The 72,089-nt window shown below is 36.0% G+C and overlaps 3 protein-coding genes and 1 long non-coding RNA gene across 4 annotated transcripts; all 4 read left to right on the top strand.

Annotated features, from left to right (window-relative positions):
* The first annotated feature begins 38,022 nt into the window (after window positions 1-38,022).
* Window positions 38,023-38,828, top strand: LOC145806561 (uncharacterized). The gene is made up of 2 exons (XR_014349885.1): window positions 38,023-38,221; window positions 38,602-38,828. It is a non-coding gene; the product is annotated as an uncharacterized LOC145806561 (long non-coding RNA).
* Window positions 38,829-38,983: 155 nt separating this feature from the next.
* Window positions 38,984-42,047, top strand: LOC114263049 (uncharacterized). Its single transcript, XM_082903876.1, has 4 exons — window positions 38,984-40,433; window positions 40,533-40,810; window positions 40,922-41,326; window positions 41,418-42,047. The coding sequence occupies exons 1-4, from the start codon at window positions 39,286-39,288 to the stop codon at window positions 41,663-41,665; spliced, it is 2,079 nt and encodes a 692-aa protein (XP_082760002.1). The 5' UTR covers window positions 38,984-39,285; the 3' UTR covers window positions 41,666-42,047.
* An 18,544-nt stretch (window positions 42,048-60,591) lies between these two features.
* On the top strand, window positions 60,592-62,972 carry LOC114263020 (alcohol acyltransferase 16). Its single transcript, XM_028203514.2, has 2 exons — window positions 60,592-61,118; window positions 61,801-62,972. Exons 1-2 carry the CDS (start codon window positions 60,672-60,674, stop codon window positions 62,776-62,778), a joined length of 1,425 nt encoding a protein of 474 aa, XP_028059315.2. The 5' UTR covers window positions 60,592-60,671; the 3' UTR covers window positions 62,779-62,972.
* A 4,941-nt stretch (window positions 62,973-67,913) lies between these two features.
* On the top strand, window positions 67,914-68,276 carry LOC145805262 (uncharacterized). Its single transcript, XM_082900370.1, has one exon. It carries the CDS (start codon window positions 67,914-67,916, stop codon window positions 68,274-68,276), a length of 363 nt encoding a protein of 120 aa, XP_082756496.1.
* Window positions 68,277-72,089: the final 3,813 nt, after the last annotated feature.

Genomic DNA, 72,089 nt, shown 5'->3' with positions numbered 1-72,089 from the left:
AAAGCCTACAACTGGGCGGCCCAATGGAGGCAAATTGGGGCTGGTGGGGGTAATTTGATATCTTTAAAAATGACAATACAAGTAAAAATGCAAGATAATATGATGTATTACTAATAATATTTTGTAAATGATGAGAGTTAAGAAAAATAAGAGGTCAAATAATAAGTAAAAATTAATATTAAGGGAAATATTTTCATCTTTTAATGTTTTTATCTTTAAAATAATAAATTCTATATAATGGAAATAAGATAAACAACAAAACAAAGAGCTAAGTAAGAATTGACTCCCTAATCTCTTAAATAAAATTGTACAAGGGTGCCCAAGTTAGCCCAATTAATTCAAGGAAGCGCTTAGGGCATTCGTCATTTAAGTTGAAGCACATAGCACTAATTACTTATTTATTAGTAATAATATTCACACTTCACTTCAGTTAAAAAAGATAGTTATACCTTCTTTTTTTATTTAAAAATTAAAGAGCGTGCTACAGTTTTTTTTTTTTATCTATTTCAATATATTTTTCATTAAATTTGTGACCTTTTAGCTTTTTTATTTATGTTCAAAATAATCTTCATATTAATTTTAATATTAAATAGTATCTTATGAGTAATTTTAGTGTTTGCCTTGGTATAATTATTTGGAACAATTACACTAAGTGGTGGTGTCAGTAGAAATTAATTATTTATTAATAGAAATATTTTTAATTTTAATTATTAATATTTTTCATATTTTTTAATTAATTTTCTTGACATCCGTTGTTAAGTAACTTCCTCTAAATATTTTCTTTTCTTTGGCACGATCTGTATATTATCTTTTTAACAAAAATGGCATACAAATGGAGAGAGCCCACCTCAAACTCAGTGCTGTACAGATTTCAAAAAACAAACTCCCTTATTGGAAACGGTTCCAATTTGGAGCGCTAAATCAGTAGCTCTAAAAACACTACTAATGAGTTGACAAGTGTAAGAATAAATAAATAAATAAATAAATGTCAAACTATCACATCAATAGTGGGATTCACATGATGCCATGTTAGTAGTGGTGTATTAGTGGTATTGAATTAGTGGTATAAAACATTTTTCTATTGGAAATGGGTAAGAAAGAAGCATGGCCACACGAAGAGGTTGTTTCCTGTTACTTTCTTTCTATTCCTTTCTCTCCTCCTCCATACAAATTGAGATAGAGATAGAAAATAAAAAGTAGAGTAGTACGTACTTCTTGTGTATTCTGAAAAGCCCATGCAGTGATAAGAAAATGGGGACAAAACGTAGTGGGGACTTTCACGTGAATATGCCCCTCTTTTTAAGCATCTCTCGGTGGCTTTGTTTTGAAGAGTTGGGGTCAGTGTTGTGTATTGTGCATATCAGTGATGATTGTGTGGTTTATGAGACTCACTTTATTTTTTATGATATTTTTTACAAGGGATTAGTTTTTCTCTAGTGTAAATATGGATTATAAAGGATTATTCGGATTCTTGGGATCCATTATGAGTTTTATTTTAATGATTCAAATCGTTTATTTTATTAAGTCTTGTATATATCACTTATAAAAAAATAATCAAGTTGATCCAATATTCCTAACCCCTTTATTTTATAGAATTTGTCTCTAGAAGAGCATCCATTTTTTGGGTGCAAAAGTGATAGAATGGAGACGTTAGGAATATCGGATCAACTTGATTATTTTTTTTTTATAAATAATATATACAAGACTCGATAAAATGAACGGTTCAAATTATCGAAATAAGACCTGTGTGATGATCCCGCAGGCCCAAACAATTTCTCAATTCCTAAAAATTGTGATTTGGTGAATGAATTATTAATATATGCACTCTCTAACTTAAATGGTGTGTGAATTGTGGAATCCGTGCACACATTCAAGATTTGTTTCTTGTCCTATTCTGGTTTAACTGGCATTAAGTAATTGATTCTAAAATACAGATTTTGCGTGTTTACTCGTTAATCAAAAAATATCTGATTAATTTAATTTTTTTTATAAATATATTTTATTAAATATTTTTAAAATTTTAAACAATTTAACTAATAAAAATAAAACTCGAAATAAGTTTCAGACCGTAAGCACACTAATGACCCAAGTCGTTTTGTTTTGTTGTGTCTCGAATGTGATGAGAACTTGGAGCGGCCTAAGTGCGGCCGAGACAAAATTAAAACGGACACACCTCATTTATAAAAGAATAATATTAGAGATTTTAAAAAATTTATTAAAATTTTTATTAAATGTGTGAAACTCGCATCATATAAATTTCATATAAATCTCATATTCATGTGAGATATTTAATAAAAAATTATTAAAATTTTTAAAATTTCTAATATTTTTCTTACAAAATCAAGTAATGGCAACAATGATGGAGGCATTCCATTGGGGGCGCCCCAGTCGCGGACGCTCAGACCAACTCCCTCCCTACCGGCGCCTATCATGGCCCCCCTAAATTATGGATCAAGGCTGCTGCTGCCCCTCGAGCCAAGGTTCTCTCCTTGCAGTCTCGTACTTGCGTCCGTTCTTGCAGGCCTTCGGGTCTACTTTTAGGCCCAATTTTGATAATCCGAACCGTTCATATTTTATAATTTATTCAGTACATCATACCTGTAAAAAATCAAGTTGATCGGATATCAGAAAGCATGTGTTCGAAAAATTGAACTAAAAACTATTTTTTAAAGAATTTAATAAACAGTTTTCCGAACACATGTTTTCTGATATCCGATCAACTTGAATTTTTACAGGTATGATATACTGAATTAATCATAAAATATGAACGGTTCGGATTATCAAAATTGGGCATAAAACTAGACCCGAAAACCTGCAAAGACGGGCGCAAGGATGGGAGCTGCAAGGAGAGGATCCTCATTCGCTGCCCCTCTCCCTCAATTGATCACAATTTGAAAAAGTAAAATAAAATAATCTCGTACTTTTTTTTTTTTGGTAACTTTTTTAAACAAAACTTGTAGACATGGCTTGTTTTGTTTTGTGCAAAGTTTTGTGGCCCATGCACTAACCAATCAAATTGAATTAATATTTTTCTTATTATTTATGGTTCATGTATTTTGCTTCATGTGATAATTTGTTTTATCTAATTTTAATTGCAAGAATTTTAAATTTTTTACACTGTATTTTTTGTAATAGATAATTTAAATTGAACGAGTGAATAGAGCCCCCCCCCTCCCCTCTTAATTTCAATTCAATTTTTAAAGAAGCATTATTAAGTGAATTTCAATTAACATAATTTTACAAATTAAAATATAAAATTGATTTCATTAGAACTATAAAAAATTAAATTGACGGAATGGACTATGGGCATAACTTATTTATTTTTTATTCTCTTCATAAACTCAAAATTCAAACACTATATTAATGATACGATAATTAAAGCGACTCTTTTCTTAATAAAGAGTAGATTCACTCTAATTTATTAGAGGTTTTTTTTTAGTGAGTTGAATTCAATTTTTGTGAGAGTATGTCGCACTAAAGTTTTGGAAGCCACAATCATTGTCACAAAAAATAAGTTAGTGTGTGTTTTCTTCAAAAAAAAAATAAATAAATAAATAAATAAATGGTTTTAGTGGTTTTCTTTTTTTTTTTTGTTTTTTTTTGTTTTTTTTGAACTTTTTAGATCATTCTTGATAAAGAAGAATTTAAAAAGTATTTTTTTTAAATTCAATTTTTTTAAAAAAAAAAATCCTAAAGATAAAAATTTCAGAAAAAAGTAAGTTTAACAATGTTTTGAAAACTTATTTTTTATAATTATTGGCTAAAAAAATCATAAACAAGGTGTACGAGGAAGAAATAATTTTCCTCGTATAATCTTGTTGACTAAGTCTGTGCTTCTCCGTACGACGTCGCTTTGTCACCTGAAAACACAAACGTGAGCTAGCCGGCGGGTGTGCCGGAAACCCCTCCGATGCCTAAGTCAGCAAACTTGACAAATAGACAAAGCTCTGTATATTCAGAAAGCAGAGTTGTGTGTTGTGTTATGTTACCTCCTCCAAGGTGATGCTTGTGAGCTTTTATAGGTTTCGAGTGGCACAATCCTAGTAGGACTTTTATTCCTCCATGCAGAGTCCTACTAGGATTCATACTCCTAAAGGATAATGCTTATCCTTTTACACCCCCAACTGCTTAAACCAAGTGGGATGGTTTTTACCACGGCCGAACTACTATTTGACCGAAGTTCCTACGGCTATGCACGGCTGCAGAATAAGCCGAACTATCATTGGTTCGGTTCCGTCTCTTGTTACGCCTCATCTCGGTTCTCCCTTGTATGAATCATGGCGTGCTGGGACCGAGCTACCGAGTACCAAGGTCCTGACCGATCTATCCAGTATACGTCATGACCGGACTAACTCGGAGACCGGACTCACTCCGAGTTGTCCAGACCGAAGTAGCTTTACAGTTCCTGAGCCGAAGTAACTTCATCCCTTTTTGGCCGGAGTAACTTTATCTCTCTTGGGCCGGAGTAACTTCTCGGCCCTTTTTACCCAGTCCTTCGTACTTTGGGCCATAAAGTCCATCTCATAGCTCGGCCTAATTTTCACCAAAAATTACCCTCTCAATTGCCCCTTAATTCCATCTGCACAGTATGATTGGGATTATCTGGTGGCCAGCCGAGCTAACTTTTTTAAGCCTTTCCAGCCGAGCTTACTTTACTCCGGGTTCCGCTTCTCCGGACGAAACGTCTCTTCAATCACTTGTGACTGTAACGCTTTACTTTCCAATGACACGTGGCAGGCTCTGATAGGCTGTGGGCAGCTGTCACGCCGCCCTCGTACAGCGAAAAATTTGAACAGTTCCCACTTTTTTGCATTTCGTCTTTTTCACAAAACACCCCTTTCACTTTTGAGTCATTCACCGTCTCTATTCATCTTCTTCGCTCTTCGTGCCTCTGTTTCCCCAGCCTCTGAGTTCCCTGAGCTCGTGTTCTTTTGTTGGTGCTGTTGCTCCCCTCTTCAGCTTCATCTTCTTCTGGTAAGCCTCAAAAAACCTGTTTTTATTTTTCTTCTTTATGTTTTCTATGTTGTCGTAAAACATGCTTGTTTATTCTCGTTTGTGCTTCTGTACTTTCATGAAAAAAATCAGTAGAACTCATGCGTGTATGAACTATTCTGTAAAAAACTAGTCTTAGATTCAAAATCATGTTGCAACCGAACTAGGATACTGTTTATCTTATATAGGTAGATCTCTTTAGATAATAACCGAACTAGAACTCCTAGAAATCAGTAGTTTCAGTAGGTTATCAACTCCTGAATACCTCTGGCTGAGATAAGCCCACCGAACGAAGTTTGATTTTATTAACTAAGGAACCTCGGTTTTCAACCGAGCTAAGCCTTTGGGGCTAAGCCAGCTTTCCTAGTTTCTAAACCAAACTCAGAAAGCTGCCCCTAGAGGCTCAACCGAAGTAACAAAACTCATAGTTCAACCGATTTAGGCCTTTGGGGCTGATCCAGCTTTCTTAGTTCTTTAGACCGAACTCAGAAAGCTGCCCCTAGACGATGGGGAAGTATAGATACCTAGTAAAGACTCCAGGCGGCCTAGCCGAATTCAGGAAAGACTACCAAATACCTGATGACGTCCATCTAGTCTTGGCCGAAAAAGAGGTCATTCCCTGGGACAATGAAGGCTTCGTCCCCTTCACCATTTTATCCATTATAGAAACCGGACTACGGTTTCCAGTCCAGCCATTGATTTGCGAGTTCCTTAGGCAAACCAGACTATGCCCAACCCAACTATCTACTAACTCCTACCGCATCATTATGGGAATAGCCGAACTAAACCGTCAAGCCGGACTAAATCTTGGCCTAGCCGAAATCTTCCATCAATATTCCATTGGCTCAAAAGAGGATGGATGGGTTTATTATCTTAGGATACGCCGCCGCCGAGAGAAGATAATTAAATATACACCGGACAAAGACTTAAACGACGATGATTTTTTCTGGGTCTCTGGGAACTTTGAGGACTTTCAAGCCCAAATTCCTGGCCGACCTATAAATTGGAAAAAAGGAGAGCCCGGTAATTTAACTTCGGTCTTCTTCCTTGCATTTTTTTTATTTCGGTTTGTTAGTCTATCAACCGAGCTAACAGTTCTTCTTTTGCAGATTCTGCCCACCTTCATTCCTTATACAGTTATCCAAACCTTGCAACTTTGCGAGCCGCACTACGATATCCTGAACGTAGTTGGGCCAAATTGTTGAAATTCGAGCTGACCTACTGATACAGTGGTCGCCGGAAAGCCAGAGTAACTGACTTTCTTCTTGAAGAGGCCCCAGAACCGGACCCATTCTTGCCCGAGATTAGACTGATCCCACTGACAGCTGAAGAAGAGATGGCAAAAAAGAACAGAGTCAGGGCGCTTTTAACCGAGACAACCAGGCCCGAAGTAACGCCACCCAGCCAATCGCAGCCTGCTGTTGTGGCCCTCCATTCTCAACAGCCGTCTTCTTCCCGCCGAACCAAGCGCGCCCGGACTGCCGAAACCGAACAAATTTTGGTTGATGAAGAAGAACCTGCTCTTCCACTGAGCTTACCACCGAGCCCCCAACCGGAGCCTTCTGACCGAACGACCGGTTGCTGGGCACCGAAACTTACTTTCAACAACCGAGACATCCAAGCCTCAGACTCGATTGTTGCTGAAAAAGACCATCAGTTGGCCTTAAACTTGGCCAAGAGTGTGTGCCTCCCCAAAGACATGGAGCACCACTAAAAACAACTGAACACCGAACTGAAGGCCATCCGGTCTTCGACAAAATCCATGATTCTGGTAAGTGACTTCGGTCGTCTCTCTGTCTACTTTCTTTTTTCAACTTTTACTTCGGCTAAAGGGAAATCTTTGCTTTGTCAGGCCATTCAGAAAAACCAAATCACTCATAGGAAAGTGCTGGAGCTTAGGAAAATAACAAGGCAAGCCGCGACAGAGGCTGAAGCAAAAGCGACCGAGCTAGAGGAGGCCAGAAAGCAAATGGCCGAGCTACAAGGTGAGATCGGCAGACTGACCGGACTGGTTAGTTCGGCCGAAGCCGAAAAGCAGAAGGCTGCCATTACTCTGAAGGACAAGTACCTGCGCGAGCCGGTTAAGCTTGAAAAGAAGAAAGACACCGAGATAAACCAGCTGAAAGAGAGCGCCAAAGGAGCCGAAAAGAAAGGCTTTCGAATGCAGAGGGTATATATGTCAAACAGTGTGAGGCCGCCAAGGAACTGTTCTTTAAGTGCGGCTGGAGGGGAGCCGTTGAGAAGCTCGGTCATGATCCACAGACCGAGGTTTTCAACCCTCTAGCCTACTTTATACCGAACTCCCTTGTGGAGTATGCAAATGCCATGCAACAGCAGTTTCTTGAAGGCTCAGATTCTGAAGAAGATTCTGCCTTTGAGGATACTCCGGTTGTCAATGTAGCTCAGGCAGTTCGGTCGGAGCCCATAGTGGAAGATCTAGCTATCGAACAACCAGGTGAAACCGTGGTTCCGACCGAAACCACTCCTGCGATTGAAAGCGAGCTCCCGCCTGATGCCGGTCTTCAAGTTGATGCTGATGCAGCTTTTGATGCCGAAATTGAAGAACTTTTCTCTTGATTTTGTGCTTTTTCTCTTTTTTGTTACCTTTAATCTTTGTAACCGGGCTATGCCCCTCTGTAATTGCTTTTCAATGAATGAAAATTTTGCTTGAACTTTTATTCCGGTTTTGATGTGTATGCTTGCACTTGTAATGTCTCCTGTTATTCCAACTGCTATTGCAGTTCTGATTGTTAAACTAACTATGCTTACCAGCCAACCACTCCTTAGCCGAAATAATTACTTCGACTGAGGAGTACTCAGAGTTGGTTTTATCCAGCCAACCACTCTTCAGCCATACCCATACTTCGGCTGAAGAGTACTCAGAGTTGGTTTAATCCAGCCAACCACTCTTTAGCCATACCCATACTTCGGCTGAAGAGTACTCAGAGTTGGTTTAATCCAGCCAACCACTCTTCAGCCATACCCATACTTCGGCTGAAGAGTACAAAGAGTTGGTTTAATCCAGCCAACCACTCTTTAGTCATACCCATACTTCGGCTGAAGAGTACTCAGAGTTGGTTTAATCCAGCCAACAACTCTTCAGCCATACCCATACTTCGGCTGAAGAGTACTAAGAGTTGGTTTAATCCAGCCAACCACTCTTCAGCCATACCCATACTTCTGCTAAAGAGTACAAAGAGTTGGTTTAATCCAGCCAACCACTCGTCAGTCATGCCCATACTTCGGCTAAAGAGTACTATGAGTTGGTTTAATCCAACCAACCACTCTTCAGCTATACCCATACTTCGGCTGAAGAGTTCAAAGTAACCTCTAAGTTAGTTTTTTCCAGCTAACTTAGAATAATGTTTGGTTATTCCGACCAAACGTCCTGCAGCCTAGATCCTTATCCTGGGCTTAGGAAGGGTGTTGGTTTATTCCAGCCAACCTCTAAGTTAGTTTTTTTCCAGCTAACTTAGAAAAAAAAGTTTGCAATATTCCTATTTTTACTAAAGCTAACTTTTACAGAGAATGAATCATGCTGAAAAGAATTGATTGTCTTATTGAAGAAAAAGAAAATTACATATGTTTGAAAGAGAAAAAGCTAAAAATAAAACAACTTGAGATTGGCCGTGTTCCATGGCCTAGGGATTGCTTTGCCGTCCTTGTCTTCTAGGTGGTATGCCCCTTTGCCTGCTAACCCAACCACTTTGTAAAGACCTTCCCAGTTCGGCCCTAACTTGCCATCTCCTGGTATCAAGGTGTTTCCCATTACTTTGCGCAGTACCCAATCGCCGATCTTGAATTGTCTTGGATGCACCTTTTTGTTGTATTTTCTAATTAACTCTCGTTGGTATGAAGCAATGTGAACCAGTGCTCTTTCTCTTCTTTCTTCTGCAAGGTCGAGTTCTAATGTTATGGCTTCTCCATTTAAGTCTGGATCAAAGTTTTCGCTTCGAATTGTGGGAAGGCCAACTTCCAGTGGGATTACTGCTTCCATTCCGTAGGCTAAGGAGAATGGTGTTTCTCTTGTTGATCATCGAGGTGTGGTGTGGTAAGCCCATAAAACATGAGGAAGTTCGTCCGCCCATTTTCCTTTGGCCTTTTCTAACCTTTTCTTTAGTCCATCCAAGACAACTTTATTTGATGCTTCTACTTGGCCATTTGCTTGAGGATATGCCGGTGTAGAATTGTAGAACTCTATCTTGTACTTTTCACAAAAGCCTCTGAAGATTCTGCCATCGAACTGAGTACCATTGTCTGAGATTAGGGCCTTTGGTATGCCAAATCGAGTGATGATGTTTTGCTAGACGAACTTCTTTACATCTTTTTCCTTGATTGATGCCAATGCTTCTGCTTCCACCCACTTTGTGAAGTAGTCTGTTGCCGCGAGAAAGAATTTCCTGCCGCCGGGTGCTGTTGGAAGTGGTCCTACTATGTCCAAGCCCCACATTGCGAAAGGCCATGGGCTAGTCAATGGTAGGAGTTCTCTAGTTGGTTGATGTATTTGATGTGCAAATTTCTGGCATTTTTCACACTTCTTTACATATTTCTCTGAGTCTGCCTGCATATATGGCCACCAATAACCTTGCGAAATGGCCCTGTAAGCTAGCGACCTTCCCCCTTGATGGCTTCCGCACACCCCTTCGTGTATTTCGAACAAGAATGCTTCCACTTTGCTAGGATGAACGCACTTTAGGTAAGGCCCTGAGAATGACTTCTTGTATAATGCCAAAGATGGAGATAGCCAAAATCGCTGCGATTTCGCTCTTATTCTGTTGGCTTCTTTTTCCTCTTCTGGGAGGATGCCGTCTTTTAAGAACAGGATGATGGGATCCATCCAAGAGGGGCCTAGTTCTGTGCAACATACTTCTTCTGCTTCGAGGTCTTCTATGCTTGGTCTAGGTAGGTAGTCGATTAGTAGTGGATGAGGTATGGAGGAGTCTGCCATTGAGGCGAAGCCTGCTAGTTCGTCTGCTCTGCTGTTTTCCTCCCTGCCGATTTGCTCTATCCTTATTACTTCAAATTTCTTGATTTCTGTTCTGACCAACTCTTGGTACTTGGCCATCCTATCGTCTTTTGCTTCGTAGTCGCCAGAAATTTGATTTACTACCAGCTGTGAGTCGCTGTAGACCATAAGTTCGGTGGCCTTCATGTAGTATGCTGTTTTGAGTCCTGCGAGAAGCGCTTCATACTCCGCTTCGTTGTTTGATGCTGGGAAGCCAAGGTTGATTGCTTGCTCTACAACCAGGCCGTCTGGTGAGATGAAGACTATGCCAAGTCCTGCCCCATGCCGGTTGGATGCTCCATCCACAAAGAGTTTCCACATCTCACCAACGAATAGCTTCCAGCAAGTGGAGGGGTCAGATGATGTCGTGGGGTCAAGAATGGTGTTTTCTTCAAGGTCCATGCTTGCTGTCTGCCCCTCGCCATCTGATTGTACTATTGGTGAGCCGTGATTCGTTTCTTCCTTGTTGTCCTTAGTCTGGTCTGCCTTGGAGTTTGACTGAGTACCTTCTACTAGGGGTTGCGCTATTCCGGCGTCAACTTCCGTTCCTAGTTCGGTTGTGTTAGTTAGGTCATCTGGGCAGATATGATGACTTCCAGGAGTAAATTCTGCGACGAAGTCTGCCAAAGATTGGGTTTTATTGCGGTTCTGGGTTGGAACTTGATGTCGTATTGTCCCAACTCTACTGCCCACTTCAAAATTCGCCCAGAAAAGTTCGCCCTCTCAAACAAAGCTTTTAGTGGGAAAGCTGTAAGGATGACTATGGTGTGGGCGTGAAAGTAGTGTGCCAATTTCCTGGAGGCCATCATCAAGGCTAATGCCAGTTTTTCCAGTGGCAAATACCTTGTTTCGGCTCCCAGCAATGTCTTGCTGACATAATAGATGGGCAAGTGTTGTATTCCTTCTGCACGAACCAACACTGCGCTAACTGCGTGCTAGAGACTGCCAGGTACAAGAAGAGTTCTTCACCAGGTACTGGGGTAACAAGTAGTGGTGGGGAAGACATATACTCCTTCAAGCTTTCCAAAGCTCGGTCGCATTCTTCATCCTACTCAAACTTGGCTTTTAAGGCATGAAAAAATGGTCGTAGTCTGTTTGACGACCGGCTGATAAATCGGTTGAGTGTAGTTGCCATGCTGGTGAGATGCTGCACTTCTTTCACAGAGTTGGGTCTCTCCAAATCTTGGATTGCTTTGATCTGGGAGGGGTCTGCTTCTATACCTCGGTTGGTCACCAGGAAGCCCAAGAATTTGCCAGATCCTACTCCGAATGCGCATTTGGAAGCGTTGAGGCGCAACTTGTGTTTCTTTAAGATTTCAAACATCTCCCCTCAGTCCTTGAGATGGTCATTCTTATCCTTGCTTTTGACCACCATGTCGTCGATGAATGCCTCCATTGTTCTACCTAACAATGGTTCAAATATCTTGGTGACCATCCGTTGGAATGTTGCCCCTGCGTTCTTTAGGCCAAAGGGCATGACTTTGTAACAGTATAATCCTCTTGGAGTTGTAAAAGATGTGACCTCCTGGTCTGGTTCATGCATGGCGATTTGGTGATAGCCTCTATACGCATCCAGAAAGCTAAGTCGGTTGTGCCCCGCCGTTAGGTCCACCAGTTGATCTATCCGTGGTAGAGGAAAGCTGTCTTTTGGGCATGCCTTGTTGACTGTTTTGTAGTCGACACAGACACGCCATTTGCCATTTTTCTTTGGCACTACGACTTGGAGATCCATTTGGGGTAGCGCACTTCTCTAATTGCTCCTGCTCCCAGCAGGTTTCCTACTTCCTCTGCCACTATTTCGGCATGGTGAAGTGCCGATCTGCGTGTGCGCTGAATGACTGGCCTGGCGGATGGGTGGACATTGAGCTGGTGACAGATGAAGTTTGGATCAATGCCTGGCATGTCGTAGGGCGTCCAGGCGAACACTTCGATGTTAGAGGTCAAGAATTCCAAGACCTCTAATCTCTCAGTGCTGGACAACGATGAGCCGAGCAAAAAGAACTTATCCAGGTTCTTTTCATCTATTTTTACCTCCACCAAGTCCTCCACCGCTTTTTGATCAGCCTCTTTGCCGACGTCCGCGAATAGTTCATTACTTCCAGGTTCCTCCACCGAATGAACGTATCCTTTGGCAGCGCGGCTGCCATTTACCGTGGCGAAACATTGTTTTGACATGATCTGATCTCCATAGACTTCTTCAATTATACCGGCGTCGTTAGGGAACCGCATTACCTGGTGGTAGGATGATGCCACCGAACGCATGGCGTGCAGCCATGTTCTGCCCAAGATGATGTTGTAAGTGGAGGGGACCTTCAATACCCAAAACTCCACTTGTTTTGTTACGCTTCCTGCTCTGACTGGAAGAATTATTTTGCCGACGGGCCACTCTGGCATGGAGTTAAATCCAATTAGGGGAGATACTGCAGGTGTCAAGTCTTTGTCTTGTAGCTTTAGTTGTTTAAATGTGTCGTAGTACATGATTTCACATGAACTACCCTGGTCAATTAGAATCCGCTTGACTTCAAAATCCTTGACTCGGAGAGTGATGACTAGGGCATCATTGTGAGGACAGTATATTCGATCCAAGTCTTTATCCGAAAAAGACATAACGTTTGTTGCCGCTATCTTCCCCTTCTTGATGGCAGGTTGGGCACTTAACACCTCTCTAAAGTGCTCAGCCTTCTTGATTGATCCCCTGAGCTCGCATACACGCTCAGGTTCAAAGACTCCATGTATTACATTGATAATGCCTTGAGGTGGGGCGTCGATTGGCATTCCGTTGGGGTTATTGTGATCCTAGGGGGCTGGTTGCGTCCCTCCTTCAATGTACTTGTCCAAGTGGACTGCTGCCACCAACTCTTTCAGGTGTTGTCTCAATGGTGTGCAATTCTCAGTGCGGTGTCCTTTTTCTTTATGGAAGGTGCACCGCGATCTTTCGTCATAGTCCTTCTGAGCTTCTCCTAGTTTGGCTGGCCACTTGACGAAAGGCTCATCTTTTATTTCGCTAAGAATCCGATATATCGGTTTCTTGAACACCGTGGTTATGGCAGTGCGGATTCTTAACCATCTTTTATCCTGGTCTTTTCCGTTATCTCGTCTGCCACGTCCGTTTTTGCTCTGACGATCTACTGTATTGACCTTCGCTGAGGTCTTCTTTTCTGGTACTGCGGTCGCACTAGATTTTGCTTTGGCACGTGCGCCATCCTCTTCTACCCTGATGTGCTGATGCACTATTTCCATCAGGGCTTCCATAGTGAGGGGTGGCGTCATGGTGATCGAGTCCCTCAGTCTGTTCCCAACTGGAAGGCCTCTTTTATATTGTGCAATGGCGAGATTGGTGGGGCAGTCCCCGATCTGATTGAATGTCTCCCAGTAGCGACTGTTGTAGGATCTTAGGGTCTCTTTATCGCCCATGTCGATGGAGAGTAGCTGGTCGATCTCCACCGGGGTTTTAGTATTCGTTCAGAACCTTGTTACGAACGCTTCTGCCAATTGCGCCCAAGAGGCTATGCTGCCCTCAGGAAGTTTCTCGAACCAAGTCAAGCCTAGGTCGCCAAGGCTAGACGGGAAGAGTATGCACATTAAGGCCTCGTTTCATCTGTAAATGGCCATGACTTAGCGAAAGTGGCTTAAGTGTGAGTACGGGTCCGTCTTTCCTTCATATGTGGTGAATTTTGGCTGAAGGAAGCCTGATGGCAGGGGCGCGTTTTCGATTGCTAGAACAAACGGCGAAGTCTGTAGTCTTGCCAATGCTTTGTCCGTTGGTTCGTAGGCTGGGCGCGGTATTGGCATTCCAACCTCGACGCTTCCATGCGTCTGAGGAGCCAACCGCTGTAAGGCAGAAACTCTGTGTGGATCCCGCGCCCTGGCATCCTCCTTGCATCGTGCTTTCTCTTCGAGCACGGTTCGTAAGTCGGATGATCTGGGTAATTTCGTCTGTCTAGATCTAGTTTGATGCGAATGAGAAGGCCAGTATGTGCTTCCCTCAGTGTATGATCTTTCAGACTTCGTCCTCTCAGACCTGGAGTGACGAGTTCTGGAAGACCATGATTGAGTATCGCCTGTCCTGAGGCTTCTACTCTCTCCTTGTGAGGGTGTAGTATTCCTGCTACGATTTTCTGAGTGGCGAGGGGACGTCTTGTTTTTGCGCCCCTCTCCTGTCGCCACTTCTTTTTTCTTCATCTGGCGTTTCAAGGCCTCCATGTCCGCCGCCATCTTTCTTATCAATTCATCTTGCTCTTTCAGGCGATCTTCCAGTGCTTGAGGGTCAATCCTCCGCCTTTGCCTGTCAGGACTTTGCGAACGAGAGTGACGGGGGCTGTTATTTCGCCTTCCCCTAGCATCCCTTCTAGAGTTATGTCGTTGGGGCTCCAAGTCTGCCATGGGAGGGACAGAAGGTAATCCTTCACGCCTTGCGCCCCCATCTGGAGTTAGTCCGTCGACGGCAGATTGCGGCAATTCTTCATTGTGTGCCATTGAATGTAAAGGGGAGAAGCTTTAATCAAGAGGTTTTGTTCTTTCTGTTATTCCCACAGACGGCGCCAATTGTATGGGGAAGAAATAAGTTTCCTCGTATAATCCTGTTGACTAAGTCTGTGCTCCTCCGTACGACGTCGCTTTGTCACCTGAAAACACAAACGTGAGCTAGCCGGCGGGTGTGTGCCGGAAACCCCTCCGATGCCTAAGTCAGCAAACTTGACAAATAAACAAAGCTCTGTATATTCAGAAAACAGAGTTGTGTGTTGTGTTATGTTACCTCCTCCAAGGTGATGCTTGTGAGCTTTTATAGGTTTCGAGTGGCACAATCCTAGTAGGACTTTTATTCCTCCATGCAGAGTCCTCCTAGGATTCATACTCCTAAAGGATAATGCTTATCCTTTTACACCCCCCCCCCCAAACTGCTTAAACCAAGTGGGATGGTTTTTACCACGGCCGAACTACTATTTGACCGAAGTTCCTACGGCTATGCACAGCTGCAGAATAAGCCGAACTATCATTGGTTCGATTCCGTCTCTTGTTACGCCTCATCTCAGTTCTCCCTTGTATGAATCATGGCGTGCTGGGACCGAGCTACCGAGTACCAAGGTCCTGACCGATCTATCCAGTATACGTCATGACCGGACTAACTCGGAGACCGGACTCACTCCGAGTTGTCTAGACCGAAGTAGCTTTACAGTTCCTGAGCCGAAGTAACTTCATCCCTTTTTGGCCGGAGTAACTTTATCTCTCTTGGGCCCGAGTAACTTCTCGGCCCTTTTTACCCAATCCTTCGTACTTTGGGCCATAAAGTTCATCTCATAGCTCGGCCCAATTTTCACCAAAAATTACCCTCTCACAAGGAATTAATTTTTTTTCAATTTAACCAAAAAAACTAAAAAAAAAAAAAAATCGTGAACAGATATTACCATAATCTTATGATTAAATCATACAAATATCAGCTCAAAACAAAATCGAGTTTATTATAGCACAAACAAAGAGCTCTGATTTCGGCGAAGCTTCGTGTTTGAACAATCCAAAAAACCCAGATTTTTTGTTCCCCAAGTTTGTCTACTTCTCGTCTCTTATCACAAATTTTTTTATTTTTTTATTTTTTAAGGAAAGCAAGCAAGTTTTTAAATATTTTACTAACATTTGATCCTTCATTTTTTTTTTTTGTTTTTGTTTCCTCTGTTTAGAGGTCAGTGAAGCAAATTTGTAATAGGGCCAATGCAAAAGCCAAAAAAGGCCAATTTTTTTAATAGGGTTTTGATTGTAAAGCCAAAAAAAATCTTACACAAATGGAGCCTTTTGCTCAAAAAGTTGATTGATTATTATTTTTTAAAATTTTTTGAACTAAAAGTTGTTTGCTTATGTCCAAAAGGTTTTTTAACTTATTTTTTGTTTTTTGTTTCCCAATTTTATGAAATGATTTCAAGGAAACGCCAATGGCGTTCTTGTGAGTCTTTTCTGTGTGTGAACTCCCTGACTCAATGTTGACTCGTTCTTTAGACTCTATAATGTCCGAGTCAACTCAGTCAGCACTTGATTGTTTTCTTTGTTTGTTTTATTGTTATTGTGTGTGTGTGTGTTTTGTTATTTTTAATTTTTACTTTTAATCTTCAATCGCAATCGATTTGAAAAGGGTGTGTTTCTTTGATTATTACTCCAATTACACTCCAAAATAGTGAAAGAAAATAAACCTTAGGGTGAGCCTATGTTGGAGCATTCATTCAAATTAATGATGTATAACTTTAATGTCATGCTTTTTGACAGATCCTCAAAGTGGCATGGGATCATCTGTTACAAAAATCTGTGTGTCTTCTTATCTCAATGCATTCGTAGTCATGTGATTGTGTCTCAAGATTTCCATTACATGCAACTTAGAGTGCATTAGGATAAGGTATAGAGATTTTTTAGTCCGTTTGGCAAGTTAGTTTCAGGCTATTTTAGTCACAAAAGACAAAATAAGCTATTTTAGCCATAACAAACAAAACATCACATCCAACTCATAATTATTACACTATTCTCTCACAAAAAAAAGGTCAAAAAAGCCAAAAAACTCTTTCCAAACTAAGCTTTTTAGCCCAGACTAAAATAGCCAAAAAAGCTAAAAAGTCAAAAAGCCAACCCACTTTCCAAACGGAGGCTTGTGTTGAGAATTTTTGAAACAAAGAATCCATGCCCCCTCAAAGTATTGTCTTGATTAGCAGTTAAAGCTAATCTAGGATAAGCTCAATTGTTGTTAAGATTTATGGAGTACTCGTGATTTAAGTCGGGAAACAGAAGTAATAGTTGCACAAAATTAAAATTCAAAAAATGCACAAAAAATATATAGTAATGATAGAGACCCCCACAAAACACAGTCCCACAATCCCCAAAATGATCTGAACCATTCATGTCACTATCAGACACAACCTCCCAAAAATATTTGAACACGTCAATGGTCAATACATCAGTGGAGGTTATGGGAGTCCTCTTTTGTGAGGATCCCAAACATTTTCCAAAAGTATAATGTGGGACTGAGATCCATCTCGAGTGTGATGTAACCCATGTTTAAAATAAATATAAACCACACAACGCATTTTTTATATATTTTTTTGTGTTCTAATTATGTGCATATAGCAATGTTGACAATGAACAGGCCAGTTTTATTACCAGCCCTATGGTAAATTTTTGTACATTATTGTAGGAATGAGCAATGATTTATAGCTCTAAATTTGGAGCTCTAACAATAGCTCTAATGATGTGACATGGAGCCAAAAAAAACAGACACATTTATCAAATCATTTTTGAGTGGGGTCCACTGCCATATAAGTAGAGCTCTTTAGAGCTCTACTTTTAGTGCTCTTAAACATTTTTCTTCTAGAATAGTCTATTGATTTGGCAATAGTGATACAATAATGATAGAGACCCTCACAAAATACAACCTCCACAACCACCAAAATAATCTGAACCATTCATGTCATTGTCGGACATAACCCTCAAAAAAACAAATTCAAACACATCAATAGTCAATACAGCAGTACGGGCCGGAGGAATCCTCCTTTGTGGGGTCCCAAACATTTTTCCCAGTCATAATCAATGTGAAGTTGTGAACCAATTCAGTGATTGGTTCACTGACAACACACTTCTTATGACCAATTTGTAAGTTGGAAAATCTAAAAATGTACTATTTTATTTATTGTAGACACTACAGGAAAAATAGATTTAGGCAACATTTTTTTAAACGCCACTTTTATTAATATTTAATGACGTTTTATAAAAATGTCACATATTTCTTTAATAAAATGACATCGTTTTGGAAAACGCCTCCAAATACAGTGTGCCTCACGCGCCTATTTTGAATCTAAGAATACTTATTAAAGCTCTATAAACCCTTATTTTGAATCCTCATGCCTCTCTCTTACTCATTTCCAATTATTTCTCAACCATTGAAAGCGATTTCGATTCAGATCGATTTTCTTTGAGATTCATACAGATTCATCAGAGCGATTTCGATTTGAAGCTCTCTCCCTCTCTCTCTCTCTCTCTCTCTCTCTCTCGACTCATCCTTTGTTCTCTGTGATATTGATCTGAAGCTCTGAAGCTCTGGGAGACGGCGAAGATAGAAGAGGGGTTGGTTTCGATCGCAGAAGAAGTGATCTCAGGAGAGGCTATGCTTGATTTCTCAGATCAGTCTCAAAGTGATTTCGATTTTGAGATTCATCTGAAAGCGATTTCAATTTTGAAGTTCTCTCTCTCTCTCTCTCTCTCTCTCTCTCTCTCTCGCTCTTCATTCCCGTCTTTCTCGATTTGGTTTTTGAGATCTATTGCTTATTTGTGTTGAAACCTGTATCATTGACATACTACTGTTGTTGCTTATAAACTATTTATATGAGCCTGTCTTGAAATTTTGTTGTTGTTGGGCCAGAAGATTAGTCATCACTTCCATTTTCCAATTCCAGAAAAATGGTGTAGTTCCAAATCGAGCACTAATAGTTGGTACTTGTAGGACCTCATGGGCACTTCTCACCTCTGGCAAATTCTTGGAAACAATGTTCTGTGATTTAAGCCCTATCATTAAAATCCAATGCAAACTCTGATCATTGAATTTAATTTAAGTACTAGCTGTATGTTAATTGTGGAACTTAATAACACAATCTACATTTTTTATTTTTTTATTTTTTTTTATTTTTTTTTTTTTTGTGGCAAGCCTTTCAACATATATTCTTCACCATATATTCTTGAAAGCACTACCGAACCCATCTAGCTATCTATGAAGACATCGTTTCCAAGGTTGCTTTCTCTAATCAGTCTATGCTTTCTTGTTTTCTTTCTATTTTCACAAGATTTTCTGCCTTGATCTTAGCCTTGTTGACTATTTGCTTCTTATTTGACCCCCTCAAAAAAAAAAATGTATTTAGTTTTTTATTTTTATTGATGATTGGATGACTGTTTTGATATGGTGATTTTGCTTATGACTTTGGTACTTACTAATGTGGAATTGATGAGGGTTTATTGTATGTTGTTATGTACAATTACATACAAGTGATTGTTTGAGTTGTTTATGGTTTGATCTTTAGTTATTTGTTTTTTAAACCTAGGCAAAGTTTGTATCATTGTCTTGTTTTCTCTGAGGATTTCGAATTCTCCCAATCTAGAAAATGAGGAACCCCCATTTTGTCGTTTGACTACGAATTTTGCTTAACTAATTTAATCTCGATGATATGCTCAATATTAATATTAAGATTATTGAGTGTCTCCACAAATTGGATTCGAGTGGGACCAATATGGGCTTAAATGGAGCATGATGGTCAAAAATAGGATTTTAGTCTAGCCTTTCGATTATTAACTTATAAGACAATTTAAGGTCCACGTTGCTCTTGTTAAATTATGTTGTATATATATTTCTTGTACAACTTGGGAGCCTTTGCTTGGACCAAACCAGTGGTACTGCAAAATGGTACGCATTCTTTTCTCATATAATTTGTACCTCTTCAACCTCAATTTTAAATCTCTTATTTTTTTACTTAATAGTGCATTATTTCAAAATTAAACAAAGCCTTAATGTTTGGTAACCATTGGTATGTTGGTCGGTAACTTGAAAAGAAAAAAATCATCCTTGTGGTCAACTATTTTAATTGTGATTTATTTTCTTTTCCTTTGTGGTGTTGTTAGCCGCATAAATTATATAAGCCAATCACGATTCAACATATGGCATGGGAAGGGCAATTTGGGAAGGTAATACAAATTGCCAACCATAGTCAAACACGTGTCAACCCATACTGGTAATAATGGGTCTGCGTAGCACTGGAATGATCGAGGGATATAAGGTGATGTGGCCTAACGGTTACTCACAATGTTCAAATTCAAAATCAGGAAGGAAGCCTAATTGTAAACATGGCGTAGTGGAGCTAACTGTGAGAGAGCATAATCAGTGATCATGGAGGGATATTTCGATGGTTAGGAGCCCACGTCGACGGTTATCATTGAGAAGTATAAATAGTAGAGAAGGCCACAAAAGAGGACAGAGACTCAGATCTAGAAATCAGTTTTTATCTACTTTATTTTCCTTCTAGTTTTTACAGTCCTTTACATTTTTACACTTCAAATTCCTGTATTGCACTTTATTCATAGGAGTAGTTTCGAATAGCTTGTTGCTGTAAACCTCTACGAGGCTGGGTCAGATCATTGTAAATTTTCATTTTTACTTAATGAAATGCTGCAATTGTTCTTCATTTAATTGTTGTTTACTAAATTCTCCTAAACAAGCCACCTGTAAAAGTCCTCTTCATTGAGGTTAAAAGAACTAAAACACAATCGTCTGATAATTGATTAGCAACTAATTTTCTATAAGGATTGATTGATCCTTACTAGCACGTTTAAAATTACAATACTAACCTTTGAAAGCCAAAAAGCCAACATATATTTTTGGCACGCCCGGTGGGACTAATTGAAATGGTTAGATATAGGAGATAAGGAGAAAATGATCACCTAGAAGAAGGCGTGAAAGGAGAGGTAGAGGTACCTGATCCAGAGGATAATGTGATAACACATCCTATGGAAGCACCTATCTCATTAGAGCCTGTGGTCGAACAAACTAGTAATGCAGAACATGCACCACGTGTCCAGAATAGTGGACGAGACCATGGAATTGGACCATCTACTGTTCCATTTATTCAGCCAATGAATCCATGGGGATGCCTGGTAGATGCCATGGGACAGTAGTTGATGAACACAATGGAAAGATGGGCACTATCCTTTATGGATCGGATGAATACCCATCAACCAACTAACACAAGGCATACGGAAGAAATTTCAAATGTCCCTCAGCAAAGATTGGTTAGAGATAAACAGCCTATGCAAAGTAATGGACATACTAATAGTCAAACGAGTAATCAAAATTATGAAAGACTATCACTTCAATCTTGGTATGAGCCTCTTTCGAGGCCTATGGTAAATCAAAATGCCTCACTACTTAATAGTGAAGCCATGCAAATTGGTGGATCTGGGCCAACACAAAAAAATGGCATGAGAATGTTTCTGAATCCCATGTTCGAAGCCATACCTGGCATAAGGGGGTTCACTAATCCTTTGTTCGAATTCGCACCCGGGGAGTTGGAAGGGTTTCCTGCAGCTGGAAGAGAAACAACACATGTTCCTCCTATTACAGCACCTTTTGCAGGTCTTTCGCAAGACAAGCTCAAAGAGGTCAAACATACCCTCAACAGCAGCCAGTCCCAAATATACCCCCTTACAGACCAAGAGGACCTCAGGCACAAGGTTTTCCACCAAATCCTGTGTTTGTTCCTCCAGTGGTAGTCCAACAAGCACAAAATATGGTTTCTAGGGACCAAATTATTGACATTGTCAGAGAATTGTGTGGACCTATGACTCGGGGGGTTCAAACTCCTGCGTATAGGAAGCCATATCCAGAATGGGTGGATAAGGTGCATGAATACCCAAGAGGGTTTAGAATACCAGACTTTACTCTCTTTTATGGGAATGGAAACCAGTCAACGGTGAAATACATTGCTCAGTTCGCAGCCCAATGTGGTGAATTTACTAATAACGATTACATGAATTTAAGACTTTTTCCAAATTCTCTAACTGGGACAGCTTTTGTATGGTATATTAACCTTACACCTGGCTCTATCCAAACCTGGCAGCAAATAGAGAAGGCATTTCATGCCCAATTCTTCTAAACAGAGCCAGAGGTCTCCATGGCAAACTTGGCAAAATTGAGTCAAAAGCCTAATAAAAAGGCTGCTCAATTTATTGCCAGATTTAAGAGTGTACGAAACAAGTGTAGGGTTGTTTTACCAGAGCCTGAATTTGTGAGATTGGCTCAAAATAGTCTAGACTTTAGGCTTTGAAAGAAATTTGACTTAACTGAGTTTCGAGATTTAGTAGAATTAACCTATACAGTGTCTAGATATGAATCATTACTGGAGGAAGAACAAAATTGAAGTAATGCATCATATAAGACTTATTATAGAGACCCTAACTACGAGATTGATGCAGCAGAAATCGTAGGGAAAGAGCCTATGACCTGCGAGGCATTAATTCATAAGGACACTACAATCGACCAGCAGTTTAAAAAAAAGACCTTCATGGGAAATATTCTTTTGATTTAACAAAGGCAGATGACATTTTTGATCATTTGCTTGTTGCGAATTTCCTAAAGCTACCAAAGGAGGTTAAAATTCCTTCCCCAGAGGAACTTAAAGGAAAGATGCATTGTAAATGGCAAAATTCTTGGTCTCATTCAACTACAAATTGTATTATTTTTCGGGACAAGATCCAAGAACAGATTCGAAAGAGGAGTTTAAAGTTCCCAACCAAAGCAGAAAAGGCTATGGGAATTGACACTAACCCATTCCCAGAGATTGGAGAAGCTGTAGCCAATGTTAGAATACCTGACTTCCAAAACCTATCCCTGAAAAAATTGGAGGAGGTAAATATGTAGATGCATGTTGCTAACCAGACTGCTGTTAAGAAAGATACCAGAAGTTCACTAGTAAATAGACAGAACTTTGCGGATCAAAAGGAGGACTCTAGTAAAGAGGCACTGGATGATGATTCTCTCGAGGTAGCTGTCATACAAAGGACGTGTCCCAGATGTAGATTAAGTTATAAATGGTTGAAGGGCCTCCCAACAGATGGGAAACAGTACTGCAGGGATATGTAGAGATGCCCTAAACCAAGCAGTGCTTACAACAAGAGACCATACCCAACTGGTCCCAGACAACAACCATTCTTAGTTGAACCATCAGCTACTAAAGCGCATTCTAAGGGTAAGAGACCTATGCATGAGGTCAGGCCACCCAACTATTATAGGATAGAAGGCAGCTATCCTAAGAAGAGGCTCGAAGTGGGATTAAGTCATGGAACCAAAGCTACAAATTGGCTCCCAAGATCAGCCTCAAGCAAAATGCAAGGTAATTACCCTAACAGAAGGCCTGAATTAGGCCCAAGACAAGGAATCAGGGTCAAGCAGTGGCCTTCACAGGAAGCTTCGAAGCTAGCTTCGAGGACAGAATGAGCTAATTCAGCAATTGAACTAGTAGGTTCATGGGTCCCTGGGGTTCCAAATTGGTTTGTCATGCAAAATAAACTAAAGGAAATACCTACCTAGAAAAATGCTTTTAGAGACTAGGGTAGAATGATTAAACCTCCTCTGACGGTTCCAAACAATTGGGTATTGCTAAAACACCCAAAAACAAAGGAACCATATATGGTTCCAGCGATCTCTAGGTCTCAAAGAAGAAATATCCAACAAAGGTATACCCAGTTTCAGAGGGACCAGAAAGAAAGTGGATAAAGTTCTTCCTTGGCTTAATCAAAGAGCCAAGTAGAAGGAAAAGAAGGCCTAAAATTGGCTCCTCAAAACAAAAGAAGCGCCAGTAGGGAATAGTTGGCTACAGTTCACACTAAACTAAAAGCCAAGGAAATATCCACCTTAGCAGCAGGTCTTGAAAAGGCCTTAATAGAAAGCGACACTGAGACAGAATGAGAAGTACAAGTAAGCCAAAGTAAAGAAATGGCTGAAAATGAAATGTTTGAAGCCTTCATGGTTGAACAGACTTTTTTGGTCAAAAAACCAGCAGGTGTGAAACACTCGAAGGAAGTCACCAGTACTGAAGTACTAGAGTGCAACATGGAAGATGTTTTCGAAGTAACTAAACAAGTTAGTTTGGAAAAGCAACAAGTGGAGCATAGGTTCAGTTTGGCTCATTTCCTCGAGTATTAGTAAACATGGTGCACATACTGCAACAGGAGTTCCAGGCTGAAGATGGAAACAAAGAAGGTCAAAAGATTGACCCTATTCCAGTTTCTAGTAAAGATTCACAAGTTAGTATGGTTCAAGATGAATCTGAAGTGGCCACACCAATGGAAACTGAGAATGAAAGTAAGGAAGAGGTAGGTATTAATCTCTCATATCCTTTTGAGTATCCAACAACATCCATGATACAGCATGTCAAGTCCTTATATATTAAGGCTTTTTTCGATGGGATACAGATGAATAGGGTATTTGTGGATAATGGAGCAACGGTGAACTTATTTCTGAAATCTTCTTTGAAAAAGTTAAAGAAAAGAAACCCCAGATTAATCCCAACCAGCATAACCATTGATGGTTTTACTGGAGATAAGCAGATGGCTCAGGGTATTTTGCCCATCAACCTGAGTATAGGAACTAGAGATTGCATGACTGCATTCTTTGTTATTGACAGTAATGCTAAGTAAAATGCTCTACTTGGTAGGGATTAGATTCGCACCAAAAAATGTGTGTCTTTCCCTCTACATCAGAAGATAATGATGGCCTTGTGCAATGGAGAGATAGAGGAGATCAATGCAGATCCTCAACCCTTTGTCACTTGTGCTGACTTTGCAGAGGCTAAGTTGTATACTGAAGGAGTGACACCACTCAATATATTGAGAAAACCTGATGGTTCAGCCGAAGTGACAGCTGATGAGGAAGTAGCACACCTGAAGCACTTGGTACAGGAGAGTGCTGATGAAGAATTCGTCATCAAAGATGATAATGATGCCTGGTTGTAAGCAAGAAGATAAAACCCAAGAAGCTAGACCTTTCACTTTAATCAAGTTCACAATATTGGACTTAAAAGCAATAGTCCGAAAGGTTCAGGAACAAGAGAGGGAAGCCATGGTAGTTGGCTGTAAGCATAAACAACAACAGGTCAGACCTTTGACCTTTGATAAATACTGTGCATTGGACATCGAAACAAAAGTCCAAGAAACACAGGAGGAAGAAGCCTTATGGACAGACTTTGTCTATGAGGAGGAAGGCAAAAATGTGGAAACAGAGAAAATGGGAGCAGAACAAAGCAAAGAAATTGCTTTGAAGACAAAAGAAATAAAAAAAGAAGCAATAGTGAGTTCTCAGATACAACACCCCTTGGAAGAGGTTAATTTAGGGGAGGGTTCTACACAACAGTCCACCTATATCAGTGCTTGGTTAAGTGCTCTTGACAGGGACCAGTTGTTGGCAATTTTAAAGAGATATAAAGATTGTTTTGCATGGTCTTATAATGAACTGACAGGATTAGATAGGTCATTGGTGGAACATAGGCTCCCTATGAAACCTAATTTCAAGTCATACAAGCAAAAGCCAAGAAGGATGAGTCCTGAGGTGATTCAGAAGGTCAAGGAAGAAATTATTAGGCTCCTTAAGGTAAGCTTTATTAGAACAACTAAATATGTTGAATGGCTATCTAATATTGTGCCTGTAGTTAAAAAGAATGGTAAAATGAGGGTATGCATCGATTTAGAAACCTGAATTTAACAACTCCGAAAGATGAATACCCCATGCCCATAGTAGATTTATTGGTGGATAGTTCAGCAAGGCGCAAGATTTTATCAATGATGAATGGGCACTCTGGTTATAACCAAATCTACATTGCAGAAGAGGATATCCATAAGATAGCATTCAGATGTCCTGGGAACATTGGCACCTTCGAATGGGTTAAAATGCCATTTGGCCTAAAGAATGCTAGGGCTACATATCAAAGGGCTATGAACACTATCTTTCATGATCTCATTGAAGGATATTTAGAGTGTTACATTGATGACATTGTAGTGAAGTCTCAATCCATGGAGGAACATCTATTTCACTTAGAAGCAGCTTTCGAAAAAATGAGAAAGTTTAAGTTGAAGCTTAATCCTCTCAAATGTGCTTTTGGTGTATCAGCTGGAAACTTCTTGGGCTATGTAGTACACAAAAAGGGAATACAGATTGATCAAAATAAAGCCAAAGCCATCATTGAAGCCAAGCCTTCATCAAGTAAGAAAGAAATACAAAAGTTCCTTGGACAGGTTAATTTTCTTCGAAGATTTATTTCTAACACTGCAGGGAAAACTAAAGTATTTTCTTCCTTATTAAGGTTGAAAGATGAAGAGGAGTTTGTGTAGACAGCAGAGCATCAAACTGCTTTCGAATGAATCAAAGCCTATTTGGCCAAGCCTCCAGTACTGATGCCACCAAAGAGTAATAAGCCCTTGAAGTTGTACATTGCTGCAGCAGAAGATTCACTGAGAGTTTTCTTAGCCCAGAATAATGAAGAAGGCAAAGTGCAAACAGTTTATTACCTTAGTAGATTCTAAAATTCTTGTGAATGTAAATATTCAGCTGTGGAAAAGCTATGCCTTGAATTGTATTTTGCTGCAATGAAACTAAGATACTATCTTTTACCTACAACTTTCTTAGTAATTGGAACCACAGATTTGGTTAAGTATATGTTGTCTAGACCTATGTTGAGAGGAAGAATTGGCAAATGAATATTAACTATATCAAAATTTCATCTAAAACATGTCCTCCAAAAAGCAGTAAAAGAACACGTTTTAACTAATTTCTTGGCAGATCATCCATGTCAGACAGAAACCCAAGAGATAATGGATCTTGGTATGATTAATATTGAACCATGACAAATGTGGTTTGATGGATCAAAAGCCAACGATCTAACTGGAATTAGTGTGGTGATTAAGTCACCATAGGGGATAGAAACCGCACATGGTTTCAGAGTTGATGGAATTACTTGCTCCAACAATCAAGCTGAATATGAAACTTTAATAATGGAACTGGAAATACTTATTGGTTACAAGCTCATGCAGTTGATATATTTAGAGATTCTCAATTGGTGATTAACCAAGTGAAAAGAATTTTCAAATGTCAAAGTGCAAGTATGTTTCCATACTATGTTGTTGCATTATATTTGCGTTCTCAATTCCAGATAGCAAATGTGACTTATGTCCCAAGATTCATGAATAACAAAGCCAATGATGTGGCTCAGAAAGTTTTGAATTTCAGGATAAGGGATAACACTCAAATGAACATAAGTCAAGCAACATATCAAAAAGTAATACCACCATTAACTAAAAGAAATGTGGTGTTAAAAGTCAATCATAATGACTTACAAGAACAAGATTGGAGATATCCAATAATGCAGTACCTAACTGGCCTATCTTTGAAAGCCAGCAAAAAAATTAAATTACAATCTATACAATACATAGTGTATGGTAATGCTCTTTAAAAGGAAGGAGCAAATGGGTTATTATTTGAATGTTTGGGGCCAAATGAGGCATTGACAGCCATGGCTAAAGTTCATGAAGGCATCTGTGGTGCTCATCAGCTTGGTATGAAGATGAGATGGCTGCTTCGAAGACATTCCTATTATTGGCTAACCATCCTTAAAGATTGTATAGAGTATGCTAGAGGTTGCCAGGCATGCCAAAAGCATGGCACAATAAGACATGTACCAATAACTGATTTGCATGCAGTTGTGAAGCCTTAGTCGTTTAGAAGGTGGGCCATGGATGTGATAGGAAAAATACATCCACCCTCTTCGAACCATCATTGTTTCATCTTAGTGGCTACAGACTACTTCACTAAGTGGGTCAAAGCTAAACCATATAAGGTTGTAGACCAAACTGAAGTTATTGGATTCATTAAAGATCTGATCCACAGATTTGGCATCCCACAGACTATAACTGTTGATAATGGGACTATATTTGATAGGAAGATAGTAAAGTCTTTTGTGGCAGAGTTTGGAATTAGCCTTGTTAATTCTACCTCCTATTATGCACAAGCAAATGGTCAGGCAGAATCATCCAATAAATCTTTGAAAAAAGGAATACAAAAAGTTATGGAATACAATCCCAGGGATTGGCATAACTTACTGTTGGATGTATTATGGGTTTATAGGACTTCTCCAAGATCAAGTACAAGAGTTACTCCTTATGCCTTAGTATATGGGCGTGATGCAGTGTTACCTGTAGAAATTAACATCAAGTCCTTGAGGGTGAGATGCTAGGGTCAGTTAGTTCCTGAGCAGTACCAACAGAGTATGTGCTTGGAATTAGAGAATGTGGATAAAGTTAGAATTTTGGCATTAAAGCATTCTTTTTCAAGAGAAGAAAGTAGTCAAAAACTATAATAAGAAAGTCAAGCACATTAGCTTTGATGAAGGTGATTTGGTATGGAAGACATTACTCCCAATAGGGATTAAAAGTCATAAGTTTGGCAAATGGTCACCTAATTGGAAAGGACCATATCAAGTTCATAGAGTCTTGCCTTAGGGAGCATATCATTTAAGAAATTTGAATAGATATGTACACCCTAAAAAAATTAATAGCAGGTATTTGAAGCCTTATTATCCAACTGTGTGGGAAACACAAAGAGTATAGTAGATGTTAAACAAAAGAAGCATGAAAACACTCAAAAAATAAATAAAGATTTTATTTCATAAGAAGTTGAATACACGCAGCCATAGATTGGCCCAAAAGTCAGTATAATGTTTCAGTTGTTCCTTTACAATTGACTTTCTACTATTAAGAGATGGGAACAACTGAATGGTCGTAGTTATCTCTTGCTTTTGATAAGCTAGTCCTTGGTTAGTAATGTGCAGCTTGGTGGCAGTTCAATCTAAAACCAGGTTGACTGCTGATAACTCTTCTTCTAGTTGAGCTTTCTTCTCCAAAAGTTGGGCTCAAAATTGGGAGACAGAGGAATATTGTTTTTTCAATTCAAACACTTCAACATGTACCTAAGAAACAAATTTCTGGTCTCTCAACAATTTCTCCTCTGTAGCTTTGGCAACGTAACAGATATTGATATAAAAGTCAATAGCGGCTGCTGCTTGAGATAAATGACTTGAAATAGCCATGCTGGATTTCTCAATAACCTTGCAACACTAGAGGAAATAATTCTTGATAATAGGTCTTTGCAAGGCTTCGAAAGGGGTCCTCGAGAACAATGTCAACAACTCCAAACAGCTATCCAAATCTAGTGAAGGCAAGGAAGTTCTACTAGTGGTTGAAGAGCTCTCAAAAATTTTCAAGAGAGAATCAGCCAGGACCAATGGCTCAGTTTCATTGCTAGCTGTTAGAATGGTAGAAGGCATGTTAAAAAGGTTAGCTAGTCTTGCTTCGAAAATGTCCACCTCTTCCGTTGACATGGTTGGTACAAAAAGGGCTCTGGTAGAAGGAAGAGATGGCTGCGTAAGGATAAGAGAAGAAGATGAAGTATCCCTAGCAGTTTTCATAGTCTTGGCTACCAGTAGGTCAAGAGAAGATAGACTGGAGCTAGATAGGGTTAGTAGACAAGGAACTGGTGAGCTACTAGTGTTTTTTCTAAGGGAATCAGCTATCATTGGGAATGAGGTAATAACTAGAATTTCCTCAGGAGAGGAAGGAGCAGCAAGGCTTGAAGGGAGAGTAAATTGGGCTAAGTTAAAAGATAGGAGAGGAAGGTATGGAGTTAAGCCAAAGGATAAGGACACATGAATGCTTTGTCTAAAAAAAGGTATGAAAAGTGTAGAACCAGGAAATGAGAGTATTAATTGAATGGGCTCCACATTTCGAGGCATTACTTCTGATAGTCTTTCAACTTCAGATGAAACTGAATAAGTCCTTATTGAAGGAAAAGGCAAAATAATTGTTGCTGCAAAAGAAGAAATACGAAGCAATGTTAAGTTTCAGTATCAAGAACTTGAGAAAGGAAATTAGAGACACAAAAGGAAGTTACTAGTTTCAGAAGTGGCAGCAATGGTTGGAGAGCTACGAAAAGTATAATGTTCAGCAGTTTGCTGTTTCTTTGCAGTTTCTTTTTGGAGTTCATTAGTAGCAGCAGTTTCATCCATAAGTATCTGATGTTGTCTTTTCTTCTCAACCCTCTGGAACATAATGATTTTTTTAGAGTGTTCTGCTTCCACTACTTTAACAGATGCTTCGTGAATGGGGTCCCCAATGAAATCAGAGAGAGAGACTGTCATTTTCTTCTTTCTTTTTAATGGTGCCTCATGCTCTTTTTCTGCTTCTTCTTCCTCTACGTGAGCCTCAGGTACCATTTCTTTAGGATCAAGTAAAAGCTTTCTTTTCCTTTGTTGTTTCTGCTTGCTCTTAAGGAGATTTAAAGCTTGAGCTCTTTGAGGAGAGTCTCCTTGTGAAGCGTCTGCGCCACCTGCACCAAGGAAGGAACTATAAGTAAAAAGCAAAAGTATCATAAAAAGCAGAAAAGAAAAGAAGCAGCAGTGCATACTTTTCTTCGAAGTAGCTCGAGTAACTCTAAGAGGAGGTAAGGCAGCAGAAGTAGACTTTGTAGTAGCCAGGGTAGGAATTGGAGCAGCATGAGCAGTGGAGGAAGTAACCACTCCAGTCCCTTTAGACTTGGCTTGAGGCACGTCTAGTACCATTAATAGATCTTGAGGAGAAATGGCCAAGTGCACATCCATATTGGCCACCCACCAGTTCTGGTACCTTTTCAGTATATTGCTTTGAGGTATGAAGGGTAGGTACTCAAAGTCAATTAGGTCTTGAATAAATTTGGAAGTTGCTTCTTCCAATCTGGATCTTAGAACCTTCAAATCTCTGCGGGCAAGGTTTAAATTGGATTGAATACAGAGAAGGATAGGGACCCCCTGTGAGAGTCCAAATTGCCTAGCAAATTGAGCAGGACAATAGGGCTCAAAGATGCACTTATAAGCTCTGGGGTTCATAGTACCAATGAATAGTTCCCTGAGGATCAGAATAGAAGCCCACATGGTTTTGTGCTGAGGCATAGAACAGGACCTATCACTCAAAAAGGTCCTCAGCCAGGTTGGGCCAATATTGGTAGCTTCGAAGGAGTGGAAAGTGTGAGAAGAAGGGAAGCTAGAAGTTGGTAGGAATCTCCTTAAAAATGGGCCCAATCAAGACCGCCTTCATAAAGGAGGTAATGATCCTCTAGACGTGGATACAGAGCTGGAAGCTTAGTGGGAATCTCCTTAAAAATGGGCCCAAGTACTTATTCTTGTTGTTCATGGCGATGGAGAATAAAGATGTGCCCATCGATAGCACTTTTCTCACCAGCCTTGTATTTCTCACACTCTTCAGCAATGATCCTTTTTAAGGCTACGGATGGACTCACACGCTCCACAACCAGTATTTTCAAGGAGGAAGAAGCCATTGACAGGAGTTTTTTCAGAAGACGAAGTTGAGAAAGAGGGTAAGGGAAAAGAGAAGTCAATAGAGATGAAGGGTTTGTGTGTTAGGCGAACAAGTGAACTAGAAGCACGAAATAAAAGGGTTTTTAAACCTTTCTGTCAGAAAAATACCCAATCATTTTAAGTGGATAGAATTCATAAAAAAGTACTAGAGGTACGAATGTGAGAAGTTTCTCTCAATGTTGATAATTTGGGAGGGAAACGTATCTCAAATACTAATATTGGCTTCGAAATCAAATGTTTGGCTTCGAAGCCAAGCTTTGGCGCCAAAATCAGGTGACAAACATTCATCTAGAGCTTTGAAAGTAAGAAGTTGACTTCGAAGCACATTTCATACCTAAAAGTACAGGAGTGCCCAGATATGTGTTTACTTCAAGAGGATTGAAGACCTGCTTTTAGGTTTCTTGTTGAAAGTAAAATTCTTCGAAGTAAAGTTGAAATACTCTGCGGTTAGAATTTGTTTGTTCTAAGACTTCGAAGTGACATAAAACCAATATTTGGTTAAGAAGTGAAGAACACAAAGGGAATCATTTTTTTAAAAAAAATAAATAAAGCATTGCAATCCTTAAAGGAAGTTTCCATACTTTAGAAAATGTAGACTGTTTGTTCGAAGCAAAAATAGTTGATTCGAAACTGATTGATTATGTTAACCATATGATTGGGAAAAGAAGACCTAAGGCAAAGGTTATCAATTACACTCCATATGTAAGGGAAGTTCAAATTAGGTTTTCAGTATTCCATTGGATATGTTCAAATCAAGTTTCAAAGGACAAATTGGTGAATTCAAAGCTATGATTTTGTTTGTTCTGAACAAATAGAATAAAATCAGACCACGCTAGGTGAAAAAGAGAAAACTCAGCTTTACTAAGATGAAAGTGATTACATCAGAAGCCCTTTTTGGCTACATATTCAATTTCATAAAAATAAGGAATAGAGAAAATGACAAGGTCATGAAATTTGCTGCAACAGTGGTTAATGAATTTCTATTCCTTTTTTATTCTGTCTTCTATCTTCTCCAAGCTAGGTTGCTGAAGCTAATATGCTTTTATTTGATAAAAAAGTTTTTCAGCTTTTATTTCAAACTCTGTTTCCTTCAATCCTTGTTCCATCTCATCCATATCTAAGTCATCCCAGTAGGCAGAGTCTTTATTCTTGAAATCATTATACTCGTTAATAAGGTTCTCTACTTTTATACTGGGTATGAATTCGACAGGTTGAGATTTTATCCAAGATTGAGTGGTGGCTACAAAAGTTTGGTGCCAATGAAGAAGCAGTGGGAGTTTATCCAAAAATATCTGAAGCTCTTCTTGGGCAATGGGGTTAAGGACATGGCCTTGGGTCATAACATCACCAGCCCATCGAAAGTTCTTAAGAGGAACATCACCCTCAAGAACATTGAAGGGCAAGTGAGAAAATGCCGCAAGTAGAAGCTGAGCCTGATATCGCTTAAAGATAGTGGGGGGGGGAGCTGGAGGTTCATAGGAAGGAAGAAACTGGTTCTCAAAGAAAATAAATCTCAGTTCTTCCAGCTAATGAGGGTTTTGCAGAAGAGGGGGTGCAGGAGTGTCCATCTTGAAAAAAGAAGGGAACTGGGGGTTGTTTACGCATTCAAGCCAGTCAGAAGAGCAAAATTTTGCCCTCTGGGCTAAGAATGATGGGATGTACCCTTGGGCTTTCTCTGGACGACAAGTGGCTTGCACTATCTTCGTTGGCATGGAGGATGTGTACCATGCTATGAGTAAGTTGTTTTCCAAATTACGTCGGCGGTCGATGGATACATATGGGTAAACCACCGAGCCCCGAGCAAAATGAGAGAAAGATGGAAGATCAATGAATTCGACGAAGTGATGATTAATTCGCTCTCTCAGCTTGGATTCCTCAGGTTCTGGCCAGCTATCCCAGCCAAAAGCCTTAAAAGAAGAAGAAATTGCAGCCTCATCCCACACAGAACGTTTTGGGTTAGAAGAAAAGCTTTCAATATCCATGTTTGAAAAGTTTTGGGTTAAAGAATTATGAACAATAGGTTCGTAATCCAAAGGTCGATAGTTTGCAAAAGCTTCCATAACTTGAGTATATGGAGATGGATAAGTATGGCTAATAAATACATGAAAATTCTTTTGAGGGCAAACATCATTATCTGACGACTCCTCGTATGCTCGATTTATGTCAAAGAAAGTTTGTTTGGCCATGCGAACTGTATCAGTCTTTTCGAATGCTTAGATAGTGGGAAATGTTCAAAGTGTAGAAAAGAATTTAATGCAGCCGGTTGCAGTTCTAAGAAGATGTGAAACTCATGCACGTCCTAGGACGTGGATGAAGTGTTTTGATCTACTAATATCACCAAGTATTGAGTATATTAGTGTGGGGGGTAATGTTGGCTGCATAAATTATATAAGCCAATCACGATTCAACATGTGGCATGGGAAGGGCAATTTGGGAAGATATCACAAATCGTCAACCATAGTCAGACATGTGTTAACCCATACTGGTAATAATGGGTCTGCGTAGCACTGGAATGATCGAGAGATATAAGGTGATGTGGCCTAACGGTTACTCACAATGTTCAAATTCAAAATCAGGAGGGAAACCTAACTACAAACATGGCGTAGTGGAGCTGACTGTGAGAAAGCATGATAAGCGATCATGGAGGGATATTTCGACGGTTAGGAGCCCACTTCGACGGTTATCATTGAGAAGTATAAATAGCAGAGAAGGCCCCAAAAGAGGACACAAACTCAGATCTAGAAACCAGTTTTTATTTACTTTCCAGTTTTTACAGTCCTTTACATTTCTGCACTTCAAATTCCTGTATTGCACTTTATTCATAGGAGTAGTTTCGAATAGCTTGTTGCTGTAAACCTCTACGAGGCTGGGTCAAATCATTATAAGTTTTCATTTTTACTTAATGAAATGCTGCAATTGTTCTTTATTTAATTGTTGTTTGCTAAATTCTCCTAAACAAGCCACTAGTAAAAGTCCTCTTCATTGAGGTTGAAAGAACTAAAACAACAATCGTCTGATAATTGGTTGGCAACTAATTTTCTGTAAGGACTGATTGATCCTTTGTTGGCACGCTTAAAATTACAATACTAACCTTCGAAAGCTAAAAAACCAAGAGGTGTGTTTTAATTATTTGTAGTAGGGGTGGGCGCGGGTCGGTTGCGGCCACGGAACCTCCAATCCCCCATCCGTCCGCCAGATTGGCGGATTGGAGAAAAATCAATCCGCATCCGTTCGCCAATTCGGCGGATGTGGATTAAGCGGATTGGCAGTTTGGCGGGTGGATGCAAATCGGTTTGACGGTTTAAAATTTTATAAATTTTCAACATAATTCAACTTATGCACTTTCTAAAAAAAAAAAGTATTACAGTCAATGACTTAAAAAAATATTACAATCACTGTATGCTTTATCTAAAGAAAGAAGTTTAAAACTTTAGAATATCACGATCACTGCATGCCTCATCCACATATTACAATTACAGCATGATTCATCCACATAAAGTATTACAATCTGTGGTTCTTAAAATATAATAACAATTCAAACCACCAAAACCATGAACAGAGCAGTAGTAGAGATTGTATGTTTCTGTATTGTTACATCTATATATGTTTTTGAAAACAACAACCAACCAGCATATATCATATTTTCTATTTATTATTTTTATAGTTAGGTTTAAAAACCAAAAAATATAGATAAATAATACGTTTATTTTTTTCAATTCAAAAAATATATTCAAATTGAAAACTTTTTTTCAATAGAATATTTAAACTATTTTTCAATTGAAAACACAAACATAATATTTAAACAAATTGAAAACACAAACTCCTATAAATTACTAGGGGTGCTCGCGGTTTGGCGGTTCGGTTGCAGCCAAAAGAAATCTCAAATCCGCCATCCGTCCGCCAAATTGGTGGATTGGAGAAAATCAATCCGCAACCATCCGCTCATCATCACGCATCCGTCCAAAATGTTGCGGATCAGTTCGGTTCGGTCGGTTTTAGCGGATCGGTATATCCGCTGCTCACCCCTAATTTGTAGGGTGGGAATGCCTCTGGGGAAGAGAGTGACAACATTGATTGGGATATTGAAGATGGACTAGAAAGTCAGAATTTTCCTTTGTCTTCCTGTTCAAGTTTGACAAATCTTGGTGGAGAAGCTATTGTATGAGCTGGAGAGGTAAATATTGAAGGGAGCTCACCCTTAACAAGTGGCATGAATATAATATTTTGTTGAAACCTGTCTGTAAAATCTACTACCTTGTCATTCTTGCTGAATGTGCTTGAGACGATAATTTATTTTTTTCAAAAATGGCTTGTAAGATGAAGTTATTTTTTATATGTTCTATATTTCTCTCTGTTTTGCAACACCTCAAGAATTTATGTTTTACATTTGTTTTATCAAAATTCTGATGCATCACATAATGCCTATGAACTACACCAGGTTTTGGAAGAGATGAAATGAGGACATTGGTGAAGTTTTGGTGTTCCAGCTTCATTTTCTAAGAATCAGCATTCTAATTCATAGTGGATATCATAACTTCTTGAATCCCTAAAAAACGATTGGTTGAATTTGCTCATACATGGCATCGTGGTGCTACTTCATCTGGCTATATTAACCATTTTTTTTGTAAACATGGAACATACTCTTCAATTTAATGAAATCTGTCAAAAACTCGTTCACTAATATGAACTCATTGATAAAAGGTCAAAAAAGAGATAGAACGGTGCTATGAGCTCATTCACAGGCTAGGAAAGGGAGTCGTGTATTTGGGTTCTTCGAGGATGAGACCAACTCATCCGCATTACTTGCAAGCATTGGAATTTGGGAAAGAGGTTAACCTTCCATGTATATACTTATTCATGTAGATGTATATGGAGTGTGGAACTGCAAGTGAACAACACAAGATACATTGTAGAATTCAATTTTTTCAGCCCAAAATTTATATGGATTGTATGAGCCTACTTATTACTTTCTACAGATTGCAATTCTCTTGAATTGTACTTCATGGACAGGGGCTGGTCTAGGTCTCATGGATGCTGCTATGAAAGGTGCTTTGCAAGTGGGATTAAGATAAGCAAAGAAACTGGCAAATGGACTACTACAAATTTCCATCCATAATTACCTTCAGAAACGTATCCTACATGCAAGTAAATACAACATTTTAGGTTCTATGGTTTATTTGGAATGGTGTTTTCTTTTCACTCACCCAGAAATTAGTATGGTTGGACTCACAGATAGGGATGGCAATGGGAGATTAATGAGGCGGATATTGATTCTCCATCTCCGTTCCCCTATAATAAATTTTTCCCATTCCCCATTTCTGATTCCTCATGGGTACCACCCTCCCATCTCCTAATGGGTTTAGATTTTCCCCAACCCACTTTGACCTCCATTTTTATTTTATTTTATTTTTTAAGATACACAACAAAAGCTAAATATACATTTAATTTTTTATATAATTATTTTTTTTTTAATTTTTTTTTTGTAAAGGTTCACAACAAAAGCTAAATATGCATTCAATCTTATTTTATTTTATTTGGTTCAATAACAAAACCAAATACACATTAATTAATTAATTAAAAAATTTGTTTTAAAATAATAAAATATATAATTTTGAGACAATCAAATAAGTTTTAATAATTGAAAAAAACACGTAGAAGAACGTGGCAGATTAAAAAAAAAATTACTAACATCTCTCTTTCTCTCCCCTATAATGTTATAAAAGCCTGTTTACAATGTTATAAGAACCTGTTTGAAGAAATAAAATGTGAAAGAATCTGTTTGAAGAAAGTGTTATAAGACCCACATTAAATTGCATCAGGACATAAAGAAGGAATTGTTTGTTGATCTCTACCAACCAACACTAATACAGAGCTACCTATGTTTATCCCAACAGTAGCGCGCACAAAAAAATAAAAAAATTATAACAAATCAAAATGCACAGCAATGATCCTAAAGATAGAACCAACAAAATCATGTCACAAAACTCTTTGCCAACCAAAACCCACATATGGATGACTTCACTCTAAATACACATGTATGTCAAAGTATCTATCTGTGTAATTCTGAACATCATAAATGAATTGCACAAAATTATTAAAGTAGTTAGATGTTCATAGTAAGGCTTAATTCAACTAGAAGCAAAACACACTAAACTCCCAATGCACATTCTTTAGCATTTCAGCTTCCAATTCAACAAAGAGCATTCTTTGACATTTCAACTTTAAGTCTTTACAAGTTTCTTACAGTAGCAGCACTCCAGCAGCAGCAGCATTCCAATAGCAACAACGCTCCAGCAACAAAACCTACACAAGGGTAATAAAGATCAAAGAAAAAAATGTTGCTCTAAATTCTGACATTATCAATGCTTAAAAATCCTGGAGAACATAAATAAATAAATAAATAAGACTAGGAATTGCAAACTCATATAACTAAACTCAACTCTAGAAAATAAATAAAACTTCTCAAAACAAGAAAAAAAACTCAACCCCACTTGGTCTTGGTTTCATTGTAAAATCCAGAAAATGAAACATCAATAATAAGCCTTTCTTTTTGAAAGAAGTAACTATAAAACTTCAAATATGAGCCTTTCCTTTTGAAGCTCGAAAAAGAGTTAGAGCTGAATTTCCAAACACAGCTAAATTCTGGATAAATCAATGACATTTACATTCCAGGTGGTTTTTTTTCTCTCATAAGTCTATAGAAGTTATCTTAGTGCTAACTTTTAAAGTAAAATTACAGTTCATTAATGAAACAGTCAGGCTCACAAATATAGTTCCAGCAATTTTCAGAAAAGCACTAAAAGAAATTAATTATAAAGGTATGTACATATACAATTAAGTGGTCAATTTCTATCAATGCCAATAGCTTTGAATTTATTCCTACAAAGAAAAATACATCCAATTTGACATACCTTAGCATAAAAATTGGGATAAATGCAGGTTATACCCAATGTTGTTAAGATCGCGATCCGGATCGTAGGATCGTACAATCCTACGATCCACTTTTGGAGAATCGATCTGGATCGCATAATGAGTCGTATTTTGTTCAGGATCGTTGCAGGATCGTACGTGGGATCGTAGGATCGTATTTGGATCGCGATAATATACAATCCTACTTTTGGCCTTTTTTCTGATATTTTTATTACAGGTTTGATGCATTTTCTAAAGACCCACGAGTCCACGACATGAGATTAGGGCAAAATATTGGGGGAAAGTTGGTCACGAGAGCTGAGCAGCCTCCATCCAGCCTCCATCCAGATTCCGGGTATGCTTCTTCTTCTTCGTCTTCTTCTTCTTCTTCTTCTTCTCTGTTCGGCTCATTTTTCTCTGTGCTTCGACTCCTTCTCTTCTCCTCTGTTCGACTCCTTCTTCTCCTCTGTTCGTCTTCTTCGACTCCTTCTTCTTCTCTGTTCGTCTTCTTCGACTCCTTCTTCTCCTCTGTTCGTCTTCTTCGACTCCTTTTCTTCTTCTCTTCCATCTTCTTTTTCCTTTGCTACTGTTTTTTTTTTCCTCTTCTTCCATTTTTCTGTCTTTCATTCCCCTTTTGTTTTTCCCCCTTTTCCCCTTCTTCTTCCATTTTTCCCCTTCTTCCATTTTTCCATTTTCCTGTCAACCTAATTTTGAACTTGTAATTTATTTTTGCAGATACCATACCACCAAGGAAAAGTGCGTAGATACCACCAAGGAAAAGTGCAGCTTCATACAGGTTTGTTCTCAATTAATTTGTAAATTGTAACATGACTTTAGATTACCTAGTGAGTTGATTCAATGTTTGCTCTGTCTTTTTATTAACATAAGCTAAAGTTGCTTATGATTATGTAGTCTTTCATTTGTAAATTAACTTCTAAATTCTAATTTATCCTTATCTATAATTTCAATGAGGCCTTTGTAGGGCATCATGGTATTACTATTGTAATCAATTTATTTTTTACTGTAACTTGACTTTTTTCTCTCTGATATTTCACAACTATCAAATTATAAATTGTAGTAAATTGATTCAGTGTTATTCAATATATGATTGTAGGTTTGTGAATTGAGTTAACAATGTCTGCCTCTGGTTCTGGAAGAGGGAGGAAGAGGAAAAATGTTGCGGGTAACCGAACAGATCCTGGTTGGGAACATGGAATTGAAATAGATGCTGCAACCAAAAAGGTACAATGCAAGTATTGTAACGTGACTCGATCGGGAGGTATATTTAGATTAAAACATCATTTAGCTTGTACTCATCAAAATGTTGAGCCATGTCCTCAAGTCCCAGAAGATGTTAGAGGAAAGTTCATGAGTCTTTTAAGAACTCAAACATTAGAGTCTTAAAATAAAAAGAGAAAGATGTTTGATGTTGGTGATGATTCTGAAGAGGAGGTGGAACTATTATCATGTCATCATCAAAACAAACAAAAACGGGTGGGTGCCATGGATAAATTTGTGATGAAGAAATCTGGACGTCAAAATCAAAAAACTCTCAATCAAATGTTTAAGAAAGAAGAGAGAGATGATGTTTGTCAAACCATAGCTCGTTTTTTTTACACTAGTGCAATTCCTTTTAATTGTATCGACAACCCTATATTTCCACTCATGGTTAAGAAGATTGGGGATTATGGAAAAGGACTTGTGCCACCATCTTACCATGAAATTAGGGTGACATTTTTAAAAAAAGAAGTGCATGAGACACTACAATTGGTTGATGAGTTTAAGGAACAATGGAAGAAGACCGGATGTACAATTATGTCGGATGGATGGTTAGATAGAAAGAGAAGATCCATATGTAATTTTCTTGTGAATAGCCCTAATGGAACTATTTTCTTGTCATCGCTAGATACATCCGACATTTCAAAAACGGGTGAAAAGGTTTTTAAGATGTTAGATGAGGTTGTTGAGAAGGTTGGAGAAGAAAATGTTGTGCAAGTTGTAACTGACAATGCTTCTAATTATAAATTGGCGGGACAAATGTTAATGGATAAAAGAAAGGGCATGTTTTGGACTCCTTGTGCCGCCCATTGCATAGATTTGATGTTAGAAGATTTTGAGAAGGAAATACAAGTTCATCGTGTTACAATTGGTAAAGGAAAAAAGATTGTGGCATACATTTATTCAAGAACCAATCTTATTCATTGGATGAAGGAGTTTACAAAAGACATTGAATTTATAAGGCCTGCGGTAACTCGGTTTGCTACATCTTACTTGACATTGAGACGTCGTCATGAGCAAAAAGGTGCATTGTTCTCTCTATTTACATCAAACAAGTGGAGGAATAGTAGATTTGCGAAGTCTGAAAAGGGAAAAAAAATTAAAAATATTGTTTTGGACAATCGATATTTTTGGAAGGGTGTTTCTACCCGCTTGAAGGCTGCAGTACCTCTCATTAAGGTACTTAGGTTGGTGGATTCATATGAGCATCCGGCAATGGGATTCATTTATGAAGCAATGGATCGTGCGAAAGAGGAAATTCAAAAGAATTTCAATAATGTCCTAAGATGGTAAACTTTTTATTTAGTGTTGGCTATTTATTTACTCTTTAATACTATTTCCCTAAACTTTTTATTTATTCATTAATAATATTTATTAAATTGTGTCAGCTATGATCCTATATGGGCCATCATTGATAAAAGATGGGAAACCCAACTCCATCACCCATTGCATACTGCAGCATACTTCTTGAACCCTCAGCTTCATTATAGTCCCAATTTTCAAGCTGATGCAGAGATTAAAATTGGGTTGTACAAATGTCTTGAAAAAATGGTCCCTGACACTAATGAGAGGGTGAAGATAGATTTGCAAATTGATGCATTCAAGAATGCAAGAGGACTCTTTGGTATACAGAATGCAATCTTGACTAGAAAAAAGAGATCTCCAGGTTATTTATTTTTACCCTAAGTTGATTTGTAAGTTGTATCAATCTTATGTTATGATTATTTGTTTTGAAGAACTTTAAATTTTGAACTACTTAATTAAAATTTTGATGTAGGGGATTGGTGGGACTCTTTTGGTGATGAATGTCCTGAGTTGAAGAGGTTTGAAATTAGGGTATTAAGTCTAACATGCAGTTCATCGGGGAGTGAGCGCAATTGGAGTGCTTTTGAGATGGTACACTCAAAGCGAAGGAATCGTTTACACCAAAGGAGAATGAATGACTTGGTCTTTGTCATGTACAATTTGAAACTGAGACAAAGGCACAAGAATAGACAAGCAATCATGAATCCATTATGTTTGGATGATGTTCCATCAGACGATGAGTGGATAACAGAGAGAGAGAAGCCGACTCTTCCAAGAGAAGGAAATTGGTTGAGTGTGCTTGATAGGAATGCTCGACATGGATGTCATTCAGAAGATGAGGAGGTAGATGCTCTTGCAAGGGATTTGGAACAAGCATGTAAGTCTAGGTACATGATACATCTTTTAGTTTTAATTAGAAGTTGCAATTTGGATTTAAGTTGGATTTTTTTTTTTTAACTCTAACTTAGGCCATGACCATATTGGAGAAAATGTTGGTGAAATTCATGAAGTAAGTGATGATGATGATATGGATGACAACATGAATGCTCCAAGGGATTTTGATCATGACTTTGATGATGCTACTATTGGTGATGATGACATTGAGGAGTTGGGTGATACTGTGGGTGATGATGAAGATGAGGGAGACAATAAGATCAACAATGTTGTTGATTGTGGCAATGATGATTTCGGCGATGAAGATGATGACTTATTTTAGTCTCTTGTTTATTTATTCTTCTCTTATTTTAGTTTGTTTTGTTAAGGATATCAATGTTCTGCAAGTGTTAACTTGAAGACTTGAAGTTGAATTGCTATTTTCTTTTAATATGTTCTTTTGTTAAGATTTGAGGAAAATGTTTGAATGACAACTTGAATTGCCACCTTCTTTTATTATGTTTTCTTTGTTTAAAAAAATGTGCAAAATGTATATTTGAATTGATTATTGTTAGTGAACAAGGCACACAAGTGAGAATGCGAGGGTTTGAACCTCGATCTGCTCATAAGTATGAGAGCTCTACCATTTGAGCTACATTCTCAAGTTTTTTTTGGGTCATTTTATATGTATTTTGATAGTATTCGTTAGACATATAAGAATTATTGCATTTTTTCATCGTTTTAGTAGGATCTTACGATCCCCGATCCGATCCGATCCTACGATCCGATCCTCCAGACCCCCAAAACGATCCTATGTAGGATCCCGATCTTAACAACCTTGGCTATACCATTCCAGCTGGTTGGGCAGTTACGGTCTATCCTCCATCTATACACTTGAACCTTGCCAAATATAAAGATCCCCTTGACTTCAATCCATGGAGATGGGAGGTAAATTGATTATTCCAGAATTACATACTATTTGATTTTTACCCACAATCCGTTAATTGCTAAGAGCATACTGAATTCTCATATCTTATTAAAAAAATGAATAAACGAATGATATACAAGGAATGGAATTTAATGGTGCATCCAAACATTTAATGGAATTCCAACAGTGCTCTTAATTTAACATTGCAACTTAGAATGCCTTTCATCGCAGAATGACTTGCAATGAACCTCCTGATTATCATCACTGTATCTACTAATATACTGTATGTGGCAGCTAAAGTAGAAAAACAAAAGAAAAACATAACATTTCCTTCAGTTCAATATGTATATAACACAAAAGTAATTGCTAATCAACACTACAATATCACATAATCATTGAAAAACCTCGAGTTGATTATATGTTGTTTTTAAACTTTGAGAATATAGGTTAATTGTTTGTCTTTGGTTTTGACACATTAAATACAATGACTATCAATCACATAGTGTGTTCATCAACAACCACATGTTAAAAATAAAATAAAATAACAAAGAATTTCAATTGTCAAATAAGCTATTTTCCAACTAAAATTTGCCATTTTTTCAGGTACCCATAAAAAAACAATACACTAAAGATCTCAAATTAAGCAGCTAATATGAATTGGGAAAGAGGGGAATTTGGGGATATTTACATAGATGAAACTCCCTAGTTACTCTGTTTTCATGCTGAGAAAGAGTAAGAAAGATAAGACAAGGTCTATAATCTTTCATCTAATTCTACAATTCCATGAATTGTAATCTCCAATTTCAACTACCCAACCAATTATTAACCCTCTATCATCATGATGGTCAGAAAAATAATAGAACAGAGATTCACAAAGATAAAAATCCGAGTTAATCTGTTTCCTTGTTGAGAAAAAAATCCATAATCTTTCATCTAATTATACTATATTCGTACATTTTCATCATTCCAATGCATGTGAAAGACAGTAAAACAAAGACCAGGTCACAGAGATAACAACCCCAGGTCCCTGTTTGGTTGCCGAGAAAAGGGAAGAAAAACCCACAATGTTCTTAATCATTGCATGCAAGCTAATTCATCAGTACATGTTCATAAGTGCATCTACAAACATGCAAAAATAAATTAACCCGAAAAATCAATCCTCAACTAGGTATTTGCCCATATGGGTTTCTCAATCAGACCCAAAAACAAAGCAAAAATAGTCGAAGAACAAAAAGAGAACGAGAGAGAGAGATAGAGAAAGAGAAAGAGAAAGAGAAATGAGAGATAGAACTCACCACGCAGGAGAACTATGTTAAGCGCCAACGAGATCGCCGGAGAACTCTGATCTCTAGCTGCTTTCGATGCTAGAAATCTAGCTGCTTTCGGTGCTGGAAATCTGATCTGGAGTGGGAGTGTGGGAGTGAGAGAGAGTGAGAAAACCCTAGCTGTAAACAGGATGTCAAAACATAAGGAGAAATGAGCCCGGCCCATTCCCCGATGGGGAATTAAATTAGATCACCTACTAACCTAATGGATAGAAAAATAAGGAAAATCCACATTTTTCGTGTAGGGTCTCCATGGATAACCATTGGGTATTGTTTTTATTGCCATTCTAACACAGAGGTGAATATCAAATTTTCTAATTCTCATACCAAATCTACAAATAGAATAAAATAAATAAAAAGGGATGTGTGCATTTTTATTCTCTCTTTTGTTCTTATTGGATAGTGAAATAAAAAAGCTTACCCACCATATTCTTGTAATTTACCTATAGTTGACTAACAGCTAAAATTTTGCAGCCTCAAGCGAGAGAGAGAAAGCTGAAATAGAGGGGTTTGAGATAAGTGTTGCCAAGACAAGTTTTAAGCCTAACACAAAGACTCTAGCAGAAAATGAAGGGGAGGGACTAGCTAAGGTTATATTTCTTAACCTTGTTGTTCTCTATAATGTCAGCTTTGTGTTTGTTTTCTTCTTTCTCATTGTCACATTCATTTTTCTGTTCTTATTAACAAGTTCTTGTGATGATCTAAACCATGTGGTCAAGCTTATACCTTGCTCTTTTATTACCCTTCCTTCACTCGTTATAAATAAAATTTTGTAACTATTCTTCTATTTCAATTTCTACCTTCATAATTTAATTATACTCTTGCACTTAGATGCTTCTCATTATTTTACTTTTATCTGAATTATGTTGATTTATTCTTCCTTGGCGGTTTATATGCAGACCTGAATTCTTATGAAACCAAACGTAAATTTTTTTTTGTGAATTCTTATATTGTTATTCTGTTAATTTCTTGTTTCAGCTTCATATTGAACAAGGATCTGTGCTAGAGTCAGTTGGCCTTTCTCTTGGTGTGGTGAAAGGCATTGTTGGGTAGACTATTTAAAATAGCGTACTTTCTAATAGTTTGAAATACCCAAGGTTAATTTAACCTAATGTGACTATTTAAAATAACATTCAGTAACTTGAACTTCTCATATTTATTTTTGTTATCTATTCACTGCACATCTTTTATTGGCTTTGTTTTTATTATTATTATTATTATTATGTTTTATGATTGGCAGAGACCGAGAGGATTGAAGGCCATGGGAAGCAGCACGGAGATCGATTCAAAATGACGGTGAAGGATGGATGGGTATGGGGCTTTCCTTTAGATTATTATTTCTATTCTTTTTTTTCTTTTTTTTTTTCCTTTGATCTGACTGGGGGGTTGGGTGTTTTTGTTCACTTTCTTCTTATTTTTTGTGTTAAACGGGGAAGTGGTGAGAGAGAGAAGAGGATAATGTTATTTTGTGGCTTTGTATACAAAGTAGTAATTTTTTCATTGAGAATTGTGAATTTAATTTTTGGATATGTTATTTTGTGGGTAAAGGTGATTGGATATTAAATTGAATGGGAAAATGAATTAATGCTGCATTTGCTATTTGAATGGAAATTATTATTTCATATTAGTGTTATTCAGTTTTATTTTAGGTATTCTTTTAGTTCAATCACATAAAATTAGCACAATTTCAAAAAAAAAAAAAAGAAAGAAGATAACACGGCATTCCTAAAAATGTCACTATCATACTAACGGTTAGAATTTTTAAAATTAAAAAAACCTATGATGGCATTTTAAAAACGTCGCTAAAACTATAGTGACGTCATAGTACGTTAGGATAGGGCATTTGGAGGCGTTTTTAAAATTAAAAACGCCGCCTATACTAATATAACAATGTTTTCCAATCGTCGTAAAGTTATAGCGACGGTTGCGTTATCAATGTTTGGTACTAAACGTCACAAAAAAATAAACGATATTTTTTACACCTATAAAACGCTGCTAAATGTGTATTTTCCAGCAGTGAGGGGGTGGTGCATAGCCATAGCTTTTGGAATATACCAGACCAGTTATCTGGGTTTTGCTGAAAATTTGCTATGAAGATCAACTAGGGTGCAAGAAAAGATGATGATCATGAGAAGCAGACTGGCGTGCTGTTCTCGGGACAGAGAGATTAGCCTTGACTTTGATGAACAAGAGGGCAATAGGAATGGCAACGGGGCGGGGCAGGGCCGGGGATCACCCTCCCCGTCCCCGATCCCCGATTGTGAATATCTCCCCGGCCCCGGCCCCGGCCCCGGCCCCGGCCCCGGCCCCGATCCCCGACGGGGAACCTACCGTCGTCTCCATCCCCGCCCCCAACGGGGAGCGGGTTTCCCCGACCCTGAAATATCCCCGACCCATTTTTTTCATCATCAACAACTTATAAAAAAAAAAATTCTGGTTCAATCATCAACAATCATTAAAAATGTACAAGCCCTCAGATCTGGTTCATTTTCTTTCACCATCTGGTTCAGATCTGAGAAATGGCGAAGAAAAACACTTTAGATTTAGAACTGAAATGAAGAGAGAGAATATAGGGGGAGAGAGAGAGAGAGAGAGTCGTCTTACAGCGGAGCTAAAACCCCATACTTCTTCGCCGGCGACGATGGCAGGGTATGCAGCGGCGACGATTGATGATCATGCAGCGGCGACAATGATCAGATCACAAAGAGAGAGAGAGTGAGAGAGAGAGAGAGAGAGAGAGAGAGAACAGATCTGTTAGATCTGAGTACACCTCTGCGGCTGTAGCAGTGGGCTCGAACCTACGGTGGTGGTGGCCATGAGAAACGAGAGAGTTAAGAGTGAGAGTTGAGATGAGAGTCAAAAAGAGAGTGAGAGTGAAAGAGAGAGCTGAGATTCCGATCAAAAAAAAAAAGAGAGTTGAGATGAGAGTCAGAAACAGGTTAGAGAGTAAGAGATATAAAACAACACAGCTCCTCCAAAAAAACATAAAAAAAAACAACACAGATATATTATATATATATATGCATATAATATAAATATAAAGGGTATAAATGTAATTTTATTTCGGGAAAATTCGGGGATGGGACCGGGGACGGGGACAGGGACGGGGCCGGGCCGGGGCTTGAACACTGATCACCGTCCCCGGCCCGAAACAGATCGGGAATTGATTTTCAAATACCGTCCCCTCCCCGTCAGGGGTATTTTTCGGGAAAAAACCGCTCAAATCGAGATCGGGGTCAGGGATCCCCATCGGGTCGGTTTCAAATTGCCATCCCTAGAGGGCAAGCTTCCTTAGTACTCTCTCTCTCTCTCTCATATTTTATAGGCTATTCAAATCTTCCATAATTTATTTCATTTTTCTCTCTGGCCTGCATGGGATGGGCCACAGATGGCAATCTTAGTAGGGGTGGAATTCGGGCGGATTTGGTCAGATTAGGAGGTTGTTTAAGGGTTGGTTTGGCATAAATTAAATAATATAAAAAGTTAAAAAGTCACTATCTTATTTAAGTCATATCATCTTATTTAAATCACATCACCTCTCTAACCCATCACATCAAACCCAACTCAAACTCAACCCATATAAGCCAACAAGTCAAAAAGTGCACTTTTTTAGAACATCCCAAACCTAATTCAAGTTGTGTTGAGATCTGTCCAGGCCCACTCAAGCCCGAATTGTAACCTGAGGTTGCATGCCCAAGCCCGACCCAAGTTAAATCTGAATTGCCCAAATTGTGATTTTTTTTTTCCGGCTACATTATTAAATTATTAAAATTTGACTATATTTACATTTTATATATATATAGAAAATCATTAATACCATCAAAACAAATCATTTATATAATGTAAGAGAGATGCTGCTATAGTAGTTTTTACAATTTATGAGTGAAAATTTAAAAAAAAAAAAAAAGATTTTATATTACTTGTATATATAATATATACTCAATATGATTTAATAATCTAAATTACTTTAATATCATATAATGACTAATAATTTATATATATATATATATATATATATATATATGTTTAATATTTTTATATCTATATATGTATAATTCGGGTTTCGGATTGCTTGAGTTGTTTGATGTCATTGCCCAAGCCCGTTTAAATTTAATTCGGGTTTCTGAATTTTTTACCTAAGCCCGTACTGAATTTGGAAATATCTTGTCTAAGCCCTAAAAAATTTCGAGCTGGATTTAGATTGCTCGGATTAAGCCCGTCCAAATTGCACCTCCTAAATCTTAGGAGTGGTTTGGGATGATCTAAATAAGTGTATTTTTTCATTTTTTATGAAATATGAGTTGGATATTAGTTAGATTTGAAGTGATGTGTTAAAGAGATGATATGACTTAAATAAAATTACGACAATGCTACGTAGCTCAAATTTTGTGGCTCAAAAGTGGCTCAAATGGCCAAAACGACGTCGTTTTGAGTACAAAACAACATAAAAATGGCCAAAACGACGTCGTTTTAACAATTTGAGCCATTTTTGAGTCACAAAATTTGAATTACAAGACATTTTTCATAAAACTATATGATTTAAATAAGATAGTGACTTTTTTAAAGGATGACAAAGAAGACTTTAACCTTTAACTATTGGAACGTACCTAACACATGGAGTAAGCTAAAGGCCAAATGCAACCCGCGTGGGTAACCTAGTGATAAAAGGGGTTTTTTTATATGGAATGAACAGTAAACTCGAACGTCTTAGGTCTGATTTCTTCTGATATAGCACATACTCTTAATTGATACATGTGACAAGTTTATTGCTACAAATTCAAAATATTTTAATTATGTTCTTAAAAACTTCTTAGTGGTTGTAAGAATATTTATATATATGTATATACTTAAAACTGTATGGGCATTGATATTTTTCTTATTTTATATTTTTAATTTGTTCAACACATATAAATCCTTGATTTGAGTCCGATAAAATATTCAATTAAGTGATGAAAGGTTTTTTTTTTTCCTTTCCATTTTTTAGATGGGACTGATGGAAGAGGTTGGTTAATTATTTTTGTTCAATGGTTTAATCATTTTTCACAAAGCCAAGATGGTTGGGATTAATTTAATTTATATTAAAAGGTCAAATATATTAAAAAATTAATAATATTATATTTAAATCATAATAATTTTATTTTTTTTTTCATAAAATTACAATAAAAATTAAATATTCATCTCAAATGAAATTTTTTTAATCAAATTAAAATAATTAAAAAATCAAAAAATTAAACTAAATTTTTTTTTTCTTCAAACGAAGCCAAAGTAAATGGTTGTTGAATTGCAACAAAAAACACAAAGTAGTTGTTGAATAGATTTGTCCTAAACTTGTGATGGTAGAGCCACATATGCAGTCACATTCAATCAAGTTGTCACATGATATTTATTTGAGTATTACTAGGTGTAATGAAAAATATTTTATAAAAATAATCATTTCATCCTTAAAGTATACATGCAATAATGTGTAATATCAAAATGTCATGTACTTAAAGATTTATATTTTAAAAAAATAATATGTGATTGAGATTTGTTTCAAATGTGATTGAGATTCATTTCAAAAATATTGATAGAATTTTATTTTAATATTATCTAGAAAAATTCTATACATACATAAAATTAATACAAAAAATTGTATAATAATGATGTGATAATACTATTATTATAAATAAATATATATTTAATGATATTTTGTTTTGAAGTGAATGGTTCATCGTAAGCTACATTATTATATATGAAAATTATGTATGAATTTTTTATTTATATAATATTAATCACAAATAAGGTCTCAGATAATCTTCATTTGATACTAATCATTGCAAACTAATCACTATAAGAATTTCCAAGGCTCTATTTGGTTTATGGATTTAGAGAGAAATTTGAAAAAAAAAAAAAAAAAAAAGGTGCATTTTCAAACACAACCTAGAATTTTACTCACACTCCATTTCTTTGGACAAAAAATATCTTGTAATGGAAAATATTTTCTACAGAAACTTTTTTGTAGAAAATATTTTACTGAGAAATTATTTTTTTTATATTTGATGGTGACAGTAGTGGAACGAAGGTAGAGGTGGTAGTATGGTGGTGGGGCGACGCCAATGGTGATAATGACAATGATGATGGTGATGGTGAGAGTGGTGATGGTAGTATTGTGTCATTGGTAAAATTTTAATTTGAAAAATATTTTTTACTTTTTAAAAGTTAAAAATATTTTTTTTGCCCAAATAGACGTATTTTTTATTGATCATAAAAAATATTTTCTATTAACTTTTATTTTTCATTATATCAAATACTACAAAATATAAAATATATATATATATATATATATTAAAAAAATATTTTCTACTTAAACAAACAAAACGGGACTATCCAAATTACTATCAGACGTTGATTGATTGTGATGATAAACAAAATATCATGTTTGAACATGTGGACTGGAAGGAGATTTGATCCCCGAAGGAATCGATCCAGTAACAAAATATCGAATTATCAAAATATAAAATTAAAACCTGCAGCGATTCATAATTGTGCGTTAGAATTTTCTTAGCAATATATGAAAATATATCATTAGACTTTTGTGGCTAAGGGTGATGTTCAGGTTGAGAAGGGTTTGTGCCATTTCGCAGTTCGTTTCAATTTATTTTATTTTTTTTAAATCAGCTCTTGGGTCGGTTATTAACTTATTATAATTTTTAAACTTCAATTATAGTATTAAAAAATTGAGGTAATTATTAAAAAAATTGGAATTTTGACCCTTATAATAATATAAATTCTTAATTTTATTAATTTAAATTCAAATATTTTAATTTTAAATTTTTTTTTGTTGAATAAAACCAACAAAAAAGAATTTTTTTTGTTGGTCGATTTTACTAAATGGTTTAAATTGATAAAATTAAAAATTTATTTTGTATTATGATCAATTTTTTTAAAAAAAAATTATAATTATTTACAGTCTAATTGTAATTTATTTCTTTTTTTATAATTATTTCAAAAAATTCCTCCACTGATGACACGTACAAGGTTGAATTAATGCTTTAATAAGCAGTCTTCAATCTTGATAGAGCAACGTACAATTAAAAGATAATTATAATTCAGTGTAATAAATCAAAACTAATTACACAAATGAGGTTTGTGTTGGGATCTGGGATCCCGCCCAAGACCTTATAGAAATCATTGCAAGCAGAAAAACACACCCACACACAAGGAGACACAATATTTTACGTGGTTCGGCCCAATGCCTACGTCCACGGGAGAGTAACCGGTTATCACTATACCAATGAGGAGATTACAGAAAGATTACAATAGAGGAGGAGCTCACACTCTCCTCACTCAGCCACTCACCCGTCTCCCTCGCTCACACCGAGGGAGACGGTCTCTCCGCCTCACATCTCTCGCACTCTTTGGTTCACGGTTTTCTTCCTCACTTACTCCACATTTTGCTCTCTCCTCTCAACCTCCATTTATAGGTGAGGGAGTAGGTGGGAGAGCCTTTGGGCAGCCTCCATCCTTGACTCTTCAAGATGGTTGGTGGCCTTCCATTGTTGACCAAGGTGTGTTCCCATGGAAGAGCATCACCTCCTTCACATGGGGTGAATTCAACAAATCACCCCCTCAACCCATGTGAGGTGATCCACTGCACATACTGCTGCTAATCTTGTCACGCCCAAATTCAACTCAACATAGTTTGCATCTCCTCACTGAGACGCTGCATCCCCTGAAGCTAGAGATAAAACACCAGAGATACAAGAGAAGGAGGGAATCCGACATCCTCAACTCAACTCACACCACTCTCTGATTTGGAGAGAGCCACTGCTCCTATCTCCCACAGATCTCTTCCATGCTTCCTGTCTCGGATGTCTATACCTGCTATGCTTGAACTTGCGCAACCAAGATATCCGACACCCCCTGATTGGATGTCCTGCACCCCCTGCTGGGATGCCCTTGACTGTCATGCATTACCTCGCAGGACCAGTCATTGGAGCAATAGAAAACTCGTTGTTTATCTCATCAACGTCCTCTGTCTTCTTTGCTCGGAGCTTTTCCTCTGAACTTTCAGCCTTTGCCCTCTGCACTTCTGAACAACCTCCTGGCGTTTCCACATACGCTTGTTGTCTGTGCCTTTGCAATCCCTGATTTGCTGTCCAGTAGATTGATGGTTGACAGTAGCTCCATCTGTCAAAGCATCGTCAGCTATGCAATTCCTTGCATAGTGCCCGTACCCATGGCTTCTGGTCTCCTTGCGTCGAGCTCGCCTGAGAGATCCGCATCAACTCTATCCTCCGCTGCCATGGAACTAAAGAAACCACCATAGAGAAATAAGACTTGCCACTCCTTGGCACGCACTCTTGCGTTTTACCTGTCTCAATTTCTCTGTCTGGAAGTTCCTGTGAACTGTCAACAACCCGCTGCTGCACACTCTTCTCGCGCCTCTGTACGACACTCTAGCGTACCCTTGCACTGTTGCACGTCTGCAATTGTACTTCTGCGCTTAGTATGCTCCTCTGCAACTATTGTTCTACATGTCCACATACCATTAGTACCTTCTCGTATACAGTAGCTCCAACAGCCACAGTATTTCCCTAAGCCTGTACTGGTTGCCAAATCATCTATCCGTCGATGAATGGTCTTCTCTTTTGATTGAACCAGATCCTCCAATCACCTTAACAACCAGGAAAGTTCCCAGGAAAGACTGGTGGGGTCACAACCGGTCCCACTTAAGAACCAGTCTCCTTAGACAGTGTCTTTTTGACAGAACTTTCCTAGACCTTTGATCTTGAGATAATCATGTCTGCAATCCTCTGATCGCCCCTGACCAATCCTGATCTCCCTCGATCTGCCATTTGATCAAGCCTGATCTCCTCTGGTCTTCAATGATCTATCTCAATCTGTATCTGGTTGTCCAATCGGGTCAGAATCTGCCCATTCTAACCTCGTCAGTGAATCCGCAGCGTTCCACAATATCCGGCAACCTTCCTTCGAGTATTGAAGATGACAAACTCCCATGTTTTGACAATCTTTCCAAACCGTTCAGAATTTCACTATTCTGACCTCGCGGTTGCGTCCGGAGCGGTCCGTTTAGCTAGGACCAACCTTCGCTGCACTTCCAGGGACCTCACTGAAAACTTTCCCCGAAAACTGGGCCACACCACAATTTTCTAAAAATTCTGGGCCAAATTACAATTTTCAGAAGTTCAGGGAATATTCCGTGTACCAACAGAATATTCCGTCCACTGCCCCTAACGCCGTCTGCCACTTTAATCTGCCTTCTTTTTACAGAAACTCCATTTCCAAAATCTGACCGTACGGATGTGTCCGGAATACTCCAAATAGTCGGAAACCACTATTGGATCACCAAAAACGGACTCCAAATGGCTTCGATCTAGCCAAAACATTTTGTACGCCTCAGATCTGCGGCTGCACCGTAGCCGCGAAACACAGGATTCTTCCTCCTGCGGATGACGTGGCAGCTGACATGGCTGATGACGTGGCACGCGCGTGCCACACACGCGCCTCCCCCACTCGTCTTCTTCCTTCTTCCGCGCGTGGGGCGCGTGCCTGCGACTGGGCCGACGCGCCGGCTGCCTTCACGGCGCGTGGCGGCGCGTTCCGAGACTGGGACTCACGCGCCTTATTCAGGCGGCGCGTGGGGGCGCGTGCCAACTCCTCTGGGTGTCTGCGTTATATGGTTGGACTCCTCTTCTCGAGCCCTTGCTCCTGGTATGCTCAAAATCGGATTTCAAGCAACTTGATTTCTGGGCAGTTTCGGACAACACGCTGTTTTTGTTCCGAAACGCCACCGACGAGGCTCTGATACCACTTGTTGGGATCTGGGATCCCGCCCAAGACCTTATAGAAATCATTGCAAGCAGAAAAACACACCCACACACAAGGAGACACAATATTTTACGTGGTTCGGCCCAATGCCTACGTCCACGGGAGAGTAACCGGTTATCACTATACCAATGAGGAGATTACAGAAAGATTACAATAGAGGAGGAGCTCACACTCTCCTCACTCAGCCACTTACCCGTCTCCCTCGCTCACACCGAGGGAGACGGTCTCTCCGCCTCACATCTCTCGCACTCTTTGGTTCACGGTTTTCTTCCTCACTTACTCCACATTTTGCTCTCTCCTCTCAACCTCCATTTATAGGTGAGGGAGTAGGTGGGAGAGCCTTTGGGCAGCCTCCATCCTTGACTCTTCAAGATGGTTGGTGGCCTTCCATTGTTGACCAAGGTGTGTTCCCATGGAAGAGCATCACCTCCTTCACATGGGGTGAATTCAACAGTTTGCAATTCTCCATGTGGAAGAAACCCAGCACAAGAAGAGTTATATCCCCACCACTGTAATTATTTTTTGATTTTGTAATGAAAATCATGTTAACAAGAGTTACTTCTGTTGTTTTATAATGAAACCTCTGTTTTTCTGTATTGCGAATTCTTTGTGCTATTCTGTAAATCTGAGGAGGAAACAGTGAATCACATCCAATTGTTTTGTCCTTTGGTTTGGAGAATCTGGTCTGATGTAATCAATTGGCGGGGTTTGTCTTGAGCTATACCAGTTGTATTGAGAGCCTTCTTCTTTGGTGGTCTGGTGCAGGGCACGCCTTGAGTTGTTAGGCCAAAGGTGAATTTTTTAAATTGAGTCTTTCATATATTATTACTTAAAAAAAATGTTTGGATAAAATGAAAAGTATAAAAATTTAGTTCTATAGCTTTACTATTTAACTAAATTTAGATAACAAAAAATATATATATAATAGTTAAACTTCAATTAGTGGAATCAAATTTTTATTTTTTAACTTATCAATGCTATAAGAGCTAAAATTAATTGGGGGTAAGAATAAAAATTTTCTACACAACTCAAGCAATATATATAATTAGTAAGTTAGAATTGATCATTTTTCAACATAAATCCAAATATGACACAACTCGATAATATGAATTATTAATTATATATTTTAACATCACTAAGGAACGATATGACATTTTTTTAATCTTTTATTTAACTCCAACTAACTAAATAAAAAATATATATAAAATAATAACTTAAGGCTAATATCTTTTCTTCTTTTTTTTCGTTTAAGATATGTATTTTTTGTTACATATTTTAGAGTCAATCTAATAAAAAAATATATAGTGATAAGGTATAGTTTTTTTAATTAGAAAAATGTAATTGAGTTGAAATCAAACATTTTATGAATAATTTCATCTAGTAAAAATAAATTTGATAACTTGTGGGAAAAATTTTAATCTCTGTCATATATTTATTGAGTTATTTTTAATTAAAAGTGAAAGTTTTTACATTAAAGATCAATTACATGAATGAAAATAAACCATACAATAACATGAAAATAAATAAGTTAAGTTAATATTGAAATAATTATAAAATAACACGACATAACACACCTCCCTAATTTTAAAATCTTAAATTTTGTTCAAAATTAGGAACAAGAGTGACCACCTTGGTTGCCTCATCTCAAAGCTTACGCTAATTTGGTGTTAAGATCTGGTGTCAAGTTCACGAAATCACTGTGCATTTGGAAGATTGTCCCTCCTGCTGTTTTGTGCTCCGTTTGGAAACAATGCCTATTTTGGCAATACAATTAAAAGTTAATTTTTTTGATTTTTTAATTTTTTTAGATTACATTATTTTTCTATTTTTTGTAAATTTTTTTCAAAAAATAATTAAAAAATTAACTTTTAATCTACTCCTCAAAATTATTTGTTCAATGATGACCAACTTGACTTTATGAAGCTTAAAGATATGGTTAGAGTGAAAGTCTCTTTAGGATTTGGGGTCCTGCTGTCACTAAAGTCATTTAAAAAAAAAAAAAAAACTCAAAAAATTTTTTAAAAAATTAACTTTTCACATACTTCTCAAATGATGATCAATCTGACTTTGTGAAGCTAGTTTGGCATGATTAAAAAAAGATAAAAAGTCAAAAAGTCACTATTCTATTTAAGTCACATCATCTTATTTAAGTCGCATCACTTCTCTAACAAATCACTTCAAACACAACTCAAACCTAATCCATATTTCATAAAAAATTAAATAATACATTTATTTAGTCTTTCCAAACTAGGCAAGATTTGGTTACAGTGAGGGTCTCTTTAGGATTTGGGATACTGCTCTGACTAAAGTCCTAGTCAAGCAAAGATACGTTTCAGTGGGATTTTTTTTGAATTTTTTTCGTTTATGTAAATCCTTTATATTAAGGGTTGATTTAGAATGTTTTAAAAAAATATATTCTTTAATTTATTGGCTAATATGGATTAGATTTGAGTTAGGTTTGATATGATGTGTTAGAGAAGTGATGTGATTTAAATAAGATGATGTGACTTAAATAGAATAATAATTTTTTAACTTTTTGTATTATTTAGTATACCCCAAACCAAGACTAAGATTCATCGAATATATTATTCATGTAAAAAATTAAGTTAATCAGAAATCAACAATCCAATGATCAGATTCAAATTGTTTAAAAAAAATTATCAAGACTATGTTAACTATTTATTTTTAAAAAAATAAATATACTATTGTAATAGAGTTATAGATTTTCAATTAGGGCCGGTCCTGAACTGAGAAGACTAAGGTTTCGCCTTAGGCCTACAATTTTGAACAAAATTTAAGGCTCCTAACTAAGGGAGTGTCTCATGTCGTATTATTTCATAATTACTTCAATATTATCTCAATTTATTTATTTTCATGTTGTTGTATGGTGTTATTTTAGTTCGTATCCGATTGATATTTAATGTAAAAACTTTCACTTTTAATTAAAAATAACTTAGCAAGTGTATGGAAAGATTAAAATTTTTCTCATAAGTTGAATGTTATAAAATTTATTTCTACTAAATGAAATTATTGATAGAATGTTTGATTTTAATTCAATTGTATTTTTCTAATTAAAAAAAGTGTACCTTATTACTATATTTTTTTTTTCTAGATTGACTCTAAAATAGGTAACAGAAAAATACATATCTTAAATGAAAAAAAGATATTAGCCTTAATTATTATTTTGCATATTTTTTTATTCAATTAGATAGAGTTAAATAAAAGATTAAAAAAAATATCATAGTATCCCTTAGTGAACATTAAAATATATAATTAATAATTCATGTTATTGAGTCGTGTCATACTTGGATTCATATTGAAAAATAGTCAATCCTAACTTGCTAATTTTATATATTGCTTGAGTTGTGTCGAAAATTCTCATCCTTACCCCTAATTAATTTTAGTTATTATAGTATTGGTAAATTAAAAAATAAAGATTCGATTCAACTAATTGAAATTCAACTATTTTATATATATATATATATATATACATATATATTTATTATTTAAATTTTGTTAAATTATAATGCAATAGAAATAAATTTTTATCCTTTTTGTTTTATCCAATTTTTTTTTTTTTTTTTTTTTTTGGTAATGATATATGAACGACCCAATTTAAAAAATTTGCCCTAGGCCCCTAATAACTCAGGACTGGCCCTGTTTTCAATCAATTTGATATTTTGCACATATGATCTACTCAACGAACTCATAATATAAACAATTTGAATTATCAAAAAAAAATCAAAAAAAAAAATCCCTACCCAGATACCATAGATCACTACTGTGGCCTAGTTTGGAAACTCGACTAAAAGTTAATTTTTTAATTTTTTGATTTTTTTTAGTCATATTGGCCTTGTTTGATTTGTATTTGAGAAACATGTTTTGAGATAAAAAGTACGAAAATTTGTTTGGTTTGATTTTTTTTCAAAAGATGTTTTGAAAAATTATTTTGAAAGAGAGTTTTAGAAAAAGTGATTGATTTGATGTGTATGAGAGAGATTTGTTTGAAAAATTTATAAACCAAACAAGTTTTAAAAAAAAAATTTGGAAAAATTTGTTTAGTTTGATTACTTTTGAAAACTTATTTATCTCTCTATTTTTTTCTATATTATTTTTTAAAAAAAATTAAAAAATAAAATAAAATATCAACTATTAACCTACTTTTTCAAAATAAATCTAGTCACAGGGCTATCTCTAGTTCCGTAACCTTATGTTGTGTTAGGGAGTTTAAGAAGAAATTTAAAATGAGAAAAGAAAAAGATATGGGCTAAGTCTAACTCAAAGGGGATGGGCTATCATGTGCATGACATTGTGTCTAACCCGAATGAAATCAGGTTCTGTGATGGCGGACTTAGAGTGGGCTGAGTTATGAGTGGGTGGTACCTTTGCAACTTATCTGCCTCATTTGGGGAGTGATTATTTTTTTAGGTTTTTAAATTATCAATAATGTTAGGAGGTCGTAAATTCTGTGACTTAAATTATTTGAAACTGTCAAAATGACGTCGTTTTGACTTGTTTTGCACCCAAAACGACATCGTTTTGGCAGTTTCAAGTCATTTGAGCCATAGAATTTGTGGCCACCAAACATTCTCCTTAAATTATTTGACTATTTTTAATAGGTTATTTTAATTTTTGTGTTTAGGAAGATGGGTTAAATTTTTTGTTTGATTGGTGTATTAGAAAAAAAAATGCTTGAGACCTCTAAATTGTGAGTTTTAGAAAAACTCTAACCTATGAGTCTTGCTGTGTGATTTGATGTTTTAGCCTTTATTTTTTTTTAAATTGTCACGTCACTGGTGTTTTTATTAGAGTTCTATTATTAGAACTCTTAATCACCACTGATTAGAAAATGTATTTGAAATGATATTAGGATGAGAAATAACCAAATTAACCCTAAAAAGTTGTTGCTGACGTGTTAATGTGATGTGTTGAGATACAAAATGACTGAATTACCCTTGTGTGTTGAAATGCTGAGTCGGTGTGTTAGTCATACATTAAAAAGGCAAAATCGTAATTTCACCCTCTGTTCCGCACAGCCATGAGTCATGTGTCAAACCTCAGCTACAGTAAAAAAAAATTTGGCCATTTTGAATGAGGTTAAACATGAAACCTTACTTCCCAAACGAATGAGCATCCTCTCCTTAATTTTTCTCCTTGTCTCTCTATTTGTTGATTATTGGGCCTAATTTTAGACCTAATTTTAATGATTTGAATCATTTATATTTTAAAATTTATTGAGTACATCATATCTGTAAAAAATAAAGTTGATCGGATATCAGAAACTACATGTTTGGATCATTGAATTAAAAATTATTTTTTTAAAAAATTTAATAAATAATTTTTTGAACACATACTTTTTCATATCCGATCAAATTAATTTTTTATAGATATGATATACTCAATAAATCTTAAAATATGAACGATTCAAATCATCAAAATTTAGTCTAAAAATAGACCCAATAACCTAACAAATAAAAAGTCAAGAAAAAAAAAAAAAAAAAAAAAAAGGAGATCTTGATGCGAAACACCGCTACTGTTAGCTCATGGTAACGGGTGACATCATGATGTGGACTCCCTAGTGCTGAGGGTGAGCTCTCATTGGCCTGAGTTATTAGTTGGTGGATTCTTTGCAGCATATTGCTTGCTCTTGAGGGGGTTTGCTTGCTTTTTTCCTTTTTTTTTCATCAATCTGTTGATTAAAACTAATTAATGATAAGATGATTTTTTTTTATGTTAATCTAATTAAAATTTGGAAAGTCATTATAATGCTTGTTGCTCGTCGTTACTTTATTGATGTAATTTTATATATATATATATATATATATATATTGTGTTTATCAATAAAATCTTTTTTCTATAAATAAATATAAAAAAAAACAAGAGTTACATCTAGTAATTTTGAAACTTGTTAGATTAATAAACTAAAAATAAAAAATTATTACATCCGTCTAATTAAATTAATAAGTTAAAATTTAAATATTTCTAAACTCAAAATAAATTAATATAATATTAAATAATTAATTTATATAATGTTATTTTCAATTAATTAAATTAGACATATTTAATAACTTTTTATTTTGAAACTGGAACGATTGACAAGTGACAAAATATAAAACTCCTTGTGAAATAAATAAATAAATGTGAAATGTAAAGAGATTGTCGCTTCAAATTCTTTTGGCTTGTGGAAATACTAGTGCTAGTCAACCATCACCCATCTTTAGTGAATCTAGGAGGATTAATGATGTTGACGGAATTCGCTTCAAAATCTCTTGACTTGCGGAAATATTAAGTTTTCATTTTTCAGAAAATACTCTTTAAAAAATTTTACGTTTTTATTTTTCATATTTTCTTATTTTTATTAATTTTTTTTAATATTGTAAATAATTTTTTTATTTTTTAGAAATACTTAACATAAATACACTTAAAAAATAAAAAAATTGTAAAAAAAACTTTTAAAAATTTACTAAATACCAAAAATACAAAAAGAATACAAGAATTCAATACATTTTTTATATTTTTATGTATTTATTAATTTTTTGAAATATTTTTTCACAAATTTTTACTTTTTAGATATATCTAACTAAGGTGTATCTAAAAAAGTAAAAAAAAATGTTTAAAATTTAAAAAATATTCACTAAAAATAAAAGAATACGAAAATCAAAAAACTCAGTTTTCAAAAAACCTAATCTAGAAAACTCAAACCAAACACACTAAACACTAGTCAACCATCACTCACTTTTGTGAGTCTAAGGTCAAGTTTGGCTACTACAAAATAATTCATCTTTTTATTTTTTTATTTTTTTCATCATATCACCTTTTTATTTTTCTGCATATTTTTTTTATAAAAAGACAAAAAATACACTTATTTAGGTCATTCCAAGCAACCCCTAAACTCAGGTGAGTGATTATTACATATATCGTATTATATAGTATTATAATTTGTGAAAAATATTAGTTATTATAATTTTGAATTTGGGGATTGAAAAATATAAAAGACTATAGTGATTGATGATTGGTAAAAAAATATGAATACGTAATATTCTAAAAGTATCTAATAATTTTCCATGTGAACTCACATTTTTTAATAAATTTATTTAGATAAATTACATTAGGGTTTGAATTCTTTTAAATTGGACAATTTAAAAGAGTAGTTAGACTTGGTAAGTCCATTTTCTCCTAGATCATTACTCTATAAATACCTTTCAAATTCATATGACAAAGCACATATAGATATTACATCTTCTTTATTTCACACTTCCTCCAAAATGGCATCTTCAACTTTTCCCCTAGTATTCATAGTGAGAAGACAAGATCCAAAACATCTTGTTCCATCAAAACCCACACCACACGAACTCAAACAACTCTCAGACATAGATGACCAAGAAGGTCTTCGTTTTCAAGTACCAGGGATCATGTTTTACAAAAACAACCCTTCTATGGAAGGGAAAGACCCTGCGAGTGTGATTAGCGAAGCACTAGCCAAAGCACTTGTGTTTTACTACCCATTTGCAGGGAGGCTTGTTGAAGGGCCTAATCGGAAACTCTCAGTGGATTGCACAGCCGAAGGGGTTCTGTTCATAGAGGCAGATGCAAATGTGGAGCTCGACAGGCTAGGCGACACGGTTGGGCCAGGGTGTCCATACTTGAACGAGCTTCTGTATGATGTTCCTGGCTCCGATGGAATTCTGGGCTGTCCTCTCTTGTTGATTCAAGTAATAATGTTTACTATAGAATTTGTTTTAATTTTCTAGATTCAATTTTTTAAAAATTAAATTTTTTATTTTTTGTATTTTTTTTGTTTTTGATGAATATTTTTAAAATTTTAAACATTTTTTTTAATTTTTTTTGAATGCATCTTAATTAGATATATCAATAAAATAAAATATTTGTAAAAAATGTTTTAAAAAATTAATATACACACAAGAATTAAAAAAATATGCTGAATTTTAGTATTTTTTTTTTGTATTTTTGATATTTAGTGAATTTTTTTAATATTTTTTTTCACAAATATTATATTTTTTAAGTATATTCAGGTTAGGTGTATCCAAAAATTAAAATTTGTTCAAAATATTAAAAAAATTCAGCAAAAACAAAAAAAAAAACACAGAAGACAAAAAAAGTTTATTTTTCTGAAAAGTAAATTCAGAAAACTCAAACCAAATGCAGAGCAGAGTACAGTAATCCTAAAAAATGCAGAAAGTACTGTACAGAATTAGAACGTAAAAATAAATAAATAAATAAGGTTATTGATTGGATCAGAATAAGACAAATTAAAAAAATTCAAGATTAAAATTGAATCAATTTAAGCCAAGCTGTAGTTACCACCAATATAATTTATCCAAATTTTAAATGTATGGTGACTGTATTCTAACATGTGCTAATAAAAATATGCAGGTGACTCGTTTTAGTTGTGGTGGATTCACATTTGCAATACGTCTAAACCACACAATGAGCGACTCTTCTGGTTTTATCCAATTCCTAAACACAATCGCTGAGTTTGCCCAACAACCCCAAACCAAAATTACACCATCTGTCCCACCAATTTGGCAAAGGCACCTCCTCTCTGCAAGACAACCTCCTTCCATTACATGCCCACACTACGAATACGACCAAGCACTAGCCGGAGCCGCCACCGCCACCGCCACCGCCACGGCCAACGGAACCACCACGATCGACCGCTCTTTCTTCTTTGGTCCCAAAGAAATCAGAGCCATTCGCAACCATCTTCCCCACCACCACTACAGCACAACAGCGACCACATTCGAACTACTAACGGCGTGTATATGGCAATGTCGAACACGCGCACTCTGCCTAGCCCCAGACGAGACTGTTCGCCTCTCGTTCACAGTCAATGGCCGCGGCAATAAACACGGCCTCAACCTACCTCCTGGATACTATGGCAACGTGTTTACCTATCCCGCAGTGATGGCAAAGGCAGGACTGTTATCTATGCTTCCATTGGGATATGCATTGGAGTTAGTAAAGAAGGCAAAGGCACAAGTGAGCGAAGAGTATTTCAGATCAGTGGCTGATCTTATGGTGATAAAGGGACGTCCTTCGCATACCTTGGAAGCGAATAAGGACTATATCATTTCAGATAATACTCGGGCAGGGTTTGATAAGTTAGATTTCGGGTGGGGGAAGCCTGTGTATGGCGGTATTGCTAGGGCGATATCTTTGATTAGCTTTTATGTACCTTTTAGGGACATTAGAGGAGGAGAAGATGGGATTGTGCTACCGATATGCTTGCCAGAATCAGTCATGGATAGATTTGAACAAGAGTTGAAGAAAATGACTCAGGAGCCTGTGGAACATCCACCAAATCATAAACCCATTTCCATGCACCAAAAATGTTCACAATCCATATCTTAAAAAAATAAAATAAAATAAAAATTAAGAGTTCAACCTTGATAACCTACAACAAATGTAAGGATAATTAATGAATAAGTACTCTCCATATATTGAGTATTAGTTGTATTATAATCTTCCCAGAATGTAGATCAATATGTAACTTATTTTTGGTTTGTGTGATAACCCACAACAAATGCTGTTCTTTTTTTCTTTTCTTTTTTTTTGTTTTCAGTGGTCAAAGTTTTTTCTTTTTTGAAGCAAATTAGCGGCCAACTGATCTAAAAATCTCGTCAAGAGCATGCACCACAATACTTCCTCTTTCTTTTTGAACATTTTACTTAAAAGGTGGATTTGCTAGCAGGGCGGCCTGAAATTTATGTGGCCTTAGACGAAATTTATGTGGGTTTAGACGAATTATGAAAATTAAACGCTTTTACATATATTTTTTTTGATAAAAATTTTATACATAAAATGACAATTACTAATAAGTTTTTTATTTAAATTTACTTGCACGCATAATCAGTAAAATTATAAACTAAAATTTACTTTCACTACAACATTTTTTAGTTTAGTGACATTTGAAAGTGCCACAAAACTATTCTTCTAATGACATTTTTAGTCTTGTGGCATTTTAAACAAGTGTCATTTATACCTGTGCCACGGTAGATACTAATGGCACCTCAGTGACCCTCACAAGTGCCACTACACCATCATGGCTAAAAATTTTCAATGACACTTTAATGTCATGATAAACACTATTCGTGACACCATCAATCGCCATTAAAAAAAAATTTAGTAGTACTTCAGTGACACTTGTAAGTGCCATTACACCATCAGGGCTAAAGACTTTCAGTGGCACTTTAATGTCATGATAGATACTAGTTGTGACGTTATCAAGTATTATTAAAGAAGACTTACAATTGCCACAATTGATATTTTTAACAACTTCATAAATGCCACTAGATTCAATTCATTTGTGCCATTAAATGGATATAAGCGTCATTAGAACTTATTCTAGTGACACTTTGCAAAGCTACTACCACTACTGCAAATACCACTTAGATGTTCTTTTCACTGACACTTTTAAAAGTCACAACTAAACATGCGTAAATATTTGTAAAAATTGAATCGATTTTATAAACAATTGAATATTAATTGCCACATCCTATATTAATTTGACATCCATTCATCCCATAATATTTTCATAATAATAAGCAAATATTACCACCATAGGATCATCACATCCAAAATAAAAATAAAAATAAAAAATTCAAACCACGATCATTTGTTTATCTAAAAATATAAATTTATTTATATTGCAATAAAAATTATAATCAAAATTATAAAATATTCTACCACACTAATAAAGTTAAAGAAAAAAAAAATTAAAAAAATTATTCTAACAATAAGATCTGAAAAGCCATAGTGATATCTATCTTCCAGAGAGACATTATCAAGACAAATTCAGTTCCCAAATTCTTAACCTCACTTGAATAAATATTCTAAGATAGCATCCATAACTTGCGAAATCTGCATCCAAAAAATAAACATATAAAGGTAATTGAAACTATATTAAGTTAATATAAATTTATTAATGAAATTAGTATTTACGAAAGAAATATACCATAAATGGAGCAAGCTAAGGAACATGAGCTCCAATAGCTTGTCCAATTGTTTTGAGAAGTCCGTATGATCAGATCAAGCTCTCATTAGGTTTGACGGACACTTAACATGTCCCTCCTAATAGTCAGGTCTTAGTTCTTCCCCTTCTATTTCTTTAGATGAGTCTGTACTTTTAAGTACTCCGATTGCAACTGTTTCTATTGATCTAATGATACTTTTTAGAACAACTATATCTGCCACTTGTAAATCAAGATTTAATTACTTAAGTAATTATATATTTACAATTAATAAATAATATTTAAAAAATAAATTAGTACAAAGTGCCTGAGTGAAGATGATTACAACTGAAAGTGATATGCATTTCTCTAGTAGATAAGCAAGCCACGTCATTTAATCACTTAATTGATTCACCACACTACAACGAATTATATAAAAGTAACAACCGTAGTCTTTACATCATATCAAACAATAACTTCAAAAATCAATAACAACCAAAGGTACCAATCAACAACAATCAAAACCATACCTATTATCAATATCAGGATCTCCGAAACTCAACAACATAAATCAAATATAATTGTAAAAAATGACAATCAACTAATTACTCTCAAGCAAGATTTTGAGAAAAAAAAAAACTCATGCGGTAATAATTGATTGAGAGATGTCTTGTTGAAGCTTCACAAGAAAATTATAAAAAAAAAAAAAAAAAAAAAATTACAAAAAAAAAAAAAACACAAGTTTCGTCATGGTTTTTACTATGTAGCACATGTTGTCTAAATTTAAACAATGGAATTTAGGTCCACAATATTCATTCATTCGTTAATTGTAAGACAAGTTTTGCATGCTATTCTAAAATAAAGCTGGAAGTAATGTGATATATATGATTAGCTCTTAGTGGGTAAGATAGGCATCTTGTATCGATGACAAGGATCGTACTTAATGTCGAGCTACCATATCAAGAGGACTTGAAGTTGTTGTAACCTAACCAAATTTAAACTAAATAATTTTACAAAATGCACATATAGATATATGTATGTATATATATGTGTAGGGAAACATTAATAAAAGTACATTTAATTCTTGTTACAGGATGTGGTAGAATTTAATCATAAGTAAATTATTGAAAAAGTACGAAAATACACTGCTTCATACTTAAATCATTCGAATAGACCAAAACTCAAAGAATAAAAACTGTACAAAATCAAATTTTATAAAAGGCAACGCGAACGAATTTAGTAGAAACTGATTAGGTTGAGAGAAAAATTTGATAGAAAAACCTAGACGAAATTCAATCGAAAAATCTGAAACTGAAAACGAAAAGAAACTTTCCTAAGATGATTTTTTTCAGAAAAGTTCAAAATATGAAAAGTGTTCAAAATAATGTTTTACTTCAGTTTACGTGAAATCAATAAAAATGAGCTCGTTTCGTGGATTAAAACAGCATCTAAAATCTGCATTGCTAAAATAAATAAAAACTATTGTAACAGAGATCATCTGATTACAAGTTCTAATCGATCTTTTTAGTAAAAAGTTAAAATAAAATTTTTTTCTAGAATTACGTATACATGCCTCTGCCCAAATTTCATAATTTATTAAGGTCGTTTACTATTTTTTGAGATGTACAAATCAAAACAATTCAAATTATACCAATAAGGTCATATATAATTCTTTGCACCTAAACTCCACCATTTCGGCCCTTCACTTCCGGTCTACACATATATCCCATGTGCCTCATGTATACCTAACACCGCTCTGAAGCCAAACTTACATGGGGATATCATCCCAAGTTTGACCCACACTCTCTGGACGGTTAACATATATGTATGTGCGTAAATCAAAACACTCGTCTATTCTTGTGAACGATGCAACAATATATACATACACAACCTGTCATCTACTCATGAGAACAAACATAACAATACTGAGCCTGCGGCATTCAAATAAATCTCATAATCCTTACCATTTTTTTATACATTTTTTCTCACCAGCACTCAAATAAAATAACAATTCATGGAATCATGGTAGAATATTCAGAATTTATCTATGGGTTCCTAATCTATTTTAATTTCATATATCCATGAGTGTGATTACAACCATAAAATAAATACATATAAAAACCATAAACCTTGCATACACAACTAACAAAATAGTTGAAATCAATCCATCATCTACATGCAAATTCAATATCAAACCAATATCAAATAAATAAAAATAACAAAATAAACATAAATCTAGAAAAGTGGGTTTTGTACTCACAATTATTTTTTTAAAGATCAAAAAATACGAGTATTAATGAAACTACCAAAATAAAACCCTAGGCTCTGTTTGGTAGAGTTTTGGAACGTTAGTTTCAGGCTTTGATTTGCACACCATGTTTGTTTACGGTTTTCAAAAATTAATTCCACACTCACTTTTGAAAACTCTGTCCAATGCGAGAAAATTTGGCTAACCGGTCGTCCCACCAGACGTCCATTCGGCTGACCGGAACCAGGGGCGGAGGCACATAGGGGCGAGGGGGGGTCGCGTGCCCCCCTTGACTTTTCTATTTTTTTTATTTTTTATTTTTTTGGGTCTGTGCTGTGTGGAGTGTGTGTATTAGAGGTTGGGAAAATTTGTTACTCTCAGGTGACGCAATACCAATGCCTCCGTCATTTTTTATTATTTATTTATGGAAATATATATATATATATATATATATATGAGTAATGATTGAAACCTCTACCTTACAAGATCTTCACAAATCTAAACCACTCATGATGTGGATTCCACACATATATAAGTAGACTCCACACATACGTGAAGGATCACGATCACTTTGGAGGTGTGTGGATCATCCTTAAAGGGGTCCAAAACATTTCCATATATATAGATAGATAGAAATTAGTATTTAATATATATCTCTTTGCAGGTTAATTATGACAAATAGGTTAAAAATTAATTTTTTTAATCTTTTATAAAAAAAAAAATAGAGAAGTAATATGATTAAAAAAAATTAAAAAGTAAAAAAGTAACTTTTAATTAATTTTCCAAAATAAACCTATATAGCGGTATATGTACCCTCAATGGATCTGTTGTTAATTATGAAGATTATAAATTTTATTCCTTTCCATTTTAAAATATTAATTTTTTATTTTATTTTTTATTATCTTAAAATATTAATTATTTTTAAAAAATCAACAATTAAAATAACATGATTTTTTTTTATTTTGCTATTATTTTAAATTTATTAATATTAATATTCATAAAAGCATGAAATTGATGTTCCCCAAATGGATGATATGTTTGTAGCTTGAGGGAGAAAAAGGCGCAATGCTCAAGAAATTACAAACTTACATCACTATCACGTTGAATTATTCTACACTGTTTTGGGTATGCAAATTCAAGATCTAAATACTCGTTTCACTGAGTCGAATACTGAATTGTTACTTTGTGTGGCATGTTTGAATTCATCTACCTCTTTCTCTAGTTCTGACAAGAAAAAGTTAATTCATCGTGCCGAATTTTATTCCAAAGAATTTTCTTCAATGAAGATCATGATACTTAATGATCAACTTGATACATATATTATCGATATGATATCCAGTAGTAAGTTCTCAAGGTTGAATAGAATTGCCGGTCTTGCTAAGAAAATGGTGGAGACTGGAAGAGACAAAGTATATCCATTGGTATATTTATTCTTGACTTTAGCATTAATCTTACCTGTTGCCACAGTTCCTGTTGAGAGAGTATTTTCAGCTATGAATATTATGAAGAATCGGTTGCGGAACCGAATGGGTGATGAATGGATGAATAATAGCTTCGTTATCTATATTGAGAGGGATATTTTTGATGACATTGACAATGATACTATCATGGAAAGATTTCAAAAGATGAAAACTCGTCGGGGTCAATTGTAAAAGTTTAAAATTAAAATTTTTTGTTAATGAATATTAATTTTTAATGTTTAATATTAGCTCAAAAAATTATTATTATGTTATTGTTATTGATTGGGGAAGAAAAAATTTTGAGATTATAATAAATAAGTGCCCCTCTATATTAAATTCCTGGCTCCGCCACTGACCGGAACAGTGCATAATTTTTGTACGAGCACGAAATAATTTTCTCGTATAATCCTGTTGATCCAGTTTGCACTCCTCCAAACATCGTCGCTTTAATACCTGAAAACACAAACGTGAGCTAACCGGCGAGTGTGTACCGAAAACCTCTTCGATGCCTAAGTCAACAAATAGACAATAGACACAAAAGCTCTTTGTATTCTAGAGTAAGAATTGGGATACATGTACATAGGTTTGTAATGAGCTTTTATAGAATCCAAATAGCACAATCCTAGTAGGACTTTAACTCTCTTTTAGCAAAGTCCTCCTAGGAATCACAAAGGTAATGCTCATCTTTCTATACCATCCCCACTGCCTAACCAAGTGAGATGGTTTTACCATGGTAGAATAACAATACAACCGAACTATCTATGGCCTTTTGACACACTCAGCTTGGCGCTTTCATGGGCAATGCCTAGCTCGGTCACCGTTCAGCTATACCTCGGTTCGAAATACTTGGACTGAGCTAATTGCAGGCATTTCTGACTGAGCTAAAGATCCAGTTGCGAGGCCTATTCACTTCGGCTTACAGCTCGGTCCATTACAATAGCTGGGCCTAACTCAACCCTAGTTCACATAAAATCTCCCTCTCAATTTTATTTTTATTTTTTTTGCAATTGGCACATGTTAGTTTTTATATATTCAATAAAAAATATTTTCTGAAATTTTTAAATTTTTTTATGAGTTTTGAATAGAATTTTGAGTTATGTGTTTAATTATGAGTTGTAAGTTTTTGTATCAAATATCATATGTCACATCAAAAATTTGCTACCCAATTCAAAATTCTTTTCAAAAATCATTCACCAAACAAATTTTTTACACTCAAATCATAATTCCAAAACTCAAAAACTCAAAATACAACTCTAGAGTAACAACGACTAATAATTTTTTTAGTCGCCTATTGTGAAAAATTTACCGACTAATGTTTTTTTTAGTCGTCAATAAATAATATACGTCAGCTAAAATATTTTAATTGCAAGAACTTGAACTAACGGCAACCAAAATAATTTTTAGTAACCAAAAATTAAACTTTTAGCGACTGAATCCCATTTAGTCACTAAATTTAATCGGCAAAAAAATAAATTGTAGTAGTGACCAACGCAACCCTAATCTTTTCTTGTTTCCTCGGCTCTTTCTCGGAACTATCCCGTCTTCCTTTTCTCTCTCCCGCGGCTTTATCTCCCGCCGCACACAGGCACACACACGACCCCCCCTTTTTTGTTTTGTTTTTTTTTTTTCTTTCTTTCTTTTCTTTGCCCCTTAACTTAATAATTATTATATTATATTTTATTATATAAACACAACATATATAAATGTATTATATAAGATCAACATAAGTGATTGAGATCACTAAAAAATGCATCACTAAAAATTTTAATGAACTAGAAATATATATAAATATTCAGATTAATTATATATAATTAAATATCACATCAAATTCTCATATACCCACACAATGAATAAAACCAAAAAAAAATATGTTAAAGTAATAATAATAATAATAATAATAATAATAAATATGACTTAAGAAAAATTAGAATCATACAAGTAGTGTACCAAAATTTATTTATTTATGGAAAAAGATTGAGGCCTCGAATTTGAGGTCTCGAATGTGGCTCGAATCGCTCTTTTTTTTTTTTTTTTTTTTTTCAAACTGTGTTGGTTTTGTTGTTGTTGTTGTTTTTTTTTTTTTTTATATTTGTTGGGTTGTGTTAGTTTGGTTGTTTTTATTTATTTATTTATTTATTGGGCTGCTGTAATTTTATTTATTTATTTATTTATTTTTAAAGGATGGTTATGTGTAGGGGTGGGTTTAGAGTTTAGGATTTAAGGTTTAGGTTTTTATTTCTTCTGAGTCTTTCTTATATGAAATAAAAATATAGTAAGGACTCGTACAAAATTATATGAAATTAACAAATTTTAACTAACAGTCTAACTGATCAGTCAATTTTATCACCCAATCAATCTAACCCAATTGTTTTTTTTTTTTCTATTTATTGGGCTATGTTGGTTTTATTTTATTTTATTTTATTTGTTGGACTGTGTTGATTTATTTATTTTTTTATTAGGGTTTAGGTTTTAAGATACACATAAAAACCTTTCCAAAAAAAAAAAAAAACCAAAAACAAAATCAAACCAACATAAAAAAAAAAAAAAAACAGACAAAACAACTTTTCGAGGCAAATTCGCGCCTCCAATTTCGAGGCCTTTAGCACGGTTCCAATTAATAATACTTAGGTAATAAATATGACTTAAGAAAAATTAGAATCATACAAGTAGTGTACCAAAAATTTATTTATTTATTTATAAATAAATTTGTTCACATTTTAAATAAATGAATAAATATTATTTTTTATCTTTATATTTTTAATTAGATCAATTTTAATTTTTAATTTTGTATCAATTTGGTCTAATTAATAATACCGTTAGTGTTTTTGACGAAAAATGATCGCTGAATTTATTCAAATTAACTCACCAAGTTAAGCAAATTTATTATTTTGCCTCTAAAAGAATGACATATGTCACTTATATGCATATTTGTCATTAAAAAATGCTAACCGACATAGGTTAGCCTGTAGGAGCTTTTGGCCCATTACTCAGAACCCAATACATAATTCAAACATTAAAACCCAACACTGCTAAAGCTCAACGTGACATTAAGGACCAATGACATCTAAACACGTGGCAAGCGAAGAACCAGCCACATCAGCAGACAAAGATCCTACAAAGTTATTGCACCACACAGCAGTCATTAATGAGTTTCCCTGCGGCATTTATTGCGATAACCCTTCACGTCGGAACAGAACAGCCTCACCATGAATAAGGCAAGCTAGAACATAGACTTTCGGCCAACATGACGGCTCGAAGTGGACAAGGAAATGATGAGCAATGGATATAAGCAGGCTCCTAAGACAAAGAAAAGGTTAAGCTCCTCTATCACCAATCTATCCCCACATCCAACCATCCTCTCCCTTCTCTAACTTGATCGTCGGAGGGTTTGCTGGGGGACTAACCGTTTCCCATTGGACTATTTTGCAGGTTTCACGGTGGATCCTACAACCGGGAAACGACTTGAGAAGTGTGGACAGTCCTGACCCGCACCATCGGTGGTTGGCAGCACCATCACTAACAATTGGGGCAAATTACACAATTAGTCTCTCTATTTTGGCTTATTGTTTTATTTCAGTTTTTGTAATTTCCATTGAATCGAGTTTAACCTTGAATTTTTTATTTTGTCTCAAATTGGTTCAATTGATTGCATGTTATATTGAGTTCATTTATTTATTTATTTTTATTTATTTTGTGTATTTTAAAAAATTTTGGAAGTATATTGATATTTTTGTTTTTTTTTCAAAAAATGACATCAGATAGCTTGGAAATTTTTTGGTTTAGTGACATTAAAATATTTGTTTATGACACTTTTCACTTAATACCATAAAAAGTAACTTACATCTATCTAGTTTAGTGGCATCTTTTGATAAATGTTATTAAAACAATTTATTGTGTCATTTTTTTTATAAAATGCCATCAAAATTGATGCTATTAAATCACGTTTTTGTTATAATGAAGTGGCACTTTTTTTTATTGAAATGCCACTACAGCCTTGTATGTTTG

This window comes from Camellia sinensis, chromosome 13 (assembly GCF_055761805.1).
Source record: "Camellia sinensis isolate YWXY chromosome 13, ASM5576180v1, whole genome shotgun sequence".
Classification (NCBI taxonomy): Eukaryota; Viridiplantae; Streptophyta; class Magnoliopsida; order Ericales; family Theaceae; genus Camellia; species Camellia sinensis.
Note: the sequence above shows the minus strand (reverse complement) of the source record. Positions and strands in the feature narration are given on the sequence as shown.

Excerpts from the sequence above, each read along its gene's own strand:
- LOC114263049 (XM_082903876.1), top strand. The coding sequence starts at position 39,286 with ATGTTTGATGTTGGTGATGATTCTGAAGAGGAGGTGGAACTATTATCA. Across the intron at positions 40,434-40,532 it reads TTCAATAATGTCCTAAGATG|CTATGATCCTATATGGGCCA; the intron begins GTAAACTTTTTA and ends AAATTGTGTCAG. Across the intron at positions 41,327-41,417 it reads AAGGGATTTGGAACAAGCAT|GCCATGACCATATTGGAGAA; the intron begins GTAAGTCTAGGT and ends ACTCTAACTTAG.
- LOC145805262 (XM_082900370.1), top strand. The coding sequence starts at position 67,914 with ATGATACTTAATGATCAACTTGATACATATATTATCGATATGATATCC.
- LOC114263020 (XM_028203514.2), top strand. The coding sequence starts at position 60,672 with ATGGCATCTTCAACTTTTCCCCTAGTATTCATAGTGAGAAGACAAGAT. Across the intron at positions 61,119-61,800 it reads GTCCTCTCTTGTTGATTCAA|GTGACTCGTTTTAGTTGTGG; the intron begins GTAATAATGTTT and ends AAAAATATGCAG.